Source organism: Lagenorhynchus albirostris, chromosome 5 (assembly GCF_949774975.1).
Source record: "Lagenorhynchus albirostris chromosome 5, mLagAlb1.1, whole genome shotgun sequence".
NCBI classification, from domain to species: Eukaryota; Metazoa; Chordata; class Mammalia; order Artiodactyla; family Delphinidae; genus Lagenorhynchus; species Lagenorhynchus albirostris.
In genome coordinates this window covers 18016461-18088549 of record NC_083099.1, presented here as the reverse complement: position 1 = coordinate 18088549, position 72089 = coordinate 18016461, and the positions used below count along the sequence as shown (strand labels likewise).

The 72089-nt window shown below is 40.5% G+C and overlaps 1 protein-coding gene and 1 pseudogene across 4 annotated transcripts; both read right to left on the bottom strand.

Moving 5' to 3' along the window:
- LOC132520810 (ceruloplasmin-like) overlaps positions 1–4202 on the bottom strand; it is a 5740-nt pseudogene extending 1538 nt beyond the window's left edge.
- Positions 4203–27405: 23203 nt separating this feature from the next.
- TM4SF18 (transmembrane 4 L six family member 18) lies at positions 27406–53790 on the bottom strand. Of its 4 annotated transcripts, none has more exons than XM_060149139.1 (7): positions 53759–53790; positions 40844–40917; positions 40560–40753; positions 37789–37878; positions 32326–32468; positions 28445–28625; positions 27406–27681 (listed from the first exon to the last, which is right to left on the bottom strand). In XM_060149139.1, the coding sequence occupies exons 3-7, from the start codon at positions 40734–40736 to the stop codon at positions 27667–27669; spliced, it is 606 nt and encodes a 201-aa protein (XP_060005122.1). In that variant the 5' UTR covers positions 40737–40753; positions 40844–40917; positions 53759–53790; the 3' UTR covers positions 27406–27666. The 4 variants fall into 4 exon arrangements, with proteins under 4 accessions (XP_060005122.1, XP_060005120.1, XP_060005121.1 ...); XM_060149137.1 differs by lacking the exon at positions 53759–53790 and adding an exon at positions 53475–53557 and having other exon boundaries at positions 40844–40942; XM_060149138.1 differs by lacking the exon at positions 53759–53790 and adding an exon at positions 47080–47109 and having other exon boundaries at positions 40844–40942.
- Positions 53791–72089: the final 18299 nt, after the last annotated feature.

Below are 72089 nucleotides of genomic sequence, written 5' to 3'. Positions count from 1 at the left end.
TCACTGACTTTCCAAAAGGCCATCTTATAACCTCCCCAATGGCAGTTTCCCCCATTTGAAAGATGATGCATTTGTAATGGGTCGTAACCCTGGGAGTCCCCTGACCCTGTATTATGTAAAAGGAATAAATCCCTACCATGTATCTGACAGCCCAGCATCCACTCTCCAGCACCCTTGGCCACCAAGAAGGCATCTCGCATTGAGGCAGGGAAGACAGTAACGGTGTCTTTTCTGTGATTCCGAGAGATCAGAGTTTGTCCATGGGTAAAGATGGAGTGTGTGTCCAACACACCTCCCATGCCAATAAAATACTACTTGACCCTGTCCTCTGCACACATGGTGAGATTGGGCAGATTCCCATACATGTATCCATTTATTGCTGAAAACACATGTAAATTAACCTATCAGGCATGTTAGATCAAGGCCACATGGTATACATTCTATGCATTTTCTCATCACATAAGCCTGGCAGTATCATCATTGTTCTCATGTATAATCTACGACAGGACTTGATTTGTTTTCCCAAAAAAGAGGCCATAAGCATTGTTTCTGATTAAAGCTGAGGAGCACACAAATTTAGAGGCAAGAGGAGGAAAAGTAAGCTAAAAAGTGGGAAACAGTGAAAAGGGGAAAAGAATAGAAAGAAGCTAAGTCCATGGAAGAAGAAAACAAGGGTAAAGGTGACTGAGATAACAGGAGCATCTCTTCTGAAAGGTTCTACATAGAAACACATTTCCATAAGATATCTGGTCAGTTATGTCTTTGTTCTTCTATAATATTTTATTACCTTAAAATTACATCTTTGCTCTGCTGTCTCCACCTAATTTTGATCCATATCAGATGTTAGAAACAAATGCATCTGTTTAACTTTACTTGCTATGAGACTTTGGAAACCGAGAGAATTTACTAGATGACTTGCCTATCAACCAGCATACCTGGGGTAAAAAACTGGGAAATAAAAACTCATTTAAACCAACTCAAACATAGGGAAATAGAATCATAGAAGTTAGAATTATAGGATATAATGAATGAGAAAGTTCTTTATAATCTTACAGCACATGAGATTTCTCTCCCAGAAGCTAGAAACTCTAGTATTAACTTGGCCGGATTCAGTATATATATTAATATTGTCATTCATATACCAGCTACGGTTTTCCAGTTATAGAAAACATCAGAACGTAAGACTCGTGGATATTTTTTTCCATGTCTCTATCCAGGGTTCCTGAAACAAAACAGCAAAACAGCAAAACTTCCTCTTTGCAGAAATTCTTTTTGCTATGAAATAAACTGGTGATTCTAACTGATTCCACTCAAAATGTAAAAGGAAAATCTTGCACCTCCACAGACAGAAACCTAAGGAACTGAGCATGCAAGGAACAGGCAGACAGCCTCTCATCTCCCTGTTTCCTCCCATGCTGTGGTTTCAACACTTCTCTGTAGAAGGGTGACAGAGTTTTGTGTGAAGGTGACTAAGGTGACGATTACTGGGTTTGACTACCATCTAGTGTCCAACCTGCACTCCTGGACTGGAATGGAGGCATTGGACTCAAGATTGCCATCTAGAGCTCAGAGTTCCAGTGGCAACGTTACTTTCTTGACTGGAGAATCAAGGTCAAGCCAGGCAAAGAGAGGTCATTTGATAGCAAAATTCCACTGGACGAGCGAGGGAGACCCCACGTATCCCGGTTGGCTCTATTGCTACAATGAGATTTTTACAATGTAACCTCTTTAACAAGTCAGAATTGGTCCAAGAAGTCCTGAAGCCACATCTTTTAGAGTTTCTACATGGGAGTGGTACCTCCGTGTCATGCAGTTACTGTCATTGGGACAAGGCCCCTGAGTTTCTTCTGCAAACCACCGGTAAGTATACTCTGCCCCTGGTTCTAGCCGGTCATCTTCCTTTTGTGGGCCTGTAGTGTTATCAGGATAGAAAGCGCCTAGAAAACAACCTGCAGTGTGGTCACAGTAACCACCGGACGACACTGTTTTGCATGTGACCCACGCTTTCTCCATTAAGTTATGAATGGATATTAATTTGTATTTTTAGAATAAAGTGTGCATCTCCACCTTCCTTTCTCCTGCCTCCTGTCTCCCTAGATCCCCCTTACTTGGTTTCTACCTGAATGGCCAGCTTGGCCAGTTTCCAGACTAAATTGGAATGAGTCAGGCAGCATATTAACAGACTATCATCACCTTTATTGACAGATTCCACAGATATTTACTGTGCACCTACTATGTGCTAGATCTTGGCTACAGAGAGCTAGGATCCTGAGTTGACCTCCGTATGTTCTATACTGCAAATCAGACTTTGGGACCCAGGGCCTCAAGAGCTTCCATGTCATCTACAAGCTGCCCACAGGCATCGGGAAGGGGCCTTCTGCATAGCTGATATTATACTGAGCTACTACCTTAGTCTGAAGCTGGCGTCTTGCTCTCTTTTTTTGCTTCCTCTCCTAGAATCTGGCTTCAGATCTCCACCTCCGGAAGCTGGAATCTGATAATTATAGGTAACATTCCTTCATTCAACAGAAGACTTTGAAGCGTGACCAACCTATCATTTATCATCTTTTGAGACGACCTTGCTCCAGGTTGAACACAAAACCCTATTTGGTAGCTTTCTCTTCCCTTCCTTTTTCCAACACCATCAGGCAGCTGTGAGTGTGAATGTTTAGGGGAGAAGATACTTACTGTCTGGAAAATAGTGACTTCACCTGACAGTGGTGTTTTCCAAGAAGCTAATCCTCATTCGCTAGGAAATGGAAATGAGATGAAGGCAGAACAATATTTCTGCCAACCTAACATTTAGCTCATGAGTGTCTCCTATCCATCCCCCAATTAGTTATTTATTTACATACGAGAAAAGTGTGTTTTCTTTTCCAGAAATTGCACTGGGTGCAGGGGGGAGGGTCCACTCATTTCAAATGAGAAATTACAGAACAATCTGGGATATAAAAATTAAAGACATCTGAAGTAAAATTCTACATTCACCCCAAACTACTCCTAGTTCACGATTACCTTGCTTTTCCTGAGGTTTTGGTCTCATGCTCTTCACAAGCAAAAGCTCAGGAATCTAAGGAAAGGGGACCCACTTACCTTCGTTTTCTTTAGTGCAGTTGATTCCGTGAGGATGGAAACTATAGTTTCTTGAAGCAAAATTTTTCACATGTACACAAATGACGTCTCCAGTCTCTGCTTTCATGATTGGACCTAAAAATCCCAACCAGGATGGTTTTTCAATGATCGTTTGAAAGGTATCATCCATGTACTCAAAATACAAAGCCTTTTTATAAACAGGTCCTATCCTATCTTGGCTTTGTTTCAGATATGTTTGGGACTGAAACTCTCTGTAAACAAACAAACAAACAAGAACTTGAACAATGTTTGACTTGAAAGAAAACAGTGTTAAATCTACTGAAACTAGAAGTAAGAAGCATTACAGCCTAATTTTATAGAGCAAACCCAGATACTGGTGAAAATCTAGAAGGAGTCAAAAACAGGGTAGTAGGCAAGGAGAAGTTTGGAAGTTCTGGTGAAGAGATCACATGCAAATGTAGCAAGTAATATACATGGTATTTCGGTTTAAATGACTTACCAAATTCTTTGTACTGAACCACGAAAGGTTTCTAACCCTACCCTGAGGTTATTTTAGCTCTCAAGCATCAGATCAATTCCTACAAGTTAAGATTGTTTACACATTTCAATGATTCGTGGATTTGTTGGTAGAATTGGGGGCAATTTGGCACACAAGCAGAGTAAATCAGAACCCGACTCATAACCTCTAGATTCCCTCGTCCCAATGATCTGAACAGAGAAATCAAGAAGAGAGCTGCAATTTTACAATCTCTGCCATAGACTCCATATGGGAAGGAAAAGCATTGTTTTACATCTTAAGCACCACTCAAACAAAATTGATGATAAATACAGAATTAGAGATAATCCCTGAAATATGCATCATGAGGGCAAGAGTGGCAATAATCTCAGGAAGGAGCAATTTCTGATTTATATTAATAGCTGTCTTCCATGTCATGCTTATACTAAAAATTCAAAGGAAGCGGTTCTAATAGCAAATGTGCCCTGAAACGGTCAATCATGGAAAATTCTTTAGCAGCATTTTATCAGTGAATAATAATCATCAACGTTTGCTTCTGATAGCTGCTTTTTCAGTGTGAAGGTATTACTTACTGATCTTCTGAAATAGGCATTACAATGAGCATATATTTACCAGTAGGAGCATAATTCCAAGTAGTTTCTCTAATGCCTATGTAGTAGTGCCTCTCTATTGTCCAACCTGGAGAACTAATAAAAACCAGAAAGGTCAGTGGTAAAAGGATCTTCATTTTCAAACCTTGCTCCTGGATAGGCTAACTGAGTGATGTTTGTCTTCCTTTATTTGTGTTTGTTTACATAGATCAGGGTTGCAAAAGAGCTCATCAAACACTTCATCTACATATATGTCATTTCCATTCCAAATGCACTTAGTTTTCATTAGTCAGGCCAGGTGAAATGTTGCACAACACATAGAGAATACTGGTTCTCGACACAGTGTACGATGCCAATTAAGACCTTGTTGAATTACCAGGTAGATGGGCTACCCAGATCATTCATCAACCCCTAACTATTCTTATCTATTTCTGGATTCTAGGAATCACCTCTAGTCTAGTCTAGTCTACAGACAGCCCCCGCTTTCTCAATTCATTATGTTACCGAATCAGGTTTATTTGCCCGATGGGCACCAAGTCAAATGCTGAGACACCAAGGTTTGCGTCAAAGAAAAGGTTTTTTCATGAAGAGAGAAGAACAAGTTTCAAATCTGCCTCCTCAAAGGCGAGGGGCTTGGGATATTTAAGGGATAAAGAAACAGGGTGGTCTGAGACTTGGGGGAAGGTGATTGGAGGTAGGAAAAAGGTGAAGTAACTGTTGTTCTGCGCAGGTAAAAATGAGCTTCGTGTTTCTTCATGGGACACGTGTTCAGAAAATTGTGGCATTAGTATGTTCTGAGGGTAGAGTTTTTGGCCCTCTGATGTCAAAAGGTCACCTATCAGACACTTGAGCAGGCCCAGGTGAGGGTGGTCTCAACAGGTTTGAACTGGATGAGAGGTGACTCCTTGTTCCTGAAAAACAACTTGGGCACACACCTTAAGGCTCGTATGCCAGAGGTACTATTTATGGGGGGTGGTGAAGTGAGTCTTGTGGTACCTTGTCTAAGCTACATAAAGCTTGGTGGGTATGCAATTTTGCAAGAACGAAGTGAAGACAGATTACAATTTTCTAATACCTAGACAAGCTAGTTATTGTCTAATGGATCTAACTAATAACTCTCCTCAGTTTCAAGCAGCTGTATCAAAGCTGGCAATGAACCACACACTAGTTTGCATTGTTTAAATTTTTATGTGGTATTTTCTCTACCCCGAATAGATTATAACTCCAATAGATTAGGGACCACTTCTTTTTGTTCTGTATATCTCCCAGAGATGTCGAGAAATGAATGTTAAATTTTAGGGAGACAAATAAATAGAGTGCCTTGGCCAGGATTACAAAAGTGAGGAAAAGAGTAGGAGTCTTTATTTGCCATCGATCTGTGGATCGTCATATATTGGGATATCTATTACTATGAGGTGTTGTTTGAGACTTTACAATTTGAAAGCCACAGTGGTTTCAACAGTCAGAGTGCCGCTCTGATTTAGGTCTAGAAACCCACACTTAGAAATACTAAGGCATCAAATATGGCATGTGTTGTTCTGCAGCTTGGTTTTTATTCCTGAACTACAAGTCTTAGAGACCTTTATATATCACTACCTAGATGTCTACATCTTTCATTTTAATTGCGGCATATTTTTTTCTATCATGAGTGTACTTCATTTATTTTTTAAAACACAAAATATCAAAGTGTATTTTTTTCTGGGCGTTCATACAGATAAATATGCATACTTAAGGACATAAACTAAATACAGTTCTGAGAGGAAGAGAGAAGATTATTATATTTAAAATGTTTTTTTATAAGGAGAGCACATTTCCATTTACTTGATTTAAAAAATCAACAAAATATTTGCAATTTGTTTTCTTTTTTGCATTAAAAAAAATGAGGCTATAAATATTTTCCTTATAAGCAACAGTTGCTAAATTCTACACAGGTCAAACCATGCAGGCTGGGGCTTCCCTGGTGACGCAGTGGTTGAGAGTCCACCTGCCAATGCAGGGGACACGGGTTCGTGCCCCAGTCCGGGAAGATGCCACATGCCGCGGAGCGGCTAGGCCCATGAGCCACGGCCGCTGAGCCTGCGCGTCCGGAGCCTGTGCTCCGCAATGGCAGAGGCCACAACAGTGAGAGGCCCGCGTACTGCAAAACAAACAAACAAACAAACAAAACCATGCAGGCTGTCATATCACAACGTTTTTCACATTTGTGAATCCTTCGGAGGGTTGTAAGAGGAAGCTGGGGAAACCGCCCAGTGCTTTGGCAGATTTTTATGTCACCAGCAGATGTTGGAAGAAATTCAGAAAAGCTAGGCCTAGAGGGACCATGGTGGGTGGAGCAATCACCCACAAGAGAGCCATGAGGAAGGGATTCACATCTCTCACCCTTTGGGAAGCAGTTGAAAGGAGTGGGGAGAAGATGCATGTCAGGCATGATGCGTTTCACGAGAGAGGAGTTAGGGATGGGCTCTCTGACCTAAGTGAGGAGATCCAATCGGGCTGGAATTGTTGGATGCTACAGTCTCCCATATTTCGCTCTGGGTATGTAAGAACCTTATAACCTTCCCTGTCACTGTGACCTAGACCAGCTGCTGTAGAAGGATCCACCATCAGGCAGGGGGACCCGATGCCTTAAATGGGTTTTCAGATGTCCCTTTATCGAAATTCTATAACTTCCTTCCTCTTTCTTTTAGGAACATTAATTTTACTTTGGAATGTAGACAATAGAAGAGCCATTCAGCTGGGGTATTTTTCCCTCAGTAAGTACCCCAATAAGTTCAAAGAAGTCTAATGTATTCACTTCAAACAGATCTACCTCCAATTCTCACTCTGCCATTTACTAGGTGTGTGATTTGGGACGAGTTGCATAATCATTCTAAACTCCAGTCCCTTCCTACCTGTAACATGAAGGTAATAATAATGAAACCTCAGGGCTCCTGTGAGGACTTCTTCCAGCCTGATACAATGTAGGCATTCAAAGTTAACATCCTCCCCTGAGACAATGAAAATGGTGTTAGTAAATGTTCATTGTTCTTTTCTTTTCTTCTGAACAAATGACTAGGATTGGCTTCTGTTTTGGGGGGAGTGAGGGGGGCACTTTATCTTAGGTAATGTTGTATTTTATGGCTCATCCATAGGTAAAGTATGTTTGCAGTCCTGTCCTTCCCTTCCTGCATAGCCCTCAGTAGATCAGTCTTTTGGTACAGCAGCATTTGAAGTTGGTCACCATTATTTGACTATATTCTTGGTTGGTAGCCCAAGAACATAAGGCAACCGATTTAGATACGCTTCGCTGAATCGGGTCCCAAGGTATGAACTCAAATACCTTGGAGGGAAATTTGAATGCTTTCCTGGTTTTTCCATTCCATAACTGAAAATAAGTTTAAGGAATAAATTGAGCACATAAAAATATGCATAAGGATCGAATGACAATAGAACTTTCTTTGTAAAAAGCTTTACAATATATAAAATACCTTACAAAACAAAAATATTACCCAAAGTCATCTTCAAAACACTCTCCCCTAGCTCCCACCCCTCATACTTGTTTAACAGATGAGGTATCTACAACTCAGAAGGTCAGGTAAGTTGCTGTAGGATGTAAACTTCCCAGTTATGAAGCCAGGAGTCAAATATAAATCATTGGATTCCAACTCAAATGTCTCTTTCATGTGATCTTACTAATTGGCTCCCATAATTGAAGAGTGTATACTTCTATATTATCAACAAATGTTAAGTTTTACTCAGAATGTATAATTCGAACCATATCTTCCAATAAGGCAAACCAATGAAATATAAATGGTGTGGGGACAAGATGGGGAGTTCAAAGACAAGGGGAAGATGCCAGCAATTTTTACACCCATTTCTATTATTTCTGTTACTTCTACCAAACCACCACTTGTTGAAATGGCCATCAGACTTTTCTTAGCTGCTTTCTAAACACTAGGTCTAATTGTGTCAGCCAATCCCAAAAGGGAAGTTTATTCAGCTCTTTTTCTAGAGGAAGAAACTGGAACTAGAGGGTTTTAAACAACTTGCTAAAGCAAGTGGGTATTATTGCTAGAATTTAAACACAGGCCTTAAAGGCTGGTGGATGCTCTTACTACTAAATGCTCTGCCTTGTAATCTAGGCTACTCTGTGGAAAACTATTTAACCTCTTTGAACTCCTCTGGGTTAGAGGAGGTTAAATAAGTAGAGCAACTAGTAGCTGGGACAGATGAGTGCAGATAAAGCCCTCTGTCCTTTTCAATTTAAGACTATATAAATTGCGAGCTTTCACAGTATGGGCTGGACTCCATGAAGGACCAGATGCCCACAAAACAAGGCATAGAAGGGCATAGAGGGAAGATATTGAGGACCGATGAGAAAGAGAAAAGCAACCCCTGACATCCAGAGCTGGCCTGGCACTCAAAGGTAGCCCTGGTGTTCTCCTGTTGGACATAAACAATTTCTAGAACACCAACATCAGACAACACCGCTGTGACCAGGATAGATCAAGACAAAAACAAGACCACTCCATAATAATGTCTGAACACACATGAAGAACATGAACATTGTCCAAACCTTTAGAATAAGCAAACATTCCCGTATCCTGGCCATAACTGATGGCTGCTTCTTTACCTATTACACCTTTAGCTTTAACCCTCCTACCTTACAGAAAAGATTTATGAAGACATCCAATCATACAATTACCCCTACTTCCTCACTGCATTCAATCCAGAGCAAAGCCCTACTTCCTTATGCACCCCCATAAATCACCTAACGTTAGTCCTAATCCTATAACAAGTCCTTTCTAGCACACTTTTTCTGAGATACTCCAGGTTCTCCATGGTGTGGGTTCTCTCACCTTGCAACGAGGAATAAACACAACTTATTCAGCTACAGATGCATTGACACTCATTTTCCCTAGAAAAAGAAACGTATTTCATGGCTTAAAATACTAACGACATGACAAAAATTCAGAAATTTATGTCTCCAGCCTGGACCTCTCTGCTTAACTCGAGACTCCAGTACATATGGTTGTCTCTTCCACATCTTCATTTCATTGCTAATACAGTATTTCTCAAACATCTATGTGCAGATAAATCTCCAGAAAGATCTGTGGATCTTTTAAAATGCAAGTTCTGATTTTGTAGTTCTGGGGTGGGTCCTGAAAGTCTACATTTCTGCACTGGCTCTCTGATAATGACAATGCTGCAGGTGCATAACCATGCCTGGAGTAAAAAGAATCCAACAGACACCTCAAAATCAACATGCCCAAATAACTGCTAAGAATTCTAGCTTTAACTCCAACTTGTAAAGAGCTTGGAAGCCATTACTGCCATTCTTATAACAAGAAACACTGGACAAGCCAGAATTCAACAACTTGTTTTGAACCCATCAGAGAACGGAATTTGTAGGGCAAACTGCTATCCTCACATCTGGAGAGTCAGGTGAATCTAGAAGACATCTGCTTACCGGGAGCAGAAGCCCCTGGAGTGTAATGTTAGGTACACTTGAAAGGTAATTTTAATGAACTGCTGGAGGCTGAGTATGGACTAGCATGAGAGTGAGAAACTCCAGGAGGCCATAGCCTCAGGGCCAGGCTGGGGGGTGGGGGATGGGCCATACTTTCATAGGTTTTATCTCCAGGAACCCCACAAGGTTCTCAAGGTGAAGATCTGAGAAAGATCCCCACATGGCTCTGGAAGGGGAAGGAGAAAAATAAAACCAGTGAAATAGGCCCAGAGACTTCTCCATAGCAAAGGCTTATTCTCCAGAGGGAAGACTTGATCAGAGGCTTTTCCCAGAGGCATAAGAGAAGGGTATGTCTCTCATTCCAGCCCTCTATAGCCTTCCTGTTCATCTAAGGGAGAGAAAGGTGCTATACCAGAAGAAATAACTGTGAAGGTCACAGGAGAGAAACAGAGGCTGACTGAGATTTAGGGACTTCCCTAGCAGTCCAGTGGTTAAAACTCCACGCTCCCAGTGCAGGGGGTGCTGGTTCAATCCCTGGTTGGTGAACTAAGATCCCACATGCTGTGTGGCACAGCCAAGAAATTAAAAAAAAAAAAAGAAAAAGACTATTGGAAGATTATAGAATGTTCTTCCTCTTTCATACCTTACCACTGTGCTCCAGTATAAAAAAAGCAGATTACAATTGAAAGAGCCACAAGACACAGTGTGTCCCTAAGAAGACATACTTAAGGTGGCCCAAAGTCAAGAGGGGAGACCAAAAAAAGAAAAAAAGGAGACACTAGAAAAGTTTGAAGCCTCTGGCACCTAGAGCTACAGCAAACTTTAAAAAACATTAAACCAAGCTCAGCTCCTAGCTGGATTATCATAAATCCTTATACAAAAGGCCTATTTACCTCAGTATCCATAACCCAATACCACATCTTCCTCTTTAAACAAGAAATGACAAGGCATGACAAAAAGCAAGAAAAAAGTCTGAAGGGACAGAGCAGACTCAAATATGACAAAAATGTTGGAATTGTCAGACAGGGAATTTAAGATAACTATGATAAATATGTTAAGGGCTATAATGAAAAACATAAACAACATGCAAAAACAGATAAGTAATGTAAGTAGAGAAATAAAAATTCTAAGGAAGAATCAAAGGAAAATGCTAGAAATCAAAAACATTGTAACAGAAATGAAGAATGCTTTTGATGCTTTATTAGACTGGACACAGCCAAGGAGAGAATTAGTGAACTTAAAGATTAGTCAATAGGGGCTTCCCTGGTGGCGCAGTGGTTGAGAGTCCGCCTGCCGATGCAGGGGACGCGAGTTCGTGCCCTGGTCCGGGAAGATCCCACATGCCGCGGAGCGGCTGGGCCCGTGAGCCATGGCCGCTGAGCCTGCGCGTCCAGAGCCTGTGCTCTGCAACGGGAGAGGCCACAACAGTGAGAGGCCTGCGTACCATGTAAAAAAAAAAAAAAAAAAAAAGATTAGTCAACAGAAACTTCCAAAACTGAAATGCAAAGAGGAAAAAAGAGTGAAAACAAACAAAGAAACAAACAAAAAACACATTATGTTGTACACCTGGAATTAATATAGTGTTATATGTCAATTATACCTCAATAAGACACACACACACAGACACACAAACAAAACAGAATATCCAAGAATTGTAGGAAAGTTTCAAAAGATGTAACATAGAGAAAATTGGAATGCCAGAAGGAGAAGAAAGAAATGGAGTAAAATAGATGTTTGAAGTCATAATGGTCAAGAACTTTCCACAATTAATGACAGACACAAACTACAGATCCAAGAGGAAGCTCAGAGAACACCAAAGACCAGAATAAATACCAAAGGAAAAAAAAATACCAACACCAAAAATCCTATACCTAAACATATACTCAAACTGCAGAAAATCAAAGATAAAGAGAAAATCTTGGAAGAAGCCAGAAAGGGGAAATATCTTACCTATAGAGAAACAAGGATAAGAGTTATGAAAACGAACTGATCTTGCTCATTCCCCCAAAAGCCATTCCAGTCATTTCCTTCTTCACCTCAGTTAGTGACACCTTCAGTATTCCAACATCCCAGGCCAAAAATCTAGGATTCATTCATAGCTTCTTTCTTTCTCACATTTCACATCCTGTCACCTGTGCAAAATATATTTAAAATGTAGCCACTTCTCACCACCTCTACTGATATACTTCCCTGGTATATTCCCACCATTATGCCCCTCTGGGGTGCTCTAAAGTCTCCTAAATAGTTTCCCTACTTCAACTGTTGCCTCCCCTCAGTCTATTCTTAATACAGCAGCCTGAGTGATACTCTTTTTTTTTTAGGAGAACAAAGAAAATTTCATTTGAGCCAAACTGAGGATTATAACCCAGAAAGCAGAACCATGAGTGATCATTTAAAAATATAAATCCCATCAGGTCACTCCTCCACTCAAAGTCTTGCAATGGCTCCTTATTTCTTGCAGAGTAAAATCCATAGTCCTTTCTATGGCTCTCAAAGCTTCTTAAGGATCTCAGCTCCCATTACCTCTTTACTCTCACCTCTCCTTTGCTTACTCTGTTCCAGCCAGGCTTACCTCCTTGTTGTTCCTTGAACATACCAGCCACTCTTAACATAAGGCCCTTGAGCTATCTTCCCTCTGCCTGATCGCTCTTCCCTCAGATATCCTGATGGCTCCCTTATTTGCCTCCCTCCAGTCTTAAATGTCACACTCCAAGTGAGGTCTATCTTGACCACCTGATTTAATATCGCCACCTGCTCCACCTCTCCTCTCCCCAGTGCTTGGATCCCCCTACTTTTTTTAAATTTAATTTTTAAAATTAATTAATTAATTAATTTCTGGCTGCGTTGGGTCTTCGTTGTTGCACATGGGCTTTCTCTGGTTGCAGCGAGTGGGGGTTACTCTTCATTGCGGTGCACGGGCTTCTCATTGCAGTGGCTTCTCTTGTTGTGGAGCATAGGCTCTAGGTGCACGGGCTTCAGTAGTTGTGGCACACAGGCTCAGTAGTTGTGGCTCGTGGGCTCTAGAGTGGTGCAGGCTCAGTCACTGTGGCACATGGGCTTAGTTGCTCCACGGCATGTGGGATCTTCCCGGACCAGGGCTCTAACTTGTGTCCCCTGCATTGGCAGGCAGATTCTTAACCACTGCACCACCAGGGAAGCACCCCTCCCTCCTTTTTTTTTTGTCAATAGTACATATCATCTTCTAATTTACTGTAAAACTTTCCCCTTTACCAGGTTTATAGGTTATTGCCTGTCTGTCCTTACTAAAATGAAAGCACCATAAGGGAAAGGATTTTGTTGGTTTTGTTTGTTGATGTATCTACAGCACCTAGAACAGTGTTTGGAACAAAGCATGTGCCTAATAAATATTTATTGGATGAATGTGTTGTAGTATACCCTGAAACTGGTTTTGTGGCCTAGGAAAACAACAGCAGCAACAATAATGATAATAACAATTTGGGAGGTGCTTTCTTTGTGTTAAGCACTTTATGAGTTTAATACAGTTAATCTTGACAACCTCAAGAGTGAGGCAATTAAAACAGAAGGAAGGGAAGACTCAGCCCAGGTCACATAGCTGGCTGGAGACAGAGTCAGGATTTGCACACCAAGGCATTTCTGGCTCCAAAGCCCATGTTCTTAATCCACATGCTGTGTTGGGAAAGCGGATTATTCTCTCTGCACCTCAGGCATTTTCCTCTTTATTATGAGTTTTTGGGCTGGATTACTTTTTTTTTTTAATTTTAGAATTTTATTTATTTATTTTTATACAGCAGGTTCTTATTAGTTATCCATTTTATACATATTAGTGTACATATGTCAATCCCAATCTCCCAATTCATCCCACCATCACCACCCCACCCTGCCACTTTGCCCCCTTAGTGTCCATATGTTTGTTCTCTATATCTGTGTCTCATTTCTGCCCTGCAAACCGGTTCATCTGTACCATTTTTCTAGGTTCCACATACGTACATTAATATACAATATTTGTTTCTCTCTTTCTGGCTTACTTCACTCTGCATGACAGTCTCTAGATCAATCCATGTCTCCACAAATGACCCAATTTCGTTCCTTTTTATGGTTGAGTAATATTCCATTGTATATATGTGTACCACATCTTCTTTATCCATTCATCTGTTGATGGGCATTTAGATTGCTTCCATGACCTGGCTATTGTAAATAGTGCTGCAATGAACATTGGGGTGCATGTGTCTTTTTGAATTATGGTTTTCTCTGGGTATACACCCAGTAGTGGGATTGATGTGTCATATGGTAATTCTATTTTTAGTTTTTTAAGGAACCTCCATACTTCTCCATAGTGGTTGTATCAATTCACATTCCCATCAACAGTGCAAGAGGGTTCCCTTTTCTCCACACCCTCTCCAGCATTTGTTGTTTTGGGCTGGATTACTTTTAAGGATTCTTTTGCATCCACAAAATTGTCACTCTGCTTCACTATTTTACTAACTTTGCTGATGGTTTTCAGATTAAGTTATCAGTCAATGACTTGGTGGAACCAGGACCCAGTGGCTCTGTGGACATAATTTTGCAGATCCTTCCTAATGTTCCTACTTCCTATTTTCAAATACAAATATGCACAACTCAGCATGAGAAATCTTTTTTTTCCCCTCACAATACAGTGCTGACTAGTCCTGCCTATCCAGGTTCCCTGTACCTTTAAGGATGAGCAAACAGTGATTTTGCAAATCAATGTACTTCAAAGAAAACAGAACAATTTTAAACCAGTAGATTAATCTAAACTAGCAGAGCCTTAACTCCTGCTGTTAGAAGTGGATCAGGACTCTTGTGGGAGGGGGACTGGGGGAGCTTGATACAGCTCAGAGGTACTCAACTGCCCAGAAATACTGAGATATAAAACAGCAAGATCAATAAAGAAAACTGTACTGGAAAAAAAGTTTTTTGTCTTCTTTATTTACCAACTGTGAGCCATTTCTACTTCACTATGTATGTGAATGACACTCATATATAAGAAGTCATAGCTTCATTCATGTATTCAACATTCAGCAAATAGTTATGGAGAGTTTCTACATGCCTTGCCTTTTCCAGTTGCTCAGGGAGTAATGGCATTATAAAATCGGGCAGTATAATGACTGAAGAGGTCCTGTGGGTGACGGTACAGCCACAAGTAAAATATGGCCAGACAAGAACATAAACATCATTTCTCATGTGAGCCCTCAAATATATTGCCCAGTTTGTTTACTTATTGTATTACTAAAAAACAACCCATCTTCAGTGGATGACTATTCACCATCTCGAAAGACAGTAAAAGGAATTATTGCCACAGAATTTCAGGGAGATTCCAGAGGATAAGACCACAGAACTGTTTGTAACCTTGACCCTATCATGAAAATGTCTGTGGAAGCTCCCATGGTGATGGCTTTGAAAATATCAACACTAACTTGGATATGCATATTTGGATGTGTATCTTATTAAAACAAAGTCACATTCATAATTCTTCAGCATGTTATCAGTTAAAAAATGGGTTGATTGCAAAAATTAGTTTTTAATTCATTATTTGGACCCCAGGATGACTTTTCTCCCACTGAAACAATGTTCCAAGCAGTGGGTGGATTCTACCTCTGGCCTCCAAATGCCACTGTAACCCCAAATGTAGATAAATAACCAACGATAATTGTTACCAAAAATTCGCCGCTTAAAGTGAATTCATTTGGAACTGGAAACAAAATATTTTACTAGGATTTTATTGTTAGAAATGCAAACCAATTAATAAGCTTATTTTATCTTATATTAGTTTAAACCCTACTTTTTTTTTTTTTTCCCGGTACGCGGGCCTCTCACTGTTGTGGCCTCTCCCGTTGCAGAGCACAGGCTCCGGACGCGCAGGCTCAGTGACCATGGCGCACGGGCCCAGTCGCTCCGTGGCATGTGGAGTCTTCCCAGACCGGGGCGCGAACTCATGTCCACTGCATCGGCAGGTGGACTCTCAACCACTGCGCCACCAGGGAAGCCCTAAACCCTACTTTTTTGATTTGTAAAAATGACAGTTCCACATGGTTCAATCTAATATTTAACACAATTTTAATTTGTCTTGTAAGGCCGCACCAAATCTTAGAATCAACCAAAAATAAATCAAGATGTTGTTTAGATCCAAATGCTGTCATTTTTATTGACAAAATTTTAAGAGAGCACAATATGGAGTCCTTCATTTCACTTTTGGTTTTTGCAGCACTTTCACAAGTAGGGTTATTTTGCCTGAATACTATAGGGCATCCTAAGGGAATCTCTTAATCTATAATAGTCAAATCATTCTTTAGATATCATAACCTGTTATCATACTTTTTGACTTTTTCTTTAAATGTTTCCTATCATAATTCTGCCAGATCCTTATTTGTCAGAACCTTGTGTGTGATTTGGGTAGTTCCCCATTACTTTTAGTGACTTTCAAATCCTGTATTATTTACATTTGAATGGCATTCTATTTATAGCATGGAGTAACAGATATACTGACACAATGGATTCAGAAAGATATTTGGTTCATATGGGAAGAAATGTTTAAATAGAAAGTGATATCATAAAAGGTCACTTTAAACAATCCCTGGGTTCATACTTACAATTAAAATGGTAGAAGACAATGTTGGCTCTTTTATTAAAACGTTTAATTAGAGAAAAAGAAATAATGATTCTGAAAGAGCCCTTTCAAGGACTTTATATACAAGCTGGGTATCTGACTTCAGGGGTTAACAGAATCAATTCTTTCTTATAAATGACTCATTTGAAAAACATGGATTTATTCTCCTTGGAATTTATCTTTCAAGATACTTAAAACATATAAACCATAATAATAGCTGTTCTGGCACTTTTAACAGTCACATTTTCAAGCCCTTTGATACACAGGTATTCTATTCACTTTTGTGTTTTACAGACTCTTTGTCTGCCCCCCTCCCACTTTTTAGTTTGAAATTTCAAACTACAGAAAAGTTGAAGGAATAATTAATGCAATGAACACGTGTATTCCCTTTACCTGGATTCATCAATAGTTAACCTTTTGCTACATTTGCTTTATCTCTTTCTATAAATTTATTTTTTCTCTGAATCCTTTAAAAGTAATTTATCACTCCTAATACTTCAGCATGCATCTCCTAAGAACAAGGAATTCTCATATATCACCACAATATCATTATCACACCCAATTTAACATTGATACCAAAAACTTGACTAATATACTGTCCATAACCAAATTTCCCCAACTATTTCAATAAGGTCCCTTATAGCTTCTTTTTTCTTCCTTTTCCTGACCCAGGAGCCAATCAAGGAACATATTTGCAATTGGTTGTCAGGCCTCTTAAGTCTTCATTATTCTAGAACAATTTCTTGACTTTTTTTGGCCCTTTATTATATTTACATTTTTGAAGATCACTAGGTAGCTGTTTTGTGGAATGTTCCACAATCTGGATTTGTCCGATTGTTTCCTCATTATTGGATTCAGGCTAACCATTTCTTGTTTTTTTTAAAACCATTTAAATTTTTTTCAACTTAAAACTAATAACTTAAAATTATTTAAACATAATTTATTTTTAAACGTTTTTTGGCAAGAACATAGTGTAATATCATGTACTTACCGTTGTGTCAGTGTGCACTGTTATTGGTAATGTTACACACCTTAGTTTGGGCTCTCCTAAAAGTAGACCCTGAGGTAAGAATTTGGGTACAAGTAGCTTATTTGAGATGTGACCCCAGGAAGCACAATGAGAGAGTAAGGAAGTGAGACAGGGAAGGGAGGAAAAGCCAATAAGTGAGTGAGTTAACGCTCTAGGCAACTGGGGCTCATTCTGGCTGTGGATTTTTGATAGACTGAACAATACACCCCCTCAGAATTATCCTAATGAAAGGCAAGGAAGTTATGGAATTTATCTACCAACTCTCACTGGTTGAAGGTCATTATGGGGTGTTAACCCCCAAGTACTTCTGGCCTGCCCTGTGCACTGTGCAAGTGTGCTCCTTCACCTGGAGAACACCTTCCAGTAGAGAGATGCAGAAAGTCATCTGCCTGCCTGGAACTGTCTGCAGAAGCCCTACTGGGTGAACCGAGGGGACATGCAGGAGGCACTGACGTGTCTGCTCTACTCAATTTGGTCACTTGAAGAAGGTGATGCCTGCCAGATCTCTCCATTAGAAAGGTATCTTTCCCCTTTTTAATTAGTAATTTCAAAGGTGATGCTTTGAGATTGAATACATATCTTATTCCCCAAACATACTTTCACTAGATGAGTTTAGTATTATTTACTCATCATTCATTAAAATAAGGGATCAAACCCTATTTCTGATCACTGAACTCCAAAAACCTATAAGTAGTGACAATTAACCTCATCTGGGCTCCTGGACTCTTTTAGTCTGTCTCAGTCCTCCCCCCTGGCTATCTTCTTAGACATCCGGTCCAAAAGAACTCATCCTTAGGGTTTTTTATGGTATTGCAGAAGCTGACCCAAGACACCAGGAACTGCCTCTAGGATTCTTGCAAATGTTTCCTGTCAATCTCTCTGCCCTTACTCTTAGGGCTGGGTCTATCTGCCTCTGCTAGAGTAGGTGAAGAGGAAGCCCAGAGCTCAGAAGCAGAGCAGAAACTTGCTCTGTCATATCCAAGAACACCAAAAGGAACCTCATTTTCCAGTTCAGAGAGGCTGATGAAAGACCCCTCGATGACAGGCAGCATCTGCACTTCTAGAGATTCCTACCATGGTAGACCTGATGGATTCCCTAGGGCTGCAGGGTCAGCCAGTGTACCTCACCCTGTTCCCTGAGGCAGAGAATCCCACATCTTGCTCATTTCCCAGGCTTATTTCTAGGGCCTTTTTTCTGGTCTGTCAGTAATACCTTTAGGATCCTTGAAGCCTCATGCCCTGATGCCAAGAGAGCTCAGTGGTACTCAATCAGCAGGGTTCTGTGTTCTTCATCTACAAAGGAATCCTCAGCTCCCAGCCTAACAGAGCTCCAACTTCCATTCAGTGCCTTCTGCTGTATCCCTACATTAGATGCAGTGGTTCTACAAGTAGAGAACCAGAGTCTCGTTGAAGATAAAAGGGTGGAGGGGGAGTCCAGAAGTTGCTTGCCCCCAAGATGATCTACAGATAAAAATAAGTTTCTCTAAACATCTTTAGCATTGCTCAGATATATTAACCTTAGTGCCTAGAGTGACAAGTTATGAACTTTACCACCACCAGAGCTCAAACATCCGAAGCCACACGGAGGGAACTGCAGGGCCAGATCTGGGTTACACAGAAGCTGGCTGACAAATTTTGGAGAATGAGATAAAGACCTCAATATTAATGTGAGTCTCTGGGTTGCTGTGCTTGGGGGTTTTCTTGAGCTAGAATTTCCCAAGACTTTCAATAAAACATTTTGTGTGAAATCCACGACTGATTGTTGAAGATCCAGGAACCAACCACCAGGGTGACACTAGAATCTACCTTGGTGAACACAGCTCATCCCCTGGAAAGTAAATTGTTTTATTCTGTTTCATTTTTAAGATTTTACCTGGGTATCTATCCCTAAAAAATATGCTGGGTTTTTAAAAAATTTTTTAAAGATTTTTTTTGATGTGGACCATTTTTAAAGTCTTGATTGAATTTGTTACAATATTACTTTTGTTTTATGTTTTGGGTTTGTGGCCGCAAGGCATGTGGGATCTTCGCTCGCCAACCAGGGATCGAACCTGCACCCCCTGCATTAGAGAGGAAGTCTTAACCACTGGACCATCAGGGAAGTCCCTGTTGTTTATTTATTTTTTATTTTTTTAAGCTATTTTTTTGATGTGGACCATTTTTAAAATCTTTATTGAATTTGTTACAGTATTGCTTCTGTTTTATGTTTTGGTTTTTTGGCCACAAGCCTTGTGGGATCTTAGCTCCCTGACCAGGGATTGAACCCACACCCCCTGCGTTGGAAGGTGAAGTCTTAACCACTGGACTGCCAAGTCCCCCCTGTTGTTTATTTTTGAAGAAAAAATAATAGTGAGCATAAACCAGTTTGTATTCAGAGAGGCGACTGTGCCACTCTTGGATGAACGTTCCTGGGAGAAGATAAGCTGAAAGTCTCCAGGTCACAGTCTGGCTCCATGGCCCCCTCCAGCTCTCAGGAGTGAAGTGAGTGCCCTTAGGAGATCCACACAGTAGAGAACAGAAAGGAGGACAGGAACAGCTTCAGCACGTGGTTAAGCCAAACCAAATACAGATAAACATCGCAGCCAGGCTTGCTGTCCTGACATTCAAAGGATAGTACGTTGGCAGCAGGGCCCTTGCTGAAGACTGCCTTGGGCATTTCTGTCTGTCAAGTCACACTGCTCCAGTGAGCTGGTTGCTCTACACCTGGCGAACAGGTGTTGCTCTGGAACAGTCTTCCCTTCTTTCTGTGGATTCCGCTAACCTCTCTCCTGTGTTCTACGTTCTGTTTCCTGAATTCTATTTCTTCCTCTTCTTGAAGGAAGAAGAATTCTTTCATTGGTGGAGTGCATTTTCCAGAAGCTTCTTGGAAGGGGGATTTTTTTGAGAACTGACTCATGAGAAAGTATCATGTATCATAGAAATAATTTCCTTCAGAATTTAAAAGGCATTGCTCCATAGTCTTTGTCCAATTTAGCTGTTCGGAAGCTTAAAGCCAATATACGATTCCCTATACTTTATATGTGACCTGTTCTTTCTTCTCTGGAAGCACATAGACGACCCTCTTTCAGCTGGAGGTTTTTTTTTTTTTTGCAGTACGCGGGCCTCTCACTGTTGTGGCCTTTCCCGTTGCGGAGCACAGGCTCCGGACGCGCAGGCTCAGCGGCCACGGCTCACGGGCCCAGCTGCTCCGCGGCATGTGGGATCTTCCTGGACCGGGGCACGAACCCGTGTCCCCTGCATCGGCAGGCGGACTCTCAACCACTGCGCCACCAGGGAAGCCCTCAGCTGGAGGTTTTTAAACATCATTTGGTATAACCTTTCCATCCGGATTCTCATGCTCTGCAGTTTCATGAAATTTTCTTGAATTATAATGATTTCTGTCCTCCATTTTCTCTGTTATAGAAATTCCTGTTATTTAGTATTGGACTCCTCAGACTGACAGGTTCTTTGTTTTTCTCAGTTTTAGCACCATTAAAAAAATATATCTTACTCTCTCTGCTCTAGTGTCTGAGTAACACCTTGACTTCATTTTCCAAATCTTCTTCTGACTTTTTTGTTTATGCTATCTTTTTAATTCCCAAGAGTTCTCCTTTTGTTCTATGAATGTTCCTTTTTATTATTTTTATTTATTTATTTACTTTTTGGGGTACGGGGGCCTCTCACTCTTGTGGCCTCTCCCGTTGCGTAGCACAGGCTCCGGACGCGCAGGCTCAGCGGCCATGGCTCACAGGCCCAGCTGCTCCGCGGCATGTGGGATCTTCCCGGACCGGGGCATGAACCCGTGTCCGCTGCATCGGCAGGCGGACTCTCAACCACTGCGCCACCAGGGAAGCCCTGAATGTTCCTTTTTAAATAGCATTCTCTTCTTTTTTCATGAACACAGAATCTTCTCTTCTCTTTCTGAGGAGTGAATTATATATATATATTTTTTTAAGCTTTCTTTTCTCCAAGTTGGTTTCCTCCAAATTGGTCTTTATTTAAATTTGTTTTGGTCTCTAACTTCCCTGTAGGAGGCTTTCATCAGGCATCTGGGGATCCCTGTCTCTCTGGTGATGGCAATGAATGGAAGAAAGAGCTGATTGGAATTGAATGTGTGTGTGTGTGTGTGTGTGTGTGTGTGTGTGTGTGTGTGTGTGTAGGACTTATTGGCTCTGAACTTCACTGCTGTGTGAGCCATTTATTGAGGAATTTAAATATCATTGAGGAATTTCAAATTATTTATAATAGTTTCCTATTGCTACTGTGACAAATAACCACAAACTTAGAGACATAAAACACAAATTTCCCGTCTTAGAGTTTTGGAGAGCAGAAGTCCGAAATCAGTGGCTCTGGACTAAAATCAAGATTTCAGCAGTCCCGGATTCCTTCAGGGAGCTCTAGATAAGAATCCATGTCCTTGGCTCTTCCAGCTTCTACAGGCTGCCTGCATTCCTTGATTGATCCCCTCCCTCCATCCTCAAAGCCACCACTGTAGCAGCTCCTCTTCTCTCCGATTTCCGTTTCTGTTCTTACATCTTCTCTCTGAATCTGATACTCTTGCCTCCCTTGTGACTACACTGGACGTCTCTGCATAATCCAGGATAATCTCCCCATTTTAATATTCTTAATTTAATCACATCTGCAAAGTCCATTTCGAGGTAACATAGTCACAGGCGTAAGGATTAGGACATGGGCCTCTGGGGAGGGGTATAATTCAGCCCACCACAGTAAGAATCTACATTTTTCCTCTTGCACTGGTCAGACTCCTTAGAAAGAGGCTCCAAGTTGGAAAGTAAAATCCTGGCTGCCAGCATTCTGAGAGCTGAGTGGGTTAAGAGGGCTTGGAGGTGGGCGTTCCTTAGCATTCATCGTTCAGGACACACCAGTCACTTAATCGCTTTGGTTCTGGTGTAGTAGACCTATCTTTGGTGAATCTGGGTCTCTCCAATTCAGAGACCCTCTATTTTACCTTTTCCAGAGAACAAACTTTCAGATGTCTGCCCCTTCCCGGTGGCATGGAGAGGAGAGGGGATACAGGGATGCACCCAATCCCTCTCATTTTAGAGGTCTTCCTTTACTCCCAGTTCCAGAGGAATCTGGTGTTATCCATTTGGGAGTCTTTTGAAGATTTAAGGTGTAAATCAGGTTTTCTCAGTTTCCTCCAGTGATAACTTGGGATTTTCATGTTTCTTGAGTTGTTTTTGTCAGTTACGTATCATCAATATGTTTTGTAGCTTCAAAACTTTTATTGCTGTCGTCTCCTCCCCTAATTTCCCCATATTTGTTAGTTTATGTCTTTAAAAAACCAAAACACTTTATGGTAAATTTAATGTGATTTTAGGCAGGAATGAAATTGGAAGTGTGTGTGTGTGCACGTGTGCGTACTTGCATGCATGTGTGTGTTTTCATATTAACCCAGAAAAATCATTTAATTTGTATTGCTTGTGTTCCTTGGGTCAGGCATGGATTGGCTCTTACTTGAGTGGCCAGGTTTGCGAATCCTTCACACCTGCCCCATTATGCACCCTCAAGCTTGACTCCTTGCCTTGGTTTTCTGCAAGTACTGGAATCTTATCCCTAATTCCCATTTTCATCTCACAAAGCAGGAAGCCAAACTGGCAGGAGTCTTTCTGAATATACGTAGTGTTTTACATAATAGTAACCTTGAATCGCCTCTATTCCTTGTAGCTTTTCAGTGGGATGGAAGTGTATTGACCAGAGGCAGGGGTTTTAGGAACCTGAGTATGATGGCGATTATGTTCACAGTCTCGGAGCGTGTGATCAAAGGAAGTGCTCGTTTCTCCTTCACTCTCTCTAGCCTAGCAACCTCTTACCTTTGCCTGTTTTCTCTCCCCAGATTCCTGAGCCTGTGCTGTCCCTGTGACCATGTGACTTTCTTCCACCCTCTTTCCCTTCTGATGTATTTGTGGCATTTCCAAGTCCAGCCATGTCAAATCTGCCCCAGCTGCACTTGGATTCAGATTGAAGTCACCATGGTTCTAAGAGCTTTATATGTACTAACTCACTTAATCTCCACAGCAACTCTATTATTATTCCTGTTTTACAGATTCAGAAGCTGAGGCACAGAGAGGTTAAGTAAACTTGACCAGGGTCAACCAGCTAATCAGTCAGAGCCCAGATGTGAATCTGAGCAATCTGACTCCAGAGTACATTTTAAACCACTATGTTTAGGCCACTTATATATCTTATCCATGCCAAACACTGCTTTATATATATAAAATATATAAACTTATATATAAATGTATATTATATGTTATATAAACATACATATATAATAGATAGATATTATAAGTTAGTGTACATAAATATAATCATTTAATCCTCATGAAACCCTAGATCAAGCAAACAACCAAAAAGAAAAGATACTGAACATATGAACAACAAAATTAACAGCTTGAAGTAATGGACACATGTAGAATCCTACACCCAATATTTGAAGAAAACATAATTTGTAAGTACATAGAACACTTATAAATATTGGCCATGAAACAAGTCTTAAAATGTTCATAGTATCCGAATCATATATAACATATTCTGTGATCAAAATACATATAAAGTGGAAATCTAAAAAAATGTTTAAAAACTGATATATTTGGGAATTTTAAAGCACATTCATAGCTTGAAAAATAAATCATAAAGAAAAGTAGAAAATATTCATAACTGGGTAACAAGTTAAATACAACATTTCAAAACTTGTGAGATGCAGCCAAAGCAGTACTTAAAGAAAAATGCATAGACTAGTCCCCACCTTGTCTGTGGTTTCATCTTCTGTGATTTCAACTGAGGTCTGAAAATATTAAATGGAAAATATTAAGTGGAAAATTCAAGATTCAATTAAATAAGTTTTAAATTGCATGCCTTCTGAGCAGTGTGATGAAATCTTATGCTGCCCTGCTCTGTCCTGCCTGGGATCCCCAGCCATTGACATCGTCCACTCCTGACATCCAATCATCATCAATATCGTCATGGCCCAATAATCCATGAGAACCGGAAGCAGATGATCCTTCTTCTGACATAGGGTCAGAAGGTCAATAGTAGCCTAACTCTACATCACAATCCCTTCATCATTCATCTCTTTGCATCATGACATTTTATTATCTCATGTTATCATAAGCAGCAGCAGAAGAAGGGTGTGTAAAGAACAATAAGATATTTTGAGAGAGAGATCATATTCACAAACTTTTATTGCAATATATTGTTATAATTGTTCTATTTTATTATTAAGTATGGTTGTTATTCTCTTACTGTGCCTAATTTGTAAATTAAACTTTATCATAGGTTTATAGGTATAGGAAAAAAAATAGTATGTATAGGGTTCAGTACTACTGGTGGTTTCAGGCATTCGATGGGAGCCTTGGACCGTATCTCCAGCAGGTAAAAGGGAACCACTATAGTTGTAAATGCTTATTTTAAGAAAAGAAGAAAGGTTAAAAATTAATAAGCTAGGCTTTCAATTTAAGAAGTCACAGGGCGAAAGAGAGTCATGGACATATACACACTAACAAACGTAAGGTAGATAGCTAGTGGGAAGCAGCCGCATGGCACAGGGATATCGGCTCGGTGCTTTGTGACTGCCTGGAGGGGTGGGATAGGGAGGGTGGGAGGGAGGGACGTAAGAGGGAAGAGATATGGGAACATATGTATATGTATAACTGATTCACTTTGTTATAAAGCAGAAAGTAACAAAAAAAAAGTCAGGAAAAGTACAATGAGAAAGAAGCAAGGAAAATAAGAGAGAGATAATAAATATAGGAGCATAAATGAACAAAATGGAAATCATTCTTAATTAGGATTAGTTGGCAATATTCAATATGAGACTTAAAAAATGGAAAGAGTATCTTCTAAAAAAGGTAAGGAAAAGGGCTATCACACACATAGCTTCATGTCCAGTTCTTTCCTATTTTAAGGTCCTTAAATGGATTTTACAGAAAGGATTAGAGGATACTTGCTTTTTAAATGACATTTTTTTTCTAATTCTTCAAGTAATGCAAGGAAAATTCGAAAATATAGAACAATGTAAAGACAAGAAATATAACTCATAGTCTCATCATTTGGTGATAATTATTAACATTTAGGTATTTTCCAGTCATTTTTCTACGTATCTGAACGTTTATACACGTCTACATGTAATTGTATGCTTATTTTAAAATTTGGGTTCACACTGCGCACAAAGATTTATATACAGTTTTTACTTAAAATTGCATCATCAGCATATACTCTTTAAATATAAAATTTGGGTGGCTGTGTTGATATTTGATTTACTGATAGATATACTGAACTGAATTTGACTGTGCCCCTGTTGTTAGACATTGTTTCCAGTTCTGTGGTAGAGTCATTCAGCTGACATCTGTTCATGGTCCACTCAATGTATGGTACCATAATGAATCTAAACACAATGGAGACAGTCTTAGTGACAAACTGGTGGGGTTGACCCGCAAGAAGTTCATTTACAAGAGGACTGAGGAGCATTTTGGAGAAAGAGGATGCTGCATATGACAAGCTTGTGGGCTTGATAGAGTAATCAGATACTCTCTGGCTGGCTTTCTTCCTCATCCTTTGTTTTCCTGGCAGCAATGTCTGCGTGGCTTCATTTTTGGTTTCATAATTCAAATTTTCAAGCAAGAATAACCACCAATCTCATTTGGACAGTGTTTCACTTTAGACTAAATTATTGGCCACTAGAGTGACAATAGGCTGCCCATGGCTTGGGTGCCGGTCCCAGTTCTGTCAGCTAAGTCCAGGTCATGGGGGTCATGTGGTACCCAACATGGCTTGCTTTCAAGATGCTCACTTCAGCAAAGGCTGTGGACAGGGCAGCTATCTTAAAGGAGGCTATAGGTTGAGCAGGCATCAAGGAGAGAGGCATTCTCCAGACTACTGGCTACCACTGCCAGGCAGGCGTTGGTAGAGCAATGTTGACAGTGTCCATGGAGGAGGGCAATGGGGAAGTGGTGGAAGTGTTAAGGCCCGATGGGTCCATGATGGAGACAGGTACTCAGCAGAGCAGCCATGAGGAGCAGAAGAGCCTGGCATGAATGTCCAACATTGAGTGTCTCCTATGTCTGCTTTGGGCTAGGCCCTACGGATGATGGAAAAATATAAAACATGACAGCTGTCCTCCAGAAGGTCATGCCAAGTATAAGTAGAAAGTTCATAAATGGTTTACTTTAAAAAAATTTTTAAAATAAATATTTAGCGGTAACTCTCCATGAAACAGGTATCAACTGGTCAGTGGTCACTTTCTATAACCCACTGAGCATGTCCTCAACTGCTCATTCATTTCAAGTCTACTTCTTGTAGCTCATCATACTCACCACCAGGAGTAAAAAAATAATGTCAATTAGCACAGGGAGATCAGCTTGGTGGTTTGTGACCACCTAGAGGGGTGGGATAGGGAGGGTGGGAGGGAGGGATTTGCAAGAGGGAAGAGATATGGGAACATATGTATATGTATAACTGATTCACTTTGTTATAGAGCAGAAACTAACACACCATTGTAAAGCAATTATACTCCAATAAAGATGTTAAAAAAATTTAAAAATATAATGCCAAGAGCTCAATTAGATTATATAAATTTGTGTACAACATTTTGTGGCTTATCTATCTCACTGCTTTCCCCACTGAACATTGATTGAAGTGTTATTCTGTGATGTTTACAGATAGTCAATGTTGGAAAACATTTGGAAAAAGTGCATTCCTTTAAAAGTTGGAAAAATAGCAAACCTTTTAATAGTAAAAATATGTTTTTTTAAAAAAGTATTTTAATAGTAAAACATAATAAAGAAAACTTGGAAAATATAGACAAGTAGGAAGGGTCACCTAGGACCCAAATCAACCACAGCTGACATTTTTGTGTAAATCCATCTAGATTTAGTTTTTATCCTGTATTTTGGTTTTTTGGTTTTGTTTTGTTTGTTTTGGATAGTTACCCTTATAGTGTAAACATCAATTTGTAATCTGCTTTTTCACATAGTACTACTCATAATCTTTAAATCATCATTTTACATAATATTACAACCAAAGTACCATGTTTTATTTAATCTTTCCCCTAAAGTTAGACTTTCTGGGTATTTCTAATTTTCCAGAATATTAAATAATTTTCAAATATATGTAGTTGCATAAAGTTTTATCTCGTATTCTTATTTATTTTCATAGGATAGGTTATAGAAATTGGATTTATTTGATCAAAGGGTATGAACATTTCTGAAGATCTGACACATATAGCTTTAGAAAAAAATTCTAAATGGAAGGCACTTCCAGTGAGGACAATAAATACCAACTGGACAAAAAAGCCATCATCTGAATATGGCCCTCAAGTCCAAACAATAGACACAAGGTAGATGACCATATCTTGATAAAGAAAAACATTCTTGTTCTTATTCAAATGATTCCAGGCTATAAAAAAAAGAAAGAAAGAAAGAAAGAAAAACAAAGTAAGTAAACTTGATTCATAATCCATAATCCAAGTAGCAACTTAAACTTATAGTTTATATGCAAAACATGATAGAATAGGAAAATATCTATTTGAAACTACTAGGAAAGGTATTATACATTATATGTTGTTAAACAAGATACAAGATGTCTCATTCGTGATTTCTCTTTACTCTGGACTTGATGGATAGGTTTAGCAGTTTCCACCATAATTAAATTAACGTTAATATTTTAGCAGATGAAGCAGAAGTAGTTTCAATAGATTAAAGACATATTTCTCTTCTTCAAAACCACTCACTAATGACTCAATATAAAAAAGGATTATTTGAATGTAGCAGCATTCAAAAGAGAAATTATATCACTGGGATTAGGTTGTGAGCCTTTGACTATTTTATGAACAGGGACATTCTCAATAAATGGTAAGATTTCTTTGAGCTTTGAGTTATTTCTACATAGAAACATTGCTCATTTAAAACACCTGTGGTGTTTTCACCATACAACATGGAATGTGATTTTATAGCTATTCCATCGATTCAATCCATTTAGATAAGCCAACAGACACATTGGAATATTAGAAAAATTGAGGTATTAGAGGTTGAGTAAACATGAGGGCAGCAGGAATAGAAAGAAAATGATGGAATTCTAAAATCCTTCCAACAAGATCCATTGAGTCCTGGACAGTGGGGGTAAAATGGAGGAGGTACAGGTGCCAGTGGGGTTCTGTTACCTGGATGATGACTGAATAGGTTCCACACAGTATCTTGGACAACTGGATGACTACTCTGATGAGGCAGACAATCACTTGAAGACCACTGAGAGCTATGAGAATAGAAAATAAGATGATGTTCCACTCCACTACATGTGCTGGTTCCAGGCACTGAATCCATACGCTAGAATCTGTAAGGAAACTGAGAGAGAGGAAGGAAATGGTCAACATGATGCATGGCCACGCCTAAAGACTTGGTCCAAGGAAGAAGGCTACAAGTTTTCATATGTTTGGGAAATTAAGATACTGATATATGATTAAAAAACAATATTATTAAATGTGAATGAATATGTAAAATTATTCAGATACACAATTGAACACAGTATGCACAGCACAGGGCTATGCTTATTATGAACATGGTACCTGCCTCAGACAATTCTAATTCACTTAGGAGGCAAGATGCACACTGAAGAGTTCAACAGCAATGAAAGGCCTCACGTGTCAATACCAAGAGCGGTAGAGATTGCCCATTTCCTAGGAGTCCAGAGTTAGCCTACGCTATCAGGGACAGGGCTGGGCTAGCACTGGATATAAAATCACACAGGTGGTAAAAGAGCAAAGAGAAATGATGCTATTATTCTTAGACTCTGTCCCAAAGCCTTTTAGAACAATGGTTCTCAAATTTGAGCACACATCAAGATTATCTGGAAAGCTTGTGAAAATGCAGATTGCTGGGTCCCAGCCTAGAGTTTCAGATTCAGACGGTCTGGATGGGGTGGAGACTCTGGGTTTCTATGTTCCCAGGTGATGTTGATGCTGCTGGTCTGGGGTCCACTGTGTGTTCTGCAGCTCTTAAAAAGATTGAGATTATGAGGTGGAAAAGCAAAAGACTGAATGGTTTAATCAGTCTAGCGTAGCACAGGATTTTGAGAATTAAACCACCTCCACGTTTAAGATAGTCTTAAAACCATGCTGAATTATCCTGTCTTTTGCCCACTTCCAGGTCAGCTATGGCCATTAGCATTTCTCCAAGAGTGACACTCTCTTTGTTGAACTAAATCGAAATTAAAAACTGGTCTCCTCAAAAAATATATATATATATATCCCCCCACAAAAACAATCAAGCCCAGTTACAGGGCAGAGCTGTTTGTAAATATCTTGTTGATAGCAAGATGTCTTTTTTCAAAACAGCAATTCAAGCAACCTTGGTTCCAGCCAAGTGGTCCTTAACTCTCTCTTTCCTCCCTTTCTTTATTTCTTATTCTCTATGCTCTGGGACATTCAGAGGCACTCTGAGAATTTCTTGGTATTGTTAATGGACTTTAGGTCTCAAGGGGTAAACAGCACTGAATATGGAGTCAGAACTCCTGGATCTGTAGGATCTTGGGCCAGGGATTTTACCTCTGGACAATGGGTATAAAATATCTAACCCTAGGGTTATTGTGAATATTTGATGAGACGTATGTAAAAATGCTTTGGAACCTATAAAGCACAATACAGATGTAATTTCCTGTTATCATTTCCCTGGACCCACTTCCTACACCCTCCTACTCCTAACTCAGTCTCTGACACCAGGGAAGCTAATCCCTTCAAGATCCTTACTCTAGACTGTTCCTAGTATATACTCTGCACAGATCATCCAACACTTTAAAGCAAGATGCCTTGCAGGATTTCTCTTTTTCTCCTAGGATACGGTCCTATTTATTCTTCTTGTATCAATGGAATGAGTCATAAATGCACTATCAGGGTCTGGAAGGAATAGAGAAATTTGCCCTGATACTCATTCTCTCCACAATTTCTATGCACCGTTCTAACAAAACATGTACTTCGTTATGTTATAATTTGGTCTATAGCTATATCTGTATATCTAGTTCCTCACTACACAGTGTACTGTGAGAACTCTGTTGTGACTTATGCATCTCTAAATGGCCATGTCTAAGGCCTAAGGCAGTGCCTGGGGCATTGCAAAGATCAACAAATGCTCCTGGAATGAAACTGATGCAGGATCCTCGCTGGTCACCATGCCAGTGGGTGAACTTAATGGCTGAACTTGCTGTCAACTTGGCAGATGGAAGACCATCATGTGGTATAGAAGGTTATGCAAAGTAATGATTTTAATAATAAAATCTGGCATGTCGAGAATTTATTAAATCTAAGCTGTGCTTCACTTCTGTTTAATTTTCAGTTCTGTGAGGTAGGAATGATTATTATCTCCAGTTTACAGAGGCTCCGAGATATCCAGATATTTGTCTAAGGCCATACAGTTTGTAAGTAGGAGACGGGAGACTTCAACCCAGATCTGCAAGCACTGAAGCTCTGTGCTCTAAGGGCAATGTTCATTCTAAGGCTTCCATCTCAGCAGAACGTTCTGTCAAATCTGTATGAGTTTCTAGAGGGAAGTGAACCTGTGTAATTTATCTTTGATTGGCTAGCACCTAATCCAAGGCAGGGACATAGTAGGCGTTTAATAAATATTTGTTGAATAAATGTACATATGAAGAGGTGATTTGGGCAATTTTCAGCTGATTTGTTCAACATTAACAGCTGTTCCACCTTGCGTTCACCAAGCCTTGGAAACTTCTTTAGGGGCCCAGAAACTTAGCTTCCCTTCATGGCCTCCAATTTTCCACCTCTAAACACTTTTATAGAGCTGGAATCAGGTGAATAAAATATCTAGGGCAACTTTAAAGGAGGAATGAAGAGGCATGTGGGCAGCCTGAGATTCCTGCATTGAAATTGGAGGCTTACTTGTTTTGGGGGTGGGGAAAAGTTCAGGGGCTGGTGGCATAAAGAACGACTCTTTGTACCCAGTGGGACTTTCTACATTAGGGTCCCCTTTCCTGAGCCCTTTCAATCCCATAGGAGTGTCTCCTCCAAGTGTTCAGAAAGACCTGAAGTAATTTTCTAGGTTCTCCTGACCTGAGGGAGAGCTCTGCTCACAGCATGGGGTACCTCGTGGACACTTTAGAATAAAGGCAGCTATGGGCACAGAAGCAGTTGTGCTGTGCAGGCTGAGGTGAGCAGGTAAAGCTCCAAATGGATGTGGGCTTTGAACAATAGAGCCAGCCATGGGGATTTGAGAAGAAAGTGTAACTTCCCCAGGGAATGGTACCAACACTCCCTCATTTTATTCCATTGGAATTGTCTGTGCAGTACAAGACAGGGAGAGATTGAGTAGATCTTCTTGTATCTCTGTCTGGGCCCTGCTCCCTCCCGAGCTGGTAGGGCCATGAGCCAGCACAATGCCAGTGTGAGGCATTCTGTGATCCAGGACTGGGTCCCTCAACGCTTGACTGAACTACCAGCCTTCGGAGCAAGGCTACCCCTAGGACTCTTGTTCAGCACATGCTCCATAAGCTCTTGGCTCCTTCCACAAACTCCTGCACCTACTCATGTCCCTGGATCTCACTTGGCTGCCCACCTGGCCTGGTTCTACCTCCGTGTGGCCCCTAATAGTATAGCTCCGGATAGCACCATCCAACGGCACTGTGATTCTCCCCCAGCCAAGCCCTTTCACATCTGTAACAGACTCCATGTCCAGCCTGGCCACAAAACAAGACTGACTTCCCAGAGCCACCCAAGCCCCAAGCTCCAGCAATTACCAGACCCCAATAACGACGAAGCCCTGTTCTGCATTACGGCAGAAACATGCCTTTCATTCAGAAATGTCCACGACAGCCTTAAAATAGTGAATGCATGTGACATTAAAAGACTGGAGGAAAAAAGATCTAAACAGAGTTCAGTGTAGGAACAAATTGGTCTGGACATTAGCAAACTATTAGGAACATTTTGGACTAAGGTATACACAGAACCGCTAAGTGGTCATGGAAAATGAGTATGGGCATGTAGCCAGGTGTTTCTGACTTTCAGACCTCCTCCCAAATCAGGGAATTATTCCTTACCGTCCTGCAGTGCCTTCAAAGGCGTACTCCCAGCCATCAAGGGTGCGGCAGTAAGGGCCCTGAAGAAGGCCCAAAGCAGATATGACCAGGCAGTATCCAGAGAAAGCAATTCCAAGGGCAGAAAAGATCATCGACAGCAGTGTCTAAATTAAACATAGAAGGAGGTTAGTGCCATAGAATGAGACAAGGGGATATTGTGAATAAGGGATCCGATAGGTAACTTCCCCTAGTCATCCAAGCCTACTGCAGCCTGTGTAATAACAAATGTCCACAGAAAAAAGGGAAACATTTAATCCAAACCCGCTTGATCTGAAAAATAAGTTTTTAAATGATTTTTTTCTTTGGCATTCCATAGAGAAAATTAGTTAATTTACTAAATTTCTCCCCTTTTTTTCTGGAGCTTTGATATCGAAATAATGATCAACTCATATATAAATGCAATGAAAGGATGTGATCAATCAATCTATACTTCTTTATTGAAGACGTTATTTTCTAGGTAGGGTGGGTTCTCTAAGAATCAAAAGCTATGATCCTTGTTTTTCTCTTAAGAAGATGATATTTGAATATGTTAGCACACAGGAATATGTGGGGAAATATCATGTGTTAGCCTAGATGGTCATGTTTATACTCAAGTGAGCATGGGATTGAAGGGGAGGTGGGTATTTTCATTTGAGTAGAAAGAATGAGCAATGTTCACCACCAGATCCATACAAGCTAAGTTGTGAGACTAAGTAGATTGATCTGATCTAAAAGGGATTCCTACAGATGAGTAGAGGGGAGAAGGTTGGCATGGTGCTAAAACTGAGAAAGCAGGGCTGATAAGACACAATCCAGCCCTTATATCACTTATAACGTGAGTGTAACTTGGGAGATCCAGGCAGAAGGTGGCCTTGGATGCTGGATCAAGGAGACTGGACTTCATCCTTCAGAGTAAATGGATTTTCCTCCCACAGCCTTTGATTAAAATTTTTTTTCAAATCTACAAAAAAGTTGAAAGTATAGTACCTCTTTCTTAGACTCAACTTTTGTGACGATTTTACCATTTTTGCTTGCTCTCTCTCCCTCTCTCTCAGTATGTATATGTACATCGACAAACACATATTTATTTACATTTTTGTCGCTTAACCATTTGAAAGTAGGTTGCAGACATTGGGATATCTCACCCCTAAACGCACCAGCACTTACGTCCCAAGAATAAAGATATTCTATTATTCTGCAATTGTTTTTCTTTTTTTGTACAGGATCCAATGAAGGTTTAGGCACAAGGTTACATCTCTTTGGTTTCCTTTAATCTACACTAGTCTTGCTGCTTTTTTTCTTTCAGGATATTAAATTGTTTTTAAAGAATCCCAGCCAGTTGTCTTGTAGAAAGTCCCACATTCAGGGCTTTTCTGATTGTTTCCTCACAATTGGACTTGGATTAAACACTTTGGCAAGAACATGTGATTGGCGTGGGTACATTATGGGCCTCTCACTGCTACTGATGATGCTAAATTTGATCTCTTGGTTAAAGTGGTGTCCTTCAGATCTATAAATGTCCATTTTCTACTTTGCTATTAAGAAGGCATTTGTGAGGTAATACTTTGAGACTGTGTCATATCTTGTTCCCTAAAGACATGTCAACAGGTGGATTTAGTATCTACTGATGACCCTCATGTTCACTGATCACCGATTATCACAATAAGCGGTTGTAATGTACTACTTTTCTAATTTTTCATTTCTCCTGCATTTGTAAGTTATCATTTTTCTGTACAGAAGAACTTCTATTTCCCATTTCTCTCCTCTGCCCCTCTCTTTCTGTAATACTGTGGACGCATGGATTTTCTAATTCATTATGTTATAACTCATAACTGTTATTATTCCTTTCGATGCTCAAATGGTTCAAATATGACCAGTGGGAACATCCCTTCAAGTCAATTCCTGTACCCTTCAATATACCCCTATCATTCTTTGAACACTTCCTTGCTTCCTGGCACAAGATGTCCCAAGATCAGTTTGAATTTATGCTGCCTTAGTCCTGGAATAGCTCTTTTTCTAACAAGCCATGGAATTAATTTTTGAGCAAGGAAGTGACATGAACCAATAAATGATTTTGGAAAATTACTCCGGCAGTGGGGCACACCAGCCAGAAGTGAGAGAGTCCCCAGATAAGAATTCCATGTGGAGAAAACGTCAAGTTGTGGCAACAAAGACACGCACTGGACAAAAAGACATTGAGGAGGAAATGAGTAGCTGGAGATGGGCTGAAAAAAATTCCAGAGTTTGGAACTTGAGTGAAAAGGAGACAGAAATAGGGATGCCAAGAAAAGCAGTATTGCTTGGGAGAAAATTTAATTTAGTTTAAAAAATGTCGATTTCGAGTGAGAGTAGGACGGCCAAACAGAAACATGCAGTGGCCAGTTGATAAATTCAAAAGCTGAGACCAGAAAAAGAACAAAAAACCTGCAAGTTTTGGAACAAAGTTTATATCAAATTATATTTCTTTGCTTGCAGTTATTTTATAAATGTAACATCAATACATGATCATTATGGAAAATCAGAAAAAAAGTATTTTAAAAACACAAAGAAGGAAAGAACAATTATGCTTTTTTCCTATTTGATACTAGTAATCTCATTGGCAACTTTACATGTGATGGAAAGCTCTTTCAAGTTATGTTTCTCATATTGATTATTAATAGAGTTTTGCCTTGTCATGGGATGAGATAAATAGTTCTTTTTTTACAGTAGATTTCTGTTAGTTATACTTTGTAAAAAATATTTACCTATTCGCTAATGTCATCTTTGAAAAAGGAAGAAGGACATTTTCAAAAGATTGAGCTCCTTATTTACCAAATGGCCTTAAGCAGTTTGCTGGAAAGATCAGTGAAGAATTTCTCCATTTGGTGAATTTACAACCATAGCATAATATATATATATGTATGTATACATGTATAAATTACAATCTAATGAGTGGATACAATTGCACAATCGAAGTAAGCCTCAAAATAAAGTGGGAATAAGAATCTCTCTGAGTCACAGTGTCATTGTCCGTAAAACGTAGATGATGTAGATGGTTACAGCGCCTACATGATAGGGCTGTTTCAAAAATTAAAGGATACAATGCATATAAAAATTATTTGAAAAGTGAAAAGCATAATCAAAATATTATCTATTATTTCAAGTGCCCTTATTTGGCCAGTATTTGTTTTCCAGTGATAACAACCCACAGAATGTTGGCAGAAGATGCGACACCACAGAGGAATGGGGTTCAGGCCGTGCTGCTCCAAAACATGGCATCTTGGCATGTTAATCTCTTAAGCCGAAGGAGTTTGTGGAAATGGCAGAAGCGGGATGTTCACTCTAACCTCCCCAACCTTCTCACCCTTCTTCCCTGAAACAGGTCATAATATGCCCAGGTGAAAGATACCCTCCCTGCACCTGGAGGAAGGAAGACATTCTTATTACCAGAGACTAAAATTTGGGGCCAAGAACTCTGTATAAATAAATGTTGTTTAACTAAACCTTATTTTCCTAGTTACTTCTTCACCTTTTTCTATCCCTAACCCAAATCTCTCTGTCTTGTTAATTCTTCACAAAGTTATTATTTCTTTATCTAAAAAGTTTAGATGCTTCCTGCTCTAGTCACATCTTCGGGGTCTTCATTCTCTTGTGAAATCACACATGTATATGTAAAAATTCAATAAAATTTGTTTGCTTTTCTCATGTTAACCTGTCATCAGATTAATTTTCAGACCCAACCAGGGACCCAAAGAGGGTTGAGGAAACTTTTTTTCTCCTCTACAAAATGAATCTTAGATGACCTACATTTCCATTCCAGAGCTTCAGAAGTTACAAACTGGTGCAGACTCAAATTTGGCCTGCAAGATGTGTTTTATTTAGTTTAAATGAGAATTAATTGCCAACATTTTATAGTTGTGAAGTTTTACTTAAAACTCCATATTTCTACTTCCTATTGAAAATTGAGAATTCTTGCCCACTATTGTAGTGGTAGCAATTGGCTGGACCTGAGTAGCAGCTCCCTCTCTTCCTTAAATAGAAAATTTGCTCTAATGTCTACATATTTCACTGCCATCAGGTATTTGGCATCTGGGGGCATATCAGTTAGGACCCCTATCCTAGAGCATACTTTGAAAGAACCAAGCAGAAAATCCAGGGAATCCTCTCTCCCTTCCTCCTGCTCTTTCCACTGAGATGCCAGTCATCTCATCCAATGTTGACTATGACAGTGTCCAGACTCTACGTTATTTCTAGCATCCATTTGTGCTGGAGATGCTAATCATGAGTTAAGGCAAATTGTTACTGGGGGATGTTTGATTCAATTGGTTAAGAAAGTAGACACACACACACACACACACACACACACACACACACAGAGGGAGAGTATTTTGGTCTTCTAATTCTTCCCCACTAGGGGCACAATGGTGAATTAAACAACGAATTTAATCTTCCAAAAGCAACAGTCAAATAAAGTAAGCCATACCATCTTGGCCGCATATTTAAATGTAATTGCACCTCGGACCAACTAAGTCAGAGTCTCTGGGGGTGGGATTCTAAGGCCAAGCTCCCAGATCATTGCAATGTGCAGACAACATGTGGAACCACTGCCGCAAAGAATGCCTCCCAGACCTCTGGCAAAGCTCCTCCTAGTTAATGAATCATATTCTCTTTGAGTCACAGGTGACTCATCTATAAAGCAGGAGTAGCAATGATATAATTCATTGGGTAAATGTGAACAAACTATGAAGTGCTGTGCAAATATGAATAAATGATGATGACAAGAGGAGGGGGAGGTGGATGATGGTGGAAATACAGGAACCCAGTGCCTATGTGTTGAGCATAGGCTTAGAAAATGTGGTTGTATTGTTCTCTCTTCACTTTATTTTAATTATCTTTAAAGTTCTAGCTTTAAAAATGTACATCATATATACCCAACTCTGAGATAAATCTAATGCTGTGTGAAAGAAGCCAGATACAGAAGACCAATACTGTATGATTCTATTTATATAAAATACAAACTAATCTATAATGACAAAAAGAGATCAACGATTATCTTTTGGGGGTGATAAAAATGTTCCATATCTTGACTATGATGCTAGTTTCATGGGTAAACTGTCAAAACTCATGGAATTTTACACTTTTAATGGATGGCATCTATTATATGTAAATTAGTCTTCAATAAAGTTGATAAGGGAAAAAATAGACTCACAGAAACCCAGTTAGGAAAAGGTAATCTTATTTTCTAATTTCATATATCTTTAAATATTGAATTGCTAGAAGAATATCAGTAGAACAAAAGTGGAGGAAAACGGTAGACAAAATAGATAATATTTGGAGGAAACTCTTGGGCTCTGAACTGAAAGGATGATGGAGAGGGTACAATAGTGTCAATATTTTCACATCCCCAAGTGAGAGGAAAGAAAGCCAGAGCACACTCAACCATCCTCAAAACACTATTGTTCTTACCATGTATTTTTTGCTGCAGTTTTCACTCTGGCAACATTTATAGTTGTTATCATTCTCCAGTACAAGAAGAATTGCTGCTACTATAAGCATCTATAGTAGGGAAGAGAAAAGATATCAGAAATGGAATACTAGTTTGCATTCATGCTCAGAATCAGAGCACAGTGCTTCAGAGCATAGACTCTGGGATCAGGTAGCTCTGGGTTCAAATCCCGTTTCTGCCACTTAATAACTGTATGCACTCCAGAGTCCTTTCCTACAAAATGGTGCTGAGAACTCACCTCTTTGGGTTGTTATGAGCTATTGTACGTAAAATTTTGAATAGTGTGCTTGATTCATAACATGTGATTGATAAATGTTAGCTGTTATTATAGTTATCAGTTATCAAAAGTTAATGATTAAGGAGGGGCAAATGGTATGGACATGAGAATACCACCCTCTGCAGCAAGCGTGCACTTCTCACTGACTCAGTTGTGGAGGACAAAGGAAAACCATTCACCAGACTTTGCCATTTGCCAGCCTCTTTCTTTTTACTGCCCTCTGGGAACCCAGGTGAAAGGTATGGTTACTCTGAAACTAAATCTCTTAATCCAAAGTAAAGTAAATTCAATGTCCCCGAGTATTCAGATCATCTTAGATTCAGATTTTCCAGTGGGTTTTGTCTGTATGAAGCCAACAAACTGGGCGAATTCAGTGTATTCTACTTCCCTTTCTTGGTATCTTAAAGAAAGGGCTCAAGTTCCGGAAAGAACATGGATTTCTTTACTATTGAGTTGGCCAAAAACTTCGTTCAGGTACAGAAAAACCCGAACTCTCTTTTTGGTCAACCCAAGATTATAGTCCTTGGTTTGGGCAGGTATGGACTGTGAATTGCTTCTGGCAAATTCTCCACCTATCCTTTCCTTCTACTGTTCAGTACTGAATCTTGTAGTTGAGTTCATTGTTATTTTACTCCTTGTAGTGAATATTTCCAGTTTCCAAATTCCTTCAGCCATCATTTATTTATCTATCCATTTAATTATTTATCTATATTCCTCTCCTTTCTCCAAAAAGGATTTGATCTTGAAAGAATATTTTTCAAGAATTCCTAGACAGTGAAAACTAGAGAATAGGTTCTTTTTACAGTTTTAAATTTTACATGGAATATAAGCAAACAGTCCTACATTCTCCTCCTTTCAACACCATTAATTAACAAAATTTTAAAGAGATTCTGGTTTAACTTTAGTAATGTCTTGCAAATCTTCCACTTATTACAATTATATATTGAGAGAAACAATGACAAGATAAGCCACAATAAACCAGGTGCAGTAACCAGCCTCATTACAATATTGTTAGAAATAATTAGACCTAGATCCTAGAGTCCTGTGCCAAAGGAGAAACACAGGCATAGCCCGTGTTTAAAGAGAAACTTCTCTCCCTTTTTGTTGTAAAATATAGCTGCAATACAGAGGGCTCAAGAATAATGGAGGAAAATTACCCAAAATACCACTACTCTCACATGTTTTTAAGTATGTACTCCAACATGTGTATATTTTACATAATTTCAATCATAATGTATTCACAATTTTGTTATATCTTTTTTCACTTAATATAAAATAACATGTGTTTTCCATGTTGCTACATGTTCATAACTACAATTTTCATCCTTTATAAAGTGAATGGACCATAATCTATTTTGCCATGTCTATGCTAGGATGCTTCTAGTTTTTTGCTATTATAAATAATGCTGCCACAAACATCTATGTATAAATTTCTTTCCTTATTCTGGATTATTTCCTCAGAATGTATGCTCAGGTTTAGGATTACCAAGTCAAAAGACATAAGCATTTTCATGGATCTTAATATATCATATGAAAAATGTCTCCCAAAGGCTTGCATTTATTTATAGTACCACCACCAACAGTCATTATGTACCTAGCACATAGCACCTTCAGCAGCACTGTGTATTCATATTTCAAAGTTTATTAATTTAACGTGCAAAATGACAAATAAGTGAAACTGCTTTCCAACATATTTATTCAAATGTTATAATAATTAAACACCCACAAAGATGTAGAGATAGATTATAATGGATTTTTTTTTTTTGCATTCTTGTTGGTATAGAAAGCTTACCGTGCACAGTGTGTTTTTTTTTTTAGAAATGATATGATCAGGAAAAACTTCTTTTCCTCTGAGTTGCCAACATGATTTACTATCAGTTTGTTTTTAAAGAGCACAAAGTCGTCAGAAAAACATCCATGGATTCTTACTGTGGATACTTTTAGTTTTCATCAACACCCACCCAAAGACATTGAGTAACTTGCTTTAAAGTCTCATGACACAAATGACAGAGCTTAGACTGGAACTCAAGTTTGTCTGAATCTTCAAATCTCTGCTTTTCCCACTGTCTTAATACCACTCCAAGCTAGAGAAATCCTGAGTACAGACAGAAAATCCTTTCTAGGAAAGAGCAATGCCACTGGAGATTAAATAGCATTAGTGAACACACAGCTTTCATGAGGATATAATATTTCTATAGGCCAGTGTCCCACCAACTTTCATTAGGACTAATTTCCTGCATTGCTGGAGCTACATAAATAAGCAGCTTACTGAAAACAAAGCTACCCTCCAACTCCTCATGGACTACCTGCCTTTTCACCCCCCTCCATCTTCCAAACCCAAACCAAGGATTAGAAGAATGATTTTTCCATGATTCATCATTTTCACCAGGAACAAGTTCATGCTTAGTAAAAACTCCCCCTTCTGCAATCCCAAGTCTCCAAAGTCACACTTACCATAATACCTGAGAAACAGATTCCTTCAAAATACCAGACGTAGTTGGTGAGTTTATTGCTGGAGGCATAGGAAGCTTGCCCATTGGGGAAATACAATAATATGTTTACAATTATACTCCAAAGTGCAAGAGGAATCAGCAGACTACTCAGGCAGCTTCCACATTTCCAAGACCCCATGTTACCCTGCTCAGAACCTGCAGGAGATTTCAAGAGTGTAGAATTACATCAAGCCTGTTTTTCTTCCTTACCTGTCTCCCCCCTGCCCCCTCCCCGAGATTACCTACCACTTTCTGGGTCAGAGCCCTTCAGTTCATATTCATGAGGAGCCCAGGACTCGGACAGAACTGCAGCCTGCAATCTGTCGGTGTGGAAATAGTGGTTTACTGTTTGGAGAACAATAGACAAAGATCAACGGCTGAAAAGCTGAGCTGGTCTTCATCCTGTGCCAAAGGAATGTGGTGTTTTTACTGCTTTTTAAAATAAGTCATTTTCCTCTGGATTAGAGCACTCAAGACTGAATCCTGGGCATGTTTGCAGAAGGAAGTTGGAGGGGGGCGGTTGGAATGGAGTCTGGCAAATTTCACCCCACAGTGGACAGGGGGGTTAAAGAGAAAACCACCAAGGGATCTTATATTGGCACCGTATGTGCGTTTTGCTCAAATATTCTGACTTTATGTATCTGTCTTTTATTCAGTGTTCTTTATTGTGTGCTCACTACTCACCAAGCACTGTTTAAACTGCAGGGGGCACAAAAAGGACAAAGAAAGGGAAAGACTGGTGAGTTAGGAAAACAAGACATCACAGTTGATGAGTTTATTGTTATAAGACGGGTACTGCTTTCCTCTAAAGAGTTCACATCTGTTATCTCTACCTCGCAATAAAATAATAACAGGAATAAATTCATATCTCTTACTGCCTAGGAAAAAGAGGTAAAAGAATTTGGGTAATTTGATTAAGACTTTATGAGTAATAAGTTTGAAGTGAATTTAGGAATTCTCCGTTCCAAATTATTATTATTTTTTAAACATCTTTATTGGAGTATAATTGCTTTACAATGGTGTGTTAGTTTCTGCTTTATAACAAAGTGAATCAGCTATACGTATACATATACCCCCATATCTCTTCCCTCTTGCGTCTCCCTCCCTCCCACCCTCCCTATCCCATGCCTCTAGGTGGTCACAAAGCACCGAGCTGATCTCCCTGTGCTATGCGGCTGCTTCCCACTAGCTATCTACCTTACGTTTGGTAGTGTATATAAGTCCATGCCACTCTCTCACTTCGTCCCAGCTTACCCTTCCCCCTCCCCGTGTCCTCAAGTCCATTCTCTACTCCCTTCCAAGTTATTGCCCTAAATTTAAAGAGCTACAGATCCCTGTAGTTCTGATGACGTAAGGAGAAGATTATGGGAAGGAATCTTGGCACTAATATGTTAAAGATAATGTAGACAGTGGTGTAAAGAATTCAAGGGTTGGAAAGCAACTATACTCCAATAAAAATTAATTTAAAAAAAAAAGAATTCAAGGGTTGGGAATTCCCCAGCGTTCCAGTGGTTAGGACTCTGTGATTTCACTGCCGAGGGCCCGGGTTCAGTCCCTGGTTGGGAACTAAGATCCCACAAGCTGCGTGCCACAGCCAAAAATGAAACAAAACAAAACAAAAGGATTCAAGGGTTGCCTGACCTCATTGCCACTTTCTGCTGGTAACCTCAGAACCCTGCTTAACTTAACTTTCTCAAGTCTCAACTTCCTAAGTTGTGAAAATGGGGATTAAAAAACAGTACCTTCCCCACAAAGTTAATGTGTGGGTTAACAGGATTATGTGTGCAAAACACCGTATCAGGTGATAGAGAAGGAGCAGGCAGTAAATGGGAGCCGTCATTAATAATAAAAAAGCAGTTATAGGAACATGATGGTCAAAATGGTACAGAGATCAGAAGTAAAGTCTGCTTATTTATTCCTCTCAATACCCAAAGTATTTTGTATCATGAACCCTGAAAATCTTAACCCTAGAAGTATTTTTTTTTAATAAATTTATTTATTTATTTATTTAGACTGTGTTGGGTCTTCGTTTCTGTGCGAGGGCTTTCTCTAGTTGCGGCGAGCGGGGGCCACTCTTCATCGCGGTGCGCGGGCCTCTCACTGTCGCGGCCTCTCTTGTTGCGGAGCACAGGCTCCAGACGCGCAGGCTCAGTAGTTGTGGCTCACGGGCCTAGTTGCTCCGCGGCATGTGGGATCTTCCCAGACCCGGGCTCAAACCCGTGTCCCCTGCATTGGCAGGCAGATTCTCAACCACTGCGCCACCAGGGAAGCCCCAGAAGTATTTATATTTAATTTGTATTATCCTCCAGAAAGTATTAACACTCCATAACATAACTGCTTTTAATTCAAGAGAATAAAAATTTATTTTTACATGAATACTTTTAAATTGTATTATACTTATATTTTTTAAAAAATAGAGCTACTTGGAGCCACACTGGGATTCAAATAAAACAAACTAGAAACTAGTAGTCAAACTATGGTGGGTTCCAAAGAGGTTTTGTGGCACCCCCTAATGGATGTGATTTTTTTTCTTCCTCTAGTGTTTTTAACAAAGTGCATCAACAAAGTCTGGTCACTAGATTCCGTACCCCCTCCCCCCAGGGACATAGAAGCAACCTAAAATCACATTTACTAGAGCTTTGGGGATGATGGGGAGAGCAACAACGTCTTTGGTTGAATATTTATTGAGTACCTGCTATGTGTCAGGCACTGTTCTAAGGGTTGGGGAGAGAGATCAGTGAACAAGAAAGTCCAAAATCCTTGCCCTCATGCAGCTTACATTCTACCATAATGGAGACTAACAATAAAAAATATGTCTAAGTAACACATATAACTTATCAGGTAGTGGTAAGTGTGGCTAAAATAAGTCAAGGAAGGACAAGCAAGAGTGCCAGAGAATGGGGCTGGGGATGTCATTTCTGATGGGGTGGTCAGGGAAGATCTTGCTGAGAAGGTGACATGAGCAAAGAGCTGAAGGAAGCAGAGGGTGCCAATCCTGTAGAGAACTTGGGGCAAAGCACTGTAGGCAGAGAAAATAGCAAGTGTGCAAGAGCACTGAGGTAGAATGAACCCCAGTGAGGAGACTACTGTCACTGCAGCCAAGAGAGGGAGGGGAAGAGCAGTAACATCTGGGATTAGTTTTGAGTAGAAAAATGACTTGACACGTTAAAAGGCTCACTCTGGCTGCGGTGTTGTGATTAGGCCGTGACGGGTATGGGTGAAAGAAAGGAGATGAAGCCATTTCACCCATCCAGTCTTCCCATGGGAGATAGTGGCTCAGACCTTGACAGTAGTAGCAGAGATGGTGAGAAAAGGCTGGATTCTGTCTATATTTTGAAGATAGAGCCAACAGTATGTGGTGACAGCTTGAATGGAAGAGAAAGAGAGGAGTCAAAGATGGCCACGTGGCTTGGGGCCTGGGCAACGGGAAGAATGAAGTTGTCATTTACTGAAATGAGCAAAACAGCAGGTTGAGCAGGGTTGGAAGGGGAAGATGAGGTGGTCAGTTTCAGACATACCAAGTTCTGAGACACTTATTAGTAATCCAAGAGGAGATGCCAATTAGGCTGTTGGATACTCAAATATGAAGTTTAGGGAAGAGGTCTGGGATGGAGTATGTGAGAGTTGTCAGTGTATACATGGTATTTAAAGACATGAAACACTATGCACGAATGACTGTAGTTAGGAAAGAGACCCAAGGACTAGGTCCTGGGAAGTCCAGTGAATTGAGTTTGGGGACAAGAAGGGGAGTCAGCAAAGGAGACTGAGAAGTGGCCAGTGAGTTAGAAGAACGAAGAGCTTATCCTGGAAGTCGAGTTCCTATTTGAGAAAGAAGTGATCAATTAGAGTTAAGGCTGCCTATAGAGAGAGTAATGTGGGAGGACTGAGAAATGGCTATTGGACTTAGCCACGTGGAGGTCATCAATGAGCTTGATAGGAGGACCTTTAGTGGTGGGACAGACATGAGTCTAACTGGAATGTGTTCACGAGAGAATGAGAAAAGAGGAATTGGAAACAGAGAGAAGAGGTAACACTTTTGGAGAGTTTAGCTGGAGGGAAAGTGGGAGTCCAGGGAAAAAGTTTAAAGGAAAAAATTATAGCACATTCCTATACTGTTGGGAATATTCTTGTTGAGGGTTGGGGAGGGGAGGGGAGTGGAAGAGAGAAACTGGGGAGAATTGCTAGAGCTGTGTTCTTGAGTAAATGGGAAGCAGTGGGAGTGTGTGCACAGATGGAGGAGCTGGCCTGAGCTAGCAGCCTGGGCAGCTCTGTCTTAGGAACAGAAGGAAGACAGAGCATAAGGAATTGGAGGTGTGGGAACTTCTGATTGCCTCTGCTTTCTCAGTAAAACCAGAAGCAGGTTTATCAGCTGAGAATGAAGACGGAGAGAGGATGTTACAGGTTTGGAGGGAGAGGAGAAGGTGTGAAACAGTTGCCTAGGAAAGCAGGATGGTGAAAGGTCTAGAGAGATGTGGCAGATGCTGGCAGGCACCGAGGGCCCTCTTGAGGTTATGAATTTATAGTGAGACTAGGCAGCATGGTCAAGTGCTTTTCCCAGTGCAGTTCAACTGCAGAGGTGTGGGCAGAGAGTAGTAAGAAAGCTGGAATCAACCAGGATTGGAAGTTTGCCAGGCAAGTATCATAAAGAGAGGGAAGGGGACAAAAGAATCAAGAATATATATAAGAGAGTGATTATAGTGATGGACTGCGGAAGGAAGGAGGGAAGTAAGGACAAAAGAATATGAGGGACAGTAAAAAAGGGGTTGGATCTGTAGATTGTGTGTCCCAGTATGGTTGAAGAATTACTGGTTTTGAGTAGCAGAGAGAAAAAGAGCTGGAAAGATGCAGATGTAAGCTATTGCATATGGAATGGTTAAGCTACAAGGTCCTACTGTATAGCACAGAGAACTATATTCAGCATTCTGTGATAAACCATAATGGAAAAGAATATAAAAAAAGAATATATATATATAAAACTGAATCACTTTGCTATACAGCAGAAATTAACACAACATTGTAAATCAACTATACTTCAATTAAAAAATGGAAACAAAAGAGATCTGGAAAGATAGAAGGCAGTGATTGGGAAGAAGGGATGCTGGAATTAGAGATTAAGATGTTTCAGTAATTGGTGGAGACAGTCTAGAGGTATATTTTGGGCTGAATTTTGCTCCCTTGAAATTCCTATGTTGATGCCACATAACCTCAGAATGTGACTATATTTGGCGAGAGGGCCTTAGTTAGAACAAGGCTGGTAGAGTGGGCCCTAATCCAGTCTGACTGATGTTCTTGTAAGAAGAAGAAATTTGAACACACACAGAGATACCAGACGTGCCTGTGCACAGAGACATAGGAGTTCACAGCAAGAGGACAGCCATCTGCAAGCCAAGGAGAGAGTTCTCAGGAGAAACCAAACCTGCCAACATCTTGATCTTGGACTTCTAGCTTCCATCGATGTGAGAAAACACATTTCTGTTGATTAAGTCACCTATTCTGTGGTATTTTGTCATGGCATCCCTAGCAGACTAGTAGGTGTGACCATGGGAGTGAGTGGCCTAAGTAGGGTGGAAAGCAGGAGGATTGGAAGAAAGCAACTGAGAGGACTGGCTATTGGAATGGTTCCTTGCAATGAATATTAAAATCAACTATTATAACAATGGTAGTTTGGGAGAGAATGCCTGCATTTGGAGAGCCAGCTGCAAAACTCTTCAAGGAACCAAAGGAAGTAACCTTGAGGGGGAATGAACTGAGGGTGGGAAATGATCACAGTATCATCCAGCATTGAAATTTACAGTCTCTCCAGTCAATATTGAACCACCCCTCTCCCATCAACTTTTAAGCAAAGATGTTTAAAAAAACTGAAACTGTTTAATTTGGCTTTAAATATTTCTCACCTTGAGACATCAGTCATAGAGATTCTAACAGGCAATGAAATAAGGTAAAAAGGAAGGGGGAGAACAGAATAATCCTGAAGAGGGTAACTGGCTACCAAGAAACCCAGAAAGAATAGTGTTTTACCGACTTATTTGCAAGGTTCTAAGAGGGTTTAGTTGAGACTTCATAAGTTTTTATTGCCAATATTTTGTACTTTGGAGAGGAGTGATTAGGAATACCTTTTGTTAATGGGACTTCCCTGGTGGCACAGTGGTTAAGAATCCACCTGCCAGTGCAGGGGACACGGGTTCGAGCCCTGGTCCGGGAAGATCCCACATGCCGAGGAGAAACTAAGTCGGTGCGCCACAACTACTGAGCCTGCGCTCTAGAGCCCGTGAGACACAGCTACTGAGCCCACGTGCCACAACTACTGAAGCCCACACACCTAGAGCCCATGTTCCACAACAAGAGAAGCCACCGCAATGAGAGGCCCGCACACCGCAATGAAGAGTAACCCCTATTCGCTGCAACTAGAGAAAGCCCGTGCACAGCAACGAAGACCCAACATAGCCATAAATAAATAAATAAGATACAAAAAAAAAGAATACCTTTTGTTAAAATTTATGGAGGGTAGAATCCTTGAGCAGTTCCCACCTATCAGTGCTGTGGCTTCTAGGAATTTTCAGTGTCAGTGAGGTGAGCTCCCAATCAGGGCCCCCTTCAAAATAATCATGATAAATTGACATCTCTTGAGTATCTTTGTGCTAGGCACTGTGCTAGAAGCTTTCACATACATTAAAAACAAACAAAAAATAAATTTTCACAATGACTCTAAACTGAAGGCATTAACTCCATTTTGCATGTAAAACAATGGATCTAAGAAAACTTTTTTAAACTTCCAGGAACTAGAAGTTAAGCCCAAGATTTAAAACATATTCTTTGAACTCTTCCACCATGTTCACCCTGGCCTGACACACGTCTAGGCGTTAACCCCCTCTTCTTCACTGCAAATAGGTTTCAAGTTTAGATATTTGGATTCTTTGGTAGTGGCTGCCTACATTGCTATTTTGAAGACACACTGGTTTCAGTGGGAGAAACATACAGGCCAGATAAATGACTGATGTCTGCTGTGGAGACAGGGTCAGGGAAGGGAAACATGCATGACTAGTATATCCCAGTCTTGGTCAAGCCCCAAAAGATGTCTCTAATGATGCTTTCATGTCACAGATAGTTATGAAGATTTGGAGGGGGGTGGTGCAGGACCAAACACCATTTGGAAGACTGTTCAGCAAGGGTGACAGAAGTGAATGAGGAGGATATGACTGGCTGAAAAACTTGATAAAATTGTGACAAGGGGACATAAGCAATTTCCTTATCTTTGGTTATCCCATTAATCAGAGCATCTAATGAAGTCTCCCTGGACAATTTTAAAAATTACTTAATTTCTCTCCTAAGAAAACTCTTTCTTAACCTGCCTCCTGGAAAAAAAAAAAAAGATGTGTACTCATAAAAATAAAAAAAAAACCTTCCTGAAGCCATTTGTCTCCAGTGAACTCCCGATTTTCTTGTCAAGGAATTCTTCCTAAATCAGGATTTTCGTGCTGGTCCTCCAGGAACCGGGAAGAGTCACCGGGCTGCCGTGCTTATTGGCTGCTTTTGGCCTTGGCTTCCTGTTCTCAACAGCGGAGCTGAGGAAATCCGCAGGATGCCTGCTACCAAGGGACAAGGTGACTCAAGAGGAAACACTCCACCTAAAATAGTCCTTGTGTACAGTCTCAGAGTCACTCTGGAATCAGAATTAATATATCATCCCGGAATTAATTCCATAGGTGGTTGGAAGTGGAGAAGAAGGAGGTAACTGAAAGAAGTTTATCAAAGAAAAAGATTTGCCGCCAAGATAAAAGCTGAACTGCAGAAAAGGCTAATATTCAGAAAGAGAGTTCATCCTGGGAGTTCAGAGGGGATGCACTGTGATTTCCCCCATTCACCGTGGGCACAAAGCTCTGATCCTGGTCCAACCCAGGGACCCACTGGGAGTGGATGTTTCCTTCAAAACACAGTAGGAAAGCAGCAGTAGAATAGTTACGTAAATAAAAATGGACCATTGGGATGCAGTCTCCTTCGTTTTTGTGTTTATAATTCTTTCTCTAGAATTATCTGGCCCAGAATGTCTATAGCGCGGCTAGATTCTAGATTTGTTTCCAGCTAATGGTAAACATCTAGCATATTGCCTCCTGAGAGACGGGAAGTCATATACGATTCATACCCAAAGTTCCCTGAGCAATATTCTGCATTTGGAATGACCTCTCAGACTCTTGTCGTACCTGCCCTTTACCCTCTTCTCCCTGACTCCCAGCCCTCTAGAGTCCATTTATTTATTCCAGCTCTTCACAGTGAAGAGAAACCATATTCCACCATTTATTCTTTAGATAGGTATTGAGCAATTACTACGTAGTGGGGAGACTACTGAGGCAAAGAACACCCGTCCTTGCCCTCAAGATGCTCTGCTCAGAGTCTGATAGGGGAAATACAAAAGTTCAAGAGCTTTGGAATACAAAATATTGAATCTCCAATAGATTTAAGCATAGGCTTCTGGGAACTACAAAAAGTCCCAGGAACTTTGAATGGAGCTGGGGTTTCACAGGAGATTCCTAGGAAGGGCAGGGACAGAACTGAGTCATCTAGCTTAACAGAAGCATGTAGCTGAGCAAACTGAGACTCAGTCAAAGATAAATATACACTGGGGGATAAATGCAGTGTATAAAGCTCGATTGGATCTTGGTCTGGAAGACAACACGATGAAATACATTTTGGGGACAGTTGGAAAAATACCCATATAGATAGTGTTAGACTATATTAGAAGTTGTTTTATTTTGGGTGTAGAAGTGGTGTAGTTATGTAGCAGGTTGTTCTCATTTTTAGGAGATAGATACACCTGAGATGGATTTAGCAAGTGGTTTAGCAGCAATATGAAATTTGAAATAGCTTTGCAGAAGAAGAAGGGGGCGGAGGAGGTGAAGGATCGATATATGGTAGATAAATGAAGCAAATGTAACAAAATGTTAACAATTGTTGAACTGAATTTGGATGTTCATTGCACTAGTTTTTCAACTTTCCTGAATTTTTGAAAATGTTCATAAAACATAGTTGAAGAAAAAAAAAATTCCCTGGTAGATAGTTGCATAAATGCCAACACTACCCAAAATTCAGAGGGTGCTTTCATCTTGGGAATACAAAGTAGAAAATAAATGCTCTGCCCAAACAAGTGCCTTAGGCTGCACAGAAGCACTGAGGTGGGACAGAGAGTGGTCCACTCTGCAACTCAGAGCAAGTAGAGCTCGGCTGTGTCCAGCTGCCCGAGTGGAACACAATGGATGGATGTTGTTGGGAGGGTGCGTGAGAAGGAGCTCAGAGCTCGAAGAGTCTGAGCTGTATGTCAGGCCGGAGAGTCTGGATCTTATCCTGAGGAAGTCAAAGCCACTTAAGAATGGAGGGCATTTTACCTTACATTTGGTAGTGTATATATGTCCATGCCTCTTTATCGCTTTGTCACCGTTTACCCTTCCCCCTCCCCATAACCTCAAGTCCATTCTCTAGTAAGTCTGTGTCTTTATTCCTGTTTCACCCCTAGGTTTGCAGCCGCATAGCACAGGGAGATCAGCTCGGTGCTTTGTGACCGCCTGGAGGGGTGGGATAGGGAGGGTGGGAGGGAGGGAGACGCAAGCGGGAAGAGATATGGGAATATATGTATGTATATAACTGATTCATTTTGTTGTGAAGCTGAAGCTAACATACCATAGTAAAGCAATTATACTCCAATAAAGATGTTAAAAAAAAAAAAAAAGAATGGAGGGCATTTTAGAGTCTTGGTCTGGTTTCAGTTTGAAGGATGGATCAGAGTTTGGAAGGCATGGAACGAAGAGGTCATTCCAGAGACTACTGCAGTAATTCCATCAGAATTAAAGAAGGCCAAAGGCAGAGCAACAGAAATTCTCATTTGTTGCTGGTGGGAATGCAAAATGGTACAGCCACTTTGGAAAACAGTTTGGCAGTGTCTTACAAAATTAAGTATACACATACCGTACAACCCAACAATCTCGCTCTGAGATATTTACCCAAGAAAAGTGAAAACATGTATAGGAATGTTTAGAGCAGCTTTTTCATAATCACAAAAACCTGGAAGCCTCAACTGGTAAATGGATGACTACATTTTACCTTCATGAATGAATACTATGCAATAAAAATGGAGTGAAGTACTGATACTACAACATCATGGATGAATCTCAAAAGCATTATGTTAAGTGAAAGAGGCCAGACTACATACTGTACGACTCTGAGAAAGACAAAGCTATTGGTATAGAAATAAGATCAGTGGTTACCAGGGGCTGGGGTGGGGGTAGGAGTTGACTATAAAGAGGCACGTAGAACTTTCTGGGGTGTTGGAAATACTTTATATAGTATTTTTATTGTGGTGGAGTTGACACAGTCATATACGTTTATCAAAATCATATACCTATAAAGTGTGAACTTCATTATATAGAAATTATATCTCAATATGCCTCACTTTCAAAAAAGGAAAAGAAAAAGAATAATATGACCTGAGGACTGACTGGATAGAGAATAGGGGAAAGAAGAGCAAAATATGTTTCAATGGTCTAGAAAACAGACGTATTAATAAAAGAAGTGGTACCTGATACAGTCAGTTAACTGCTACAAGAATGAAATGCTGAATAAAGTTATATTGAGGAGTATTTCAGAATATATTAAAACATTTTCAGCCATTTTTATATTACTTTAGTGGCCAATTTGGCACAAGTGTGAGGAAAATGTTACTAACTTTTACAAGCATGTAATGGATTCTCAAGAAGAAATTTATGCTCTGGGAACACATAAAGTTTCTGTGTGTGTATATATGCATGCCCATGCCTGTCTCAAAGCATCTGATGACACTCTTCCTTGGAATATGTTTTTCACGGATTTTACATGTTCTTTAAACAATTAAAATGTATACAAAATGCTTTCTTAGTTCTAATTAATGAAAATTACTAAATATTAATTTTTTTTAAAGAAAAATGCCTATAATACAGTGGCAGAAGTGGACATAGAAATAGTTTGGAGAGAATTTAAGAAGGTAGAGTTTTTCCAGGAAGTGATTTTTCAGATAAGGTATGTTTGCACATAGGGATATGGACCTATCAAGTAAGAATACTACTATATTATTTGTGAAGAAAAAGACTGGAAATAATCTCACTCCCTATTAATAGGAAACTGGTTAAATAAATTATGGCATAATTTATGCCATATAATGGCAGTCTATAATAATGGAATACTATACAACTGTTAAAAATGAGATAAATCTATATGCAATGATGGCTGAGTTAGACAAACACTGTATATAATATTGCTATTTATATAACAAAAAGGTATGATCTATCTATCTGTCTATCTATCTTTACACACACATTATATAGGCATAGAATGTCTCTACTACAAGGAACTGTTTTATCTGTCAGGATCCATTCAGGAGACAGAAATTACACAATAATTTGAATAGTGAAGGTTTAATATGGAAAATGATTAATAATTTACTAAATGGGAATAAGAGAATTCTGAATAATACCCTAGGGCTTCCGACACTGAGAACACTTAGCTGGTTTGAAAAGCAGTGGAGTTTACCTTAGGGCTGTGAGAAACCAAGAGTCCACTCTTGAAAACTGTGCTCACAGCATGGAGGCAGCAGACAGAAAACTGCCTGGTGATCAGGCTTGGCTTGCCAGGATCACCCCAGCAATGTTTTTTTTTCTGGATCTGTCACATCAGGCAAGGGAAACAAAAGAAAAAATAAGCAAATGGGACTTTATTAAATTTAAAAGCTTTTGCAGAGTGAAGGAAACTACCAACAAAATAAAAAGACAACCTACCGAATGGGAGAAGATATTTGCAAATGTTATGTCTGATAAGGGGTTAATATCCAAAATATATAAACAGCTCATACAACTCAAAAAACCGAATAACCCAATTAAAAAATGGGCAGAAGACCTGAGTAGACATTTTTGTAAAGAAGACATACAGATGGCCAATAGGCACATGAAAGGATGCTCAACATCACTAATTATCAGAGAAATGCAAATAAAATCCACAATGAGATATCACCTCACACCTGACGTAATGGCTATCATCACAAAGACCACAAAACAACAAATGCTGGAGAGGGTGTGGAGAAAAGGGAACCCTTGTTCACTGTTGGTGGGAATGTAAAGTGGTACAGCCACTATGGAGAATAGTATAGAAGTTCCTCAAAAAATTAAAAACAGAGCTACCATTTGATCCAGGAATTCCATTCCTGGGTATATATCCAAAGAAAATGAAAACACTAATTTGAAAAGATGTATGTACCCCAGTGTTCATAGCAGTATTATATAAAACAGCCAAGCTATGGAAGCAACCTAAGTGTTCATCAACAGATGAATAAACATATATATATGTGTATGTATATATATATAAAATATTAATGAAATATTACTGTCATAAAAAAGAATGCAATTTTGATCTTTGCAGCAATGTGGATGGAACTGGAGTGTATTATGTCTAGGGAAGTAAGTCAGAGAAAGACAGATATTTTATATTTCACTTACACGTGGCATCTAAAAAAATAAAACAAATGAATGAATATAACAAATAATAAACAGACTCATAGGTATAGAGAACAAACTAGTGGTTACCAGTGTCGGGGGGCAAGATAGGGAGAAGGGATTAAGAGGTACAAACTACTATGTATAAAATAAATAAGATACAAGGATGAAAGTACAGCACAGGGAATATAACCAATATTTCATAATAACTTTAAATGGAGTATAATCTATAAAAATATGGAGTCAACTATGTTGTACACCTGAAACTAATATAACATTGTAAATCAACTATATACTCCAATAAAAAATAATGATAATAATAAAAAAGAATACACTAGGTCTGAGAAAGGGTACCCAATAAAGGAATGAACCTGGAAGAGTGAGATCCTCAAGGTTGGACACAGAGGGGGCAGCCCCTCTGATGGTGTAGTATTTTGCTGGGTTGCCTCAGGTCGGAGCTGGCCCACGGTTGACAAACTATAAGTCACAGGGCAGGCTGACAAGCTGAAAATTCCTCTACTGGGGAAACTGTAGGCTGAGGCTGCTGGGAAAGAAATCACTAGCTGGGGGGTGCTGATGAAACTCAACGGGAAACTGCCTCATGGGAAGAGCTGTGGAACTTGTGGGAAGCTGGCTGGGCCATGACTGGACTCACTGGAAAGCTGCCAGGAAGCTGCTTCACAGGCTTGTCGCTGAGCTGACCCTGGGGAACCGGCGGGGGCACCCACGGAACTTGCTGGGGTGAGATCCATCGTTGGGTCTCCCACACACCAGCGCAGCAGCACAGGAGCAAGAAGAACGCAAAGCCCACTAAATCCAGGAAGAGAAGCCCATTTTTCCTCCAGAGTCCCTTCAGCGTCCCCTACTGGCCAACTTTAACATCGTGTCAGCCGGAAAATGAAAGGTGTGATTATCACAAGCAGAGAAATGAAGGGGTGATTTGGGTCTAAAAGGCAATAAATTCATAAATGCCACGGCTGGTAACAATTGTATCTGGGGAGAAAAACTGGTTGATCAGGCTCAGATGTGAGAGAAATTTACTTTTCATTGCACATCTTTCTCCTGTTTGATTTGCGGGAGGGGCATCACAAATTTTCTTTAATGCATTATACTGAATTTCATACCGTAAAGTAAGAATGCTGTTGATGATGGTAGTATGCCAGTCATTATTTCAAATGCTTTTACTGTATTAAATCACCTAATCTTTCCCCGAAGCAGTTATTCTTATTAGACCTAATTTTTATACTGGAAGAAACTGAGGCAAAAATAGATTAAAAAATTTGCCCAAGATTAGCTGGCAAGCGATTGAACTGTGATTGATAATCTCGCTGCAGGATCTGTGCTCTTAATGACTAAGTCCTACATCTGTCAGTGTTTACTTTGGCATAAAACATAATGAAAGAGTTATGAGTCCCTTATACTACTCATCAGATATTCCCCTACCTCCCATCTCTGACTCCCCTTAGGGGTGGGGTGGGTCACGTGATTAATGAGTTGTGTGTGTTCATTTCATTATTTGTGAGAGAGCCCCAGTAACTCCCATTCTCCTTTTGCACAGACCCTCTGTGTTAACTGTAATGGTTAGAGAGCATGAGCAAGAAATAAACTTTTGATTTTCTAAGCCCTTGATACTTTGATGCTGCTTCTCACTGAAGCAAAACCTAGCTTACTTTTACTGATATAAACAATGTGTTTCTGATTAGAGTTAAATAGCAACTGTGTTTTATAAAATGCCAAATAAGATATATTACTTATCCTAAACATTTTTATCTTGAAATATTTTGAACTTAGAAAAATTGAAAAAATTAGAATTATATAAAGTTCACTGTTTATCCTTCAACTAGATTCACAGTTGCTTATGTTTCGCTCCCTTTGCTTTATGTTTATCACTGTACTTCTTTTTTATTCTCTCTCTCAATCATTGAAAAGAAAGTTGCAGACATCATGAAGCTTCATTGGAAAAACTTCCACAGGCATCTTCTAAGACCAAAAACATTCTACATGACTGCACTGAAAATCTTAGTTCCTAACAGCATTAGCATACTTACTTTTTTGCTTTACTCTACAATATATAAAAAACAACTTTAGAATTACAATTCTGATATTACTACCAAACATAAATCTATGAAGTAGAGTTTAAATATTTTGCAATCCTTCTTTTCTTTAGAATATAAGACCCTCAAGGATGTGTAATTGGGGTACTGTGTTTAGTACAGAGCAGAGTAATTCAAGTAACTTTGAACACAGCCCTCTGTAAATCCTTAGTGAGACATGTTCTGGGGTCAAAAGGGACTGCAAAAAAAAAATCTTGATAATAATTTGGTACAGAGATTCATTTGCTTCTTTTTATAGTCAATTTTAGGGTTTGCTTTTTAAAATCTTTTTATTACATTTTTTTAATGAACAACTTTTACTTGGTTCCAAAGTCAGAGCAATATAAAAAAGTATACTCAAAGAAGTGTTACTCTCATCCTTCCTCCACGCTGACCTCTCCAGCTTCATAAACAGATGTTTTCCTTAGTCTCTGTTTTATCCTTCCTGTGTTCCTTTCTTTCTTTCTTTTTGAAAAAACAAGCAAATATATATACATATCCTTATGTTCCCTTAGTTTTTACATGGTAATGTACCATATGCACCTCATTTTCTTTTCGCTTAACAATACATCCTGGAAATCACTCCATATCAGTTTATAGAAATCTTTCAAATTTTTTTGTTATGACTGCATAAGGCTCCGTCATGTAGCTGTACCACAGTTTGATTTATTAGTGGCTGTTTGGATTGTTTTCAGTATCTTACTATTACAGACAATATTGTAATGAAGAACATTGTACATGCATTCTTTCATATTTGTCGAGGTTTACTATCAAGATAGTTTCCTAGAAGGGGTTTTTCTGGGTAAATACATAATTATTATTGTTAGATATTGCCCAATTCCCTTCACCAGGGGTTTTACCATTTTGCATTATCACTCGCATTGTCTGACAGTGCTTGTTTCCCCACAGCCTTGCTGGCAGAGTGCATTGTCAAATTTTTGAATTATTGTCAATCTGGCAGGTGAGAAATAATATCTCTGTATAGTTTTAATTTGCATTTATCTTATGATGAGTAAATTTCAACAGCTTTTTATATGTTTGAGTCATCTATGATACACCTGAAACTAACTCAATATTTTAAATCAACTATACTTCAGTTTAAGAGTTTCCTCTGTGCTCCACGTCAGCAACTGGGTTCGTGCAGAACTAATTTGACTGTTCAAAGACGGGCGACATTACTTCAGACTACTCATCTTGCTGATGTCATTGGGAGAATTGGAACCAAGATGGCAAGGTGGAAGGACGTGCTCTCACTCCCCCTTGCGAGAACACCAGAATCAGAACTAGCTGCAGGACAATCATCAACAGGAAGACACTGGAACTCACCAAAAAAGATACCCCACATCCAAAGACAAAGGAGAAGCCACAATGAAATGGTAGGAGGGGTGCAATCACAGTAACATCAAATACCATAACTGCTCAGTGGGTGACTCACAGACTGGAGAACAATTATACCACAGAAGTCCACCACTAGAGTGAAGATTCTGAGCCTCACATCAGGCTTCCCAACCTGGGGGTCCGGCAATGGAAGGAGGAATTGCTAGAGAATCAGACGTTGAAGGCTACTGGGATTTGGTTGCAGGACTTCGACAGAACTGGGGGAAACAGAGACTCCACTCATGAAGGGCACACACAAAGTAGTGTGCGCATTGGGACCCAGGGGAAGGAGCAGTGACCCCAGGGCAGACTGAACCAGACCTACCTGCTAGTGTTGGAGGGTCGCCTGCAGAGGGGTGAGGTGGCCATGGCTCACCAATGGGACAAGGGCACTGGCAGTAGAAGTTCTGGGATGTACTCATTGGCGTGAGCCCTCCCAGAGTCCACCATTAGCGCCACCAAAGAGCCCAGGTAGGCTCCAGTGTTGGTTGGCCTCAGGTCAAACAACCAACAGGGAGGGAACCCAGCCCACCCATCAGCAGTCAAGTGGATTAAAGTTTTACTGAGCTCTGCCCACCAGAGTAACAGTCAGCTCTACCCACCACCAGTCCCTCCCATCAGGAGACTTGCACAAGCCTCTTAGATAGCCTCATCCACCAGAGGGAAGACAGCAGAAGAAAGAAGAACTATAATCCTGCAGCCTGTGGAAAAAAAACCACATTCACAGAAAGATAGACAAGATGAAAAGGCAGAGGGCTATGTACCAGATGAAGGAACAAGATAAAACCCCAGAAAAACAACTAAGTGAAGTGGAGATAGGCAACTTTCCAGGAAAAGAATTCAGAATAATGATAGTGAAGATGATCCAGGACCTCGGAAAAAGAATGGAGGCAAAGATCGAGAAGATGCAAGAAATGTTTAACAAAGACTTAGAAGAATTAAAGAACAAACAAACAGAGATAAACAATACAATAACTGAAATGAAACTACACTGGAAGGAATCAATAACAGAATAACTGAGGCAGAAGAACGGATAAGTGACCTGGAAGACAGAATGGTGGAATTCATAGCTGCAGAACAGAATAAAGCAAAAAGAATGAAAAGAAATGGAGACAGCCTAAGAGACCTCTGGGACGACATTAAACACAACAACATTCGCACTGTAGGGGTCCCAGAAGGAGAAGAGAGAGAGAAAGGACCAGAGAAAATATTTAAAGAGATTATAGTCCAAAGCTTCCCTAACATGGGAAAGGAAATAGCCACCCAAGTCCAGGAAGCACAGAGAGTCCCATACAGGATAAACCTAAGTCCCATACAGGATAAACGCCAAGACACATAGTAATCAAATTGGCAAAAAGTAAAGACAAAGAAAAATTATTGAAAGCAGCAAGGGAAAAATGACAAATAACATACAAGGGAACTCCCATAAGGTTAACAGCTGATTTCTCAGCAGAAACTCTGCAAGCCAGAAGGGAGTGGCATGATATACTTAAAGTGAGGAAAGGAAAGAACCTACAACCAAGATTACTCTACCCAGCAAGGATCTCATTCAGATTTGATGGAGAAATCAAAAGCTTTACAGACAGGCAAAAGCTAAGAGAATTCAGCACCACCAAACCAGCTCTACAACAAATGCTAAAGGAACTTCTCTAAGTGGGAAACACAAGAGAAGAAAAGGACTTACAAAAACAAACCCAAAATAATTAAGAAATGGTAATAGGAACATACATGTCGATAATTACCTTAAATGTGAAGGGATTAAAGGCTCCAACCAAAAGACACAGGCTTGCTGAATGGATACAAAAAGAAGACCATATATATGCTGTCTGCAACAGACCCACTTCAGACCTAGGGACACATTCAGACTGAAAGTGAGGGGATGGAAAAAGATATTCCATGGGGATGGAAAAATATATTCCATGCAAATGGAAAACAAAAGAAAGCTGGAGTAGCAATACTCATATCAGATAAAATAGACTTTAAAATAAAGAATGCTACAAGAGACAAGGAAGGACACTACATAATGATCAAGGGATCAATCCAGAAAGAAGATATAACAATTATAAATATATATGCACCCAACACAGGAGCACCTCAATACATAAGGCAACTGCTAACAGCTCTAAAAGAGGAAATCGACAGTAACACAATAATAGTGGGGGACTTCAACACCTCACTTACACCAATGGACAGATCATCCAAAATGAAAATAAATAAGGAAACAGAAGCTTTAAATGACACAATAGACCAGATAGATTTAACTGGTATTTATAGGACATTCCATCCAAAAACAGCAGATTACACTACCTTCTCAAGTGTGCATGGAACATTCTCCAGGATAGATCACATCTTGGGTCACAAATCAAGCCTCAGTAAATTTAAGAAAATTGAAATCATATCATGCATCTTTTCTGACCACAACGCTATGAGATTAGAAATTAATTACAGGGGAAAAAATGTAAAAACCACAAACACATGGAGGCTAAACAATACATTACTAAATAACCAAGAGATCACTGAAGAAATCAAAGAGGAAATCAAAAATACCTAGAGACAAATGACAATGAAAACACGATGATCCAAAACCTATGGGATGCAGCAAAAGCAGTTCTAAGAGGGAAGTTTATAGCTCTACAAGCCTACCTCAAGAAGCAAGAAAAATCTCAAATAAATGATCTAATCTTACACCTAAAGGAACTAGAGAAGGAAGAACAAACAAAACCCAAAGTTAGTAGAAGGAAAGAAATCATAAAGATCAGAGCAGAAATAAATGAAATAGAAACAAAGAAAACAGTAGCAAAGATCAATACAATTAAAAGCTGGTTCTTTGAGAAGACAAACAAAATTGATAAACCATTAGCCAGACTCATCAAGAAAAAGAGGGAGAGGACTCAAATCAATAAAATTAGAAATGAAAAAGGAGAAGATACAACAGACATCGCAGAAATTCAAAGCATCCTAAGAGACTAGTACGAGTTTCTGAGGCAGAATCTGTTCCATGCTGATCTCCCAGCTTTGGTGGTTGCTGCCAATCACTGGCAATCCTTGGTTTGAGCTGCATCACTCTAATCTCTGCTTCTGTCATCACATGGCCTTCATCTCTCTGTGTGTCTTCACACGGACTTCTTATAAGAATACTAATCATTGGATTAGGGCCTATCCTAATCCATCTAACTAACCATCTTACCTAATTACATCTGCAAAGACCCTATTTCCAAATAAGGTCACATTCTGAGGTTCTAGGTAAACATGAATTTGGGGTGGTAGGGGGGACACTATTCAATCCACCTAAGCTGGGAGAAAACCAAGGAGTAGACGCAACATGGAAATCAAGAGGAGACAATTTCAAGGTTCAGTAGGTCCAGTGCCTTGGAGAGGTCAAGTGAAACGTGCCCAGAGGAGCATCCCTTGCTGGCCATCCTCTTGCCTTCCACTATCCAACCACCCAAACTGCCTTCCAGTTGCCCCAAACTGCAGAGTGTGTCCTGCCCCCAGGTCCTGTCCTTGCTGTTCCTACTGCCTGGAACTCTGTCCTCACCTGTCCTGGCTCATGGGCACCATCCCATCCTTCAGGTCTCACCTTAGAGCCCACTGTGCAGGCTTCCCATCCATCTTAGACAAATGTTATATATCCAGTACCTTTCCCTGTGCTTGGCACATAGTTGATTCTTAATAAATATTTTTTGAATGAATGAATGTATTAAGTAAATGACATTGTACAAAGCACATTATTCAATAAGTTGCTTGTTTGCTGTTGTCATCATTTGCTATTTTTTTCTTCTTAACACTGAATCAAACAGCTTACCTCCTGGTACTGATTTACATAATGAAGCTCTGCTCTAACCTCCCTTGGAGTGTGGACTCTCAAATTGGGTATTTCATTGTTCATTTCTCACCACTAAGCTGTCAGTTAAAGTTAAGTTAACTCATAGAGTCTGCCTATACTGACGCATCTTAAAGTAAATTACAGATGATATGATAGTGGGTTAAAAAGTATATTTTATTTAGCACTTATAGGATGCTTACAATGTTCCAGCTGTTTTAAGCATTTTATCAATATTAACTCATTTAATTCTCATAAAAATTTAATGAGTTTTAGGTACTTTTATTATCTCTATTTGATGGAAGAGGAAACTGAGGCCCAGAGAGGTTAAATTACTTGCCCAAAGTCACACAGCAGGTAAGAATTAAAACGGGATTCAAACAAGGTAATGTGACTCTAGAAGGAGTCTGTGCTCTAGCCTGCCTCTCAATATACCTTTGACCTCTTTCCTTAGATGGGCAGCTGCCTTTTTCATATAACCTTTTTCCTGCAACGTGAGATGGAGATCAGCCTGCAGGTTTCCCCTATGGTCCCTAAAAACAAATTCCACCTCTACATCCAGCTGTTCAGCACAACACACGTAACCCCATAAGAACACACAATAACACGCAAACGCTAGACAGTCCCAGTCAGACTTAGGAAAGTGTTAAAGTAGCCAGACTGGGCCCAAGATGGAATTTGCTTCCATGTCAGCAAACCAAAACTTTAGCTAAGTTTCTATGCTGGGCTCTCCCAGAAAAGGAAGGTCTACATCAACCAATCACTGCTCACCTGCTCGGCATGAGGTACCTGGCCCTGCTCTGAGGCTTCCCTTTGCTCTCTGTAAGGAAATAGCCTTGCAATAACCAATCTGCTTTTACCCAGTGTAACCTCCTTGTTCCTGCTCACATTGGTCTATAAAACCCCCTTGAACTGTACAACTAATTGGAGCTCCTTTCTATCTGCTAGATAGGATACTGCCAGATTCACAAATCGCTGAAAAAAGCCAATAAGATCTTTAAAATGTAGTCAGTTCCATGTTGTTCTTTAACAAAAGAAATGTTTTCTAAAGTCACCATAAACTGGAAGGAAATAATTCTGCTAAAAAAAACCCTAAAAATCCAAAACCAAAACAAAACAAAAACCCCACTCGATTTACATAACAAATTAGACGCCTTAATTTGAATGCTGGTTACTTTTCATCCTCAGTAAAATTGCATGGACCCTTGTGCTTTATAATTGCATAACAGAAACTCATTACAGTAATTATTTTTCTGCACAAAAAGGAGTCATTTTACCAGGCAGGCCCACTCCCTAGACAGTGTTTTGCAAAAGGTTTATCATGATAAGTTACTGATTAGGATAGAAAATAGAGTGCACTGCAGTATTGCTTTTGTGAAATCCTGCATATAGAATTGCTTTGTAAAATGGTCTCAGTGATCACAACTTTGCTACAGTGTGGTGGAAAACTTAGCTCAGGACAGCAGAAACCATAATTTACAATTTTTTTACAGTCTCATAAAATGCAATGTCTAATCTCTACTGGCTATTTGATTTCATTCCTATAGTATTTTATGATTTACAAAGTATTTTCTCGACATCATCTCAGTGACCTAAGAACAGCTCTGTGGGGTTTGCAGAAGAACATTTTCATCTCATAAACACACAGATAACCAAGCCAAGATGGCACAGGCATACTGACTTGCCCATACTCTCTTGGCTGGGCTATGACAGAGCTGCCCCCGGAATCCATCTTTCTAACTACAGCTGTTCCACGCATCCCAGAGCTGCTGGCTGAGGAACGTGCCCTGGTACCAAAAGGACTCACAAAAGCCTCATGGGGATAGAATTATTTGGTACTTCAGTCAATTTTTAGTGCCAGGTTTTTAGCACCCTCTCCCACTGCTTGTTTCCAAGACAACTCCTAGCTCAGAATGTGGCTATAGAAGGAGAAAGACATCAGCAACTTCCCTGGTTGCCTGTGACCCAAGGACAGATCTGCTCACTCTTCATATTCAGTTAGACCAGCGGGTCCCAACCCTGGCTGCACATCCGTTCATGACTGAAAATCCTGAAGCCCGAGGCATACTCCAGATCAACGGCATCAGACTCTGTGGGGTTGAAGTCTGAGCATCAGTAGGTTAAAAAAAACCCAGGTGAGTCTAATATGCAGCCAAGGTTGAGATCCAAAGAGTTAGAGAAATATGATGAATCTAATCTGGTCTAAAACCACAACTCTTCATTAAATGGATCAACTCTTGATTTGAACATAACGAAAATACATCGAAGATCGGATTGGTCTACAAATTTTGGACTCACTATCATTATTACAGTAAAGCTCAGTTTATAGAGCAGTTTTACTCGTCATTACACTTTGCCAGTATTCTCTGATTAAAACCTCCCTGGAGGTGGGTCTTCTCTCCAATTCACAGGAAGCTGAGGCACTTGGGACTCAGTGACATGCCCGAGATCACACAGCTGCTAAGGGGTGGAACTGAGATTCAAATCCAGCACTTGACACACCTAACTTCAGAGCAACACTGCCTCCCGTGCGAATGACTGATTTCAAGAGCTAGTTCTATGTTTGGTTGTTGGCATCTGTCTATCTATGCCTCTCAATATCAGCGGTGGCAACTGACACTGGCTCGGATCTTCCTCCTCTCTGCCCTTCCTGTGCTTGCTTCCTGCCAAGCAGGCTCCTTGATGGGGAGGCTATGTTTTGCTCTGTACCAATCTACCTTCCAAGCCCCCAAACATGGTGGGACTTCCATGCCCAGCCCCACCTGACACATGGTGGGGCTCACACGCTCCCTATTGTTTGAATGTATGACATTCCAAGCCATATGGTCTATACCCATTTGACTAGTTTACACAGTCATATTCCTAATAAATCTATAAATGCTTTGAGAAATCGATACTGTGGTGTTCAGCTAGAAATCAAATGAAACATTTCTTAACTAGAAGCCTGTAGTGAGTAGCATGAATAACTTTCCCAGGAGATTCTTAAAACATTAAACAGTTCCATAGAAAAATGTAGACACTTGCACTAAAGTTACCTTAGAGGGAAGTGTAATGACCCCAGAGGGGTCCCGTTTGAAAGTCAAAAACTGGGTCCTTCCACTCTTCCCTCTTCGCCCTTTTCAGAAAACAAGTTGGCACACCTTGCAGTGAAAGAGGAAACAAAGCTTGTGTTCAGTGGCCTGGAGTGCGATGCTCAGGGCTCCAGCAAAACCGGCAAAAGTCAAACTGACATGGTTATAGATTTTCAGAAATGTAAGTAAAGTCTATTTATAACCTTTGTTTTAGAATGTATGTAACCAGTATGAATTGCTCCAACAACTCAAAGTATCAATACTGAAAAAAATTGCTGTAGCCCCACCTGGCCTAGAACAAGAGCGTCAGTGTCTCCCTTTTGAAGTGCACACTCTCTCCAGTCGTTCAAGTTTGGACACAGGTTCGCCAGGCATCCTCAACCCCAGGGGCAAGGCGATTGGTCCAATGCTGTCTTTACTTCTGTCGACCACATGGTGTCACTGTTGAAGACCAGTTGGTTCACCTTAAAATGCTTTCTGTGAGGAGCCCTCAGGATGCCAGTCCCTGAAGGAGCCACAGGGGCTCTTCACGGAGGACAGTGCCCTCCCTCAGCACTCCGTTTTGCCAGGGCCCCCAACGTGGCTGCCCTTTCAGCTAAGCTCTTTTAGTTTCTGTATACCCAGAGCTGGGTCCTGAAGCTCTGAATCAGAAAGGACTCCACTGTTCACAGAACTCCCTCCCATCCTTTCTCTCTAGTGATGGCCAAGGGGCAAGGTGCCCCCCAACTTCCCAAACATAAAGGGTCTCTCTTTTTTTTTTTTTTTTGCGGTACGCGAGCCTCTCACTGTTGTGGCCTCTCCCGTTGCGGAGCACAGGCTCCGGACGCGCAGGCTCAGCGGCCATGGCTCACGGGCCCAGCCGCTCCGCGGCATGCGGGATCCTACCGGACCGGGGCACGAACCCGTGTCCCCTGCACCGGCAAGCGGACTCTCAAGCACTGCGCCACCAAGGAAGCCCCTAAAGGGTCTCTTTATATTGCCTTTCCCTAGGCAGTCTAGGCTACTCACCCTTTACTTACGTGTCTGGTGTGGCTTAAATGATATGTATCCTCTTAAAGGAAAACTCCCCCCAGGAGTCCACAAAGCTATTTTCCATCCTGGTCCATAAGGGAAAGTAGCTTGTACTTTTCTCACTAAAGAAATGAAGAGATACAAGAGAAGATTATTCTCCTTTTACAGGGTTAAGATAAAATAACACAAAATATATTTCCATTCTATCGTTTTTACTTTTCAGTGAAGTTATAGATTTATAATACAATAACTTTGTGATAGTAAATGTATCCAACTCCTTGAAGGTGTTTTTCCTTCTGTTTCTCCCCAGCCGCAGCCCTGTCCTTGCTTTTTACCATATTCTGCTTAACTATGGTCTGGTCTAACGCCGTGTTTATTGAGAAGGGAGTGAACTTGATCAAGTCAGGGGCAAACCTGGGACTCAAGGTCCTGACTTCTAGTCCAGTGCTCTTTCTGCCACACAGCTCTGCATCTCTGCCTCTGGAGAATACTCCCAGGCTGGGATGGTCAAGGATTTTCCTAGAGGCTGGATGAGAGATGGAAATGAGTCAAGGTAGATGGTCAAGGCAGACCCCTCAGCATCTGTTCTAGTTTTCTGCATCCTTCCACTGAACACACATGTCTTCTTCCAGGGACCAATGAGTTCCAACTGCAGCTGACCTTTGGAGAAGCCTCACCCTGCTGTCTACTTTCTATATCTCTCTCTCTATCCCAGGCACATAGTACCACCATGTGGGGTTTCCATCAAAACTTCTAGCAAACATGTATGATGGTCTTAGCCACCTGGAATTCCTCTTCTCTCTGCTTGGGGAACTACCCTCTAGCATTCCATGGGATTCTGGTGGGTTTGGGTAGTCCCAACCACCCCTTGTGTAAACACATGGCCCACGCCCAGTATCAAGGCCGAAAAGAACAACCAGCCTCATCTGAGGTCTTAAGAATTATAATTCAGAAGACACAGATTCAAATAAAACTGAAAGAGTGTTCTAGGGAAGAGAAAAAGTCAAGGGCTTATAAAGGCAAAAACCACAAGGTGGTTAAAGTTGCCCAGAGAGGATTGTGATCAACTCTGATGCAAGTCAGGACATATTTGTCCTTAAGGAATCACAACTAATTTTAGGGTAGAGGTTCGATAAGTAGATAGGCCATCATGAGTTATTTTAGAGTAAGTGTCTGATAAGTATCTGGAGTAGGACAGTGCATGGTCAAAAGGTCAAATTCCATACAGGTTGAGACATGCACGAGTCATACTTTTTCAATGGCTTCCTGGCTCCATTTTAGAGAGTTCTCTTGGCAATATTGACTCCATTTCTATTTTCCTTCCACACCAGACAGTCAAAATACCCTAACTCCAGGGCCACAGCAAGTTGGTCTTTTGACCCAAGCAAGGCAATATGGCCCTTCCCTGGGATTTTATTTATGGACACTAGGAGAGATGAGTCTTTCCTCTGGGATCACTAAGCTGGGATGATAAATCATTTAATTGAGGGATTATTTGACACTATGCATTCTGCCCACACACTGTCATCTGTAATAAATGAGGTCAACACGCCAGGTGATGCAGAGATAGGAGATGGAAGAAAGGAAGAGAACAAAATGTATAGACAGCCTTGGGGGAGGCCCAGAGTCCCTTGAACTGATTGTCATGCCAGTCGAGTCTCTATTACATTTAACATATTTCCCCTTTCAGATTTTTCCTCTGTGTGGTATAATAAGAAATATATTTGGTCTTTGTCCCTGATTTCTGGGCTCCTAAAACACTTGGAATTTCCTGAGTGATAGGAATGTTTTTGTTATTCATAATGAACCCCTTTTGGTCACACCTGAGTTTGTGCTGATGCAGTGACTTAGGGTGAGGCCCCTAGAGAGCCTCGGGATAGAGCTGGTCACCAGAAAGACGAAGAAATTCAAAGGTTAGAAGATTTAGCCCCACCCACTGACCTCCAGGAAGTAGGAGGAAGGCTGGACATTAAGCTTTATAAAAACTCTTGAATAACAAGATTTGATGAGCATCTCGGTTGGTGAGCACATCAAGGTACTGGAAGGGTGGTCCAGCCAGAGACGGAGTGGAAGCTGTGCCCATCCCCTGGACCTTGCCCTAAGCACTTCTCCCATCTGGCTGTTCCTGAGTTATATCTTAAGAGTAAACTAGCAAACATTAAGTAAATTCTTTCCCCGAGTTCTGTGAGTCATTCTAGCAAATTATCATGCCTAAGAAGGGGATGGTGAGAACCTGCAACTTATAGCCATTTGGTCAGAAGTATGAGTGGCCAGGATTTGCAACTGGTATCTCAAGTTGGGGCAGTCTTGGGGGATTGAGCCCTTAAATCTGTAGAATCTGACACTAACTCCAGGGACTTAGTATCAGAATTGAATTTAATTGTTTGACACCTGATTAGTGTCCAAAGAATTGGAAAACTGTTGGTGTTAGAAAATACCCCATATTTTGTCAAATATACATATAATAGGTTTCCTTTGTTTGAGACTCTAATTTTATGAAGAGAGCTGCATAGCTATTCTGTGCTGGGAACAGAGGTGTGAGCGTGTCAAATCCCTAGCCACCATATTTCCACTGTGTCTTCCTGAAACCCATGCATGGGTGCTCCCACACTCCTTCAAATGGGTAACAGCCCCATCCCAGAAGCCATCCCAGAAGTCCTCTGTGTGCCCCTTCCTGCACAGCCCACATCTCCTTCCCTCTTCCCTAAAAATAACCATCATCCTGACTTTAGAGTAATCATTTTTTTACTTTTCTTTACAGCTTTATCACCCAAGTGCATCTCCAAACACTAAAATTTATTTTTGCCTTTGTGTGTGTTTGGGGGTCGGGGTTGGGTATTGGAGAAAGACTATGTCTTATACCAAGGAAGAGGGTTTTACAGTGGGCAATGGCTCTCAAGCTTTTCAGGGCAGTGGTTCTCAAGCTTGAATAAGCATCAGAATCACCTAGAGTGTTCATTAAAACACAGATGGCTCACTGGGCTCCACTCCCATGTGGGCTGATTTACTACTTCTGGAGTGAGGACTGAGAATTTGCATTTCAAACACCAGTTCCCAAGTGATGCTAATGATGCTGGGTGAGGACCACACTTCGAGAATCATATACTCAGGATATGCGGGGTTATATCCAGGGATGCCGTAAATTCATCTTATCATAAGCAGGCTCCTATTTCCAATAATCCTGTGAAAATCTGGATTCGACGTCTCCAGAATTTCATAATGCACCTGTTTATTCTTTCCGCTATGCTGAATGATGATGATTTGCTTAACCGGTCCCCTTGTGCCCAGCCAGAAGAGCCTAGGTCTGAGATCCTGTGAGCTCTTGCTGTATGTGGAGCTCCCATCTGGTGCCAAACCACTGCTCTACAAAGGCCAGAAGAACTAGGGTGGCCAAGTTCTCTTGGGTGACTAGCCTCTAGAGTTTGGATGCATTTCTTTCAAGAGAGATTACTGAAATCCTAAGATTCTCCATTTTGCTCCCAGAAGCCAGAAAGAAAGATTCTCGTTTCCAGCCACACCAAATAGTCAAACACAAATTGTGCTTTGCAACATCCTTTCACCTTCATTCCATTTGCCGCTCCAGCGATACCGCTGAATAAACTGAAACTATGAGTTTGATGGTGGTACAAACATAAGTGCAGACTCAATCTCTTCTAGCAAAATTCATATGAGGTAAAAAGGAAAGCGTTATAGAAGGGGGAATATCTAACATTTTTTTCCTACTTTCTTTTCATCACTCCATGTGTTGGGTGTTGTGGTAGCCAGTCTCCAAGATGGCTCCAGTGATCCCTGCCACCTATGTTGTCCCCTCCTATCTTATACCAGGGTTGGCCTGTGTGACCAATAGAATACAGCAGAAGAGATGGCATGTAACTTCCGAGATTAGGTATAAAAGCCTGCAGCTTCCATCCTCCATCCTGGGCACGCTCTCTCTCTCTCTCTCTTTCTCTCTCTCTCATGACTCATTCTAGGAGGAGCCAGCTGCCTTGTGGCAAGCAGCTCCGAGGAAAGGGCTGCATTGGCCAGGGACTGAAGCTTCCTACTGAGAGTCACATGAGTGACCTCGAAAGTGGATTCTCCTCCCCCCAGTCAAGCCTCGGATGACAGCAGACCCCGATGACACTGTAACTACAGCCTCTTGAGCCATCCTTAGCTAGAACTGAGCTAACCTGCTCCCGGATTCCTGGCCCCGTGAGGGAAAGAAAATGTTTATGGCTTTAAGCTGCTAAGTTTAGGGGTAATCTGCTATGCAACAGTTAATAATAAATACAGGTGCTTTTCCAATGATACCCCACTTAAGCCTCTAACAACCCTGAGGGATTGTTATTGTCATATTGCACTGAATCTAAGATGCCATTGAGGCCTTCCCTGGTGGCGCAGTGGTTAAGAATCCGCCTGCCAATACAGGGGACACGGGTTCGAGCCCTGGTCTGGGAAGGTCCCACATGCCGCGGAGCAACAAAGCCCGTGCATCACTACTGAGCCTGCGCTCTAGAGTCTGTGAGTCACAGCTACTGAGCCTGCGTGCCACAACTACTGAAGCCCGTGCGCCTAGAACCGATGCTCCACAACAAGAGAGGCCACCGCAAGGAGGAGTCCGTACACTGCACCGAAGAGTAGCCCCTGCTCGCTGCAACTAGAGAAAGTCTGTGCGCAGCAACAAAGACCCAACGCAGCCAATAAATAAATAAATAAACGTTCCTTTAAAAAAAAAAAGAAAAAGGTGCCATTGATTTCAAGATGCCCCATTTATTCAATGAACCATTAAGAAAGGAAAGAAATGCTGTTAGACTATGACATGCCTTCACTTGTAAGATGTGCTCCAATTTCAGGTATATGTAACAAAAATGTGCATCTTAGAATTGATAATGTTATCCGCTTTTTTTAAAATTTATGTTTTACCTACTTTCAGATTTATTTACTTATTTATTTTTACATCTCACATATTATCTGCTTTTTAAGGCAGGAATTTCTTCTCATGCACTGGGGGAATGACAGCTTTCTCTTCATCCCCATTATTTAGCTTTCTGTGGAGTAGCTGCTTAGTATACACCCGTTAAGAGGTTTTGTTTTTACTAAAAAGGTCAACATGACCTCTAGGGCAAAGCTGGACTCAGCACAGATCTTGTTCTTAATTATAGATCTACATGGGAAAATTCTAAAAGACATAAGTTCTCCTAATTTTCATGTTAGGTTCCTTTCTCAGGTTCCTTTCTGGATTCTTAATCAACGCTGTCCTGTACATTTCCTCTTTGTGATGTGCAAATATACTGCATATGCGGCCCTTTAACACCAGCCGGAGGCAGCTCCCAGCTCCTTGGAAGGGCTGACGTGAGGGTCCACGCCAGCATTCTCGCTTACTTTATCTGAGCCAGACATTATCACTCCCACTGGACATATGAGGGAAGACACATTAAGAAACTTGCTTAAGGTAACAAAACTAGAAAGCGACAAAGCCTGGGGTTCTAGGAAGCTGTTCTTACTGCTACGTCTCCCACGTCACTAGGCCTTCTCCAAAGAGCAGTGGTTGTGGCCTCTCTCCTGACCTTAAATGATATTCACAGCAAAGCACAAAAGGCTGCTAATTCCTGTGAGAGTTTTCAGTGGTCTCTGAATACGTCTTTTACATGAATAGCATGCTGTCTTTCATCTTGGGAACACAGAGTGTTTCGTAAATGTTATCTCATTAGTCTTCACAGCACCAGACCTTTTCAAACAAATGAGTTAATGTTTGCAGAAAAGTCCTTGAGATTTGAAGACTATAGGCACAGCATGAAGGTACAACATTGTTCTAAAGCCTGAAAAGCTGTCGTGGAGTCACAGCTTTGGAGACCTCTTCTATGAAAATGTCAGACTTTCCAAGGGATGGAGAGAGAGGCAGAATTGGAGGAGATAGAGGAGGCAGAATTGGGGGAGGCAGAGCCAACAAAGCCATCTGTGGTTTGGAGAGGGAGTAGATCTATCGAGCAGAGCTGCCAAAGGGGATTCCGTTGGCAGCTCTGATCAGTTATTAGCGATTGCCTGATAAGCTGAGTATAGAAGGATCCTAAGGCCATGTCTGGGCTCATTGGGAATGATTGGTGATGTCCTCCATGGGGACAGGACTGGAGCGTTTAAAGCATATGTTCCAGGAAGTTGCCCTTCTTGCTACAGATCAACCTGGGCTGCATATTAGAATCCGCTGAAGGGCTTTTTAAAAAAATACTGGTACCCAGGCCTCATCCTAGACCAAATGAATCAGTTTCAGGGAGTGAGGCCTGGATATCTATATATTGATATTTTTTAAGTGCCAAGTGATTCTAATTGACATCCAGGTCTGAGAGCCACTGAAGTGAGATTATCACTTTCTAGGGAAGTAGTTCTCAGCCTTGACAGTACATTGGGATTACATGGATTGTATTAAAAATTTATTGATGTCTAGATTGCAAGCCTGAATGTCCTGATTCAGTTGATCTGGGGGGTGGTCTAGACATTGGGAATTTCAAAAGCACAGCAATTTTTTTTTTATAGACAATTTTTTTAGAGCAGTTTTAGGTTTAATTTTAGCAAAATTGAACAGAAAGTACAGAGAGTTTGACTCACATATACCCCCTGCCCCCATGCAGATACAGCCTCCTCCATTATCAACATCCTCCACCAGAGTGGTACATTTGTTACAACTGATGAACCTACAAGACACATCATAATCACCCAAAGTGCATTGTTTACATTAGGCTTCACCCTTGGTGTTACACATGTTATACCTGAGCACCATTCTTCCATCTGGGACATCTCCACAAACCATCAAACTCTGATGTTCTCTCCTGCATAAGGAGCCCTGAGGATGTGGACATGAATATTTCTCTCATTATACAAGATGAGACTCACCATTGCCTCTAGGGTGACACTTCCCTGGGCCAAAGAAACACCCAGTAGTTCACAGTTGACCTGACTCAAAGGGCTCCCTGACCCTCTGGCCATGGGCGCTGAAGACTGATTCACTGAGCTTGCCTTTGCAGAAACTGGTTACTAATATGTCATTTCATTTCTGTCTCTTTCCAGCCTCCAGCTTTGCCTGTGATACAACCATGGCATGTCCTTTCCCCTAGTACCTCTGCACCCATGCACAAGGGGAAGTATTGGCAAATGCAGGTGGAAGTTGTTTTTCAACCTTTGCAGGGCTTTTGTAGGTTTCATATATCACTGCCCATACTTACATACAAGCCCACCTCGTGATAAACACATTTGGACTCAGAAATGGAGTTGGTGGGAGAACTGGCTTGACCCTAAATTATGGAGGGATGAAATATCTTATGATTGGGTTATTTATATCTCTGAAATTCTCCTGTCTCTCCTACTCAGAGAGGTCTCCCAGTTGGAGACTAAGACAGCTACAATAGAAATTTTTTCTCCAAAATTGTGACATTGGAAGTTAGGACTCCCCCAAAACCTAGGGAGCTGGATTGCTTAAAGGGTACATAATATTTTCCTATAGAATTGGAGCAAGATGTACAAAGGTGGTACCCTGCACACTTATTCAAGAGCAGAAGAAATGAACAGAGTACATATCAGAGATCCTGTCCATTGAACAGGCAGCAGCTAATTATACTAAAATTTTTCTTTTCATCCTAA

Bases quoted from the DNA above. Each gene is read 5' to 3' on its own strand.
- TM4SF18 (XM_060149139.1), bottom strand. From the start codon at position 40,736: ATGGGGTCTTGGAAATGTGGAAGCTGCCTGAGTAGTCTGCTGATTCCT. The intron at 37,879-40,559 runs GTAAGTGTGACT...TCCCTACTATAG, and splicing joins TCTGTTTCTCAGGTATTATG to ATGCTTATAGTAGCAGCAAT. The intron at 32,469-37,788 runs GTAAGAACAATA...TGTTTAATTTAG, and splicing joins ACTGCAGCAAAAAATACATG to ACACTGCTGTCGATGATCTT.